Source organism: Molothrus ater, chromosome 17 (genome assembly GCF_012460135.2).
Source record: "Molothrus ater isolate BHLD 08-10-18 breed brown headed cowbird chromosome 17, BPBGC_Mater_1.1, whole genome shotgun sequence".
Classification (NCBI taxonomy): Eukaryota; Metazoa; Chordata; class Aves; order Passeriformes; family Icteridae; genus Molothrus; species Molothrus ater.
In genome coordinates, this window is record NC_050494.2 from 12,579,345 (window position 1) to 12,651,228 (window position 71,884).

The following is a 71,884-nucleotide window of genomic DNA, read 5'->3' on the forward strand; positions in this document are numbered from 1 at the left end:
ACCAAACACAACAGAATAACTGTCTGTTATCCATGCAGCTATTTTATTTTATTTAAAAAAATAAATGAATAAAATAAATAAATAAAATTCCCCAGGCTGAAGAGAAGCTGCCTGATGAAACAGCTGGTGACTAAGTCTCACCTATGAAGCACAGAACTCCAAGCAAGCTCTTTTTCAACCCACTACAGAGCCCAGATTTCAGTCTGACAAAAATAATGTTGAAAACATTATGTCAAATGTCTGCTCCAAATCCCATAAAGCACTCCTTGGACAGGGCCCAAGTAAATACCCTAGCCACTGGATGTTGGCTATTCTGGGATGTCTCATTCTTTCTATTCATGTTTTGTTTTTTAAATCATTCTGTGACAAATCTAAAACAAATGTCAAAACCATTAATTTTTTTATACACTAGATTTTTTTTCTCTTTCTGGTCGACTCTAATTCTCAGTGCACCACCCTTAACTCTTCAATTCATTTCTTCTCTTCTAACTTGGTCCAACTTGCTGGCCTTTAGAAGAGTGACAGATACTTAGCTCTTGCATGGGGAAAATTAATTTGATTTGTGCATTCTCTATTATCCTATATCACTGATTTTCAAAATTACTTCACAGGCCTTTGGGGCCCATAAGCTGCTTTTACAGGCATCCAAAAAGGTAAATAAGACACATTGCTTTGGCATGACATAAAGAATTGGCTGCCACCAAAGTCTGCAAATTAGAAAACATTAAAGATCACTGCTTTGTACAGATATACCTGTGTCCTACTGCTGTTAGTATAGGTAGAAAGCTCGCAATAAGCTTTTATGTGCACTGGGATAAAAAAACTATTAACATTATTAAAAACTAAGTGAATCACAACATTTTTTGGAAGAGAGTAAGAAGAATACTTTGGCTCAGGAGATGCATGTATAACCAGATCCATCACTTTCAAGAGAAAGCAATTTTACAACAGTCAAAGTTAATATAAAGTTCATGTTGTTACTTTAGCCTCATGTACCCATATGAAAACTGGACAAAATTATCATTTTGACACGCTTGTTTTTCATTATTAAAAGTTATCCCATCTCTAATACGATCCCTAAGCATGTGAGTGGCTGATCAAATGCTAAATAAAATCTGCTTTACGTGGCATTAAACTGTTAAAAATCCATTTAGATTTTTTTTCTGGTTGATCAATTAATTCCCATAAACTTATTTAGATAGATTAAAAAAATATGTTTTTTCTTTTGTCTAGCCACTTCGACTTCTCTGAGGCAGCAAACTTTAGTAAGATACACTTAATATCTTGTTCCCAGAAATTTTCAGTAAAAACTGTCTTCAAATGTGTATTTTTAAAGAAAAGATGTGACAAAATGAATACTGTACTTTCATGCTATCACAATACCATATTTAATCCTGAAAACTAGAGCTACCACTCTCTGCATCATGCCTACATGCATACAAACAAGAGAAATAAAATCAGATTTATGGAAACACGGCAATGTGCTCATGGATCTCGGCCGCGCTGCTGAGAAAACAGCATTTTCACAAAAGGCAGGGTCAAGTCTCAGCTGCTCCTCTGCAGAACTGTCCTTTAGCAGGAGCATTTTCTCTACCCCCAGCACAACAAGCAGTCAGGAGACAATGAGGCTCTGCAGTTTATGAGCTCCCTTGATGGCCAAAGTGCTCTTCCATACCTACCAAATATAGTAAAGAGTAAATGCTCAGCTTTTTGTTCTTGCCTCAAGGCTTAGAAACAACTCGCAAATCCTCTCAATTCGCTTTTTCGTCCCCATTCCTTCCATTAGACTTGCTAACAGTATCTTTCACAAAGATTCTTTTGTTTCTACTGAAAATCTCTTAGAGATTTCTTTGACATTTCTCTTTCTCTCGGTATCCTGTCACAGGGCACTGGACCTTCATCCTGGGACTTACCCAAATCCTTCCTTTTTCCTGGACACACTAAAACCTTCCATCCCACACTTTACAAAGGAAGAGTGTAGGCACTATCCCTAACCAAAAACCCAAAACCTTAGAGCTATGAACTGCTGAACTCCTCCCAAAGATGGCAGAGAGCCCTCAGACCCCCATCACATCATGGAATTTTTAAGATTTTCTGAATATTCTTACTTTTCTCTGTGATTTAGCCTTTACTCAATATGTATTTTCTGTCTTAATGGATGTTCTTCTCTCTTCTCCTTCCTCAATTTCTCCCTGCTTCCAAATAAAGCAGTAGCCCATGCTTTAAGTTAGAAATACCCTTATTAAATCTGATATTAAAACACAAACCCCAACTTCTTTCAAAAGAAACTGGCATTTCTACTTGCAAATGCAGCCAGTGTAAATTCCCAAACCGTCCAAATTAAGGATGTTTGCTGTCTGACTTGTCATCATTTCCCAATTACAGACAGTAAGATGCTCTGTAAACAGGTTTTTGTTGAAATGGAAGGTCTCCTGTGCTGTTCTCCTCATGTATTCAGGACATGGAAATAGGGACAGGAATAATCAGGAAGTGATTCAAAATCTCCATAGCCCTCATCTGTGTGAGGACACTGCCTGTGCTGCACGTATCCTGCAGTTACTCAGCTGGAAGAACAGGAGTTTGGTCCTGTGTGGTTTCAGTTTAGCATCATAATTTCAATTTCTGTACGCATTAAACAACGGAAACCTTTCCCCTGCTCATGATAAACATGCTATTCACGAAGATGGTTTTTATCCCCAAAACAAATGTGAGGATCTTTCTGGAATGTACAAATCTTAACTTCTGTGGATTTTACATTTGCATGAGCTTAACAGACAGCAACTTTTCCCAAGGAAATAAGTTAAATTTTTATATGCAACTCTAAATAGTCTATTTTATAGCTCCTTGATTTAAATAAACAAAACAACAAACACACAAACTGCTTCCTTCTGCTCTTTTCCCGGCAATCCAAATATTTAGTACTCTTTATAGGATGCTAACTGTGGAAATCCATGCTTTTAAATTATGCTTTTTGGGTGCCTTGAACAACAAAAACAACAGATTCTCTCTTGCGGTCAGACCACCAGAGCGGAGTAAAGTGCAGTAACTCGGAGAGTTTCTGCCCCATGTTCTGCTCTGCTTGTCCTTTTCAAAGGGGGCTCAATGAAGAGCCTTGTTGAGACCTCCGCTGGTGCCACTGTTTATAGAGGGGGTCATTAGGAACAGTTTAGTCAGAACAAAAGGGGTTTTGTTTCTATTGTCCCGCTTGCAGTTTGACGATGTCTTAACTGAAAAATTATCTTAATAGTCTAACAGTATATATTCGCCTATGGGGCTGAGACAACTGCAGAAAGGGCTTTGGATGAATGCTGAAAAGATGCACTTGACAAAGCCAACTCAGTGCACGCTGAGCACCATTTAGGAAGCGCATTTGTTCTGACTGAAAACTTAGAAGTGCCAGTCTCGGAAAGATAAACTCCTGCAGCACTGCACTTACAGCTAAAGCAGCCTCCACAAAGGGGGCAGCGGGGACACCGAGCGCTCCACACCCGGCCCTTGCGTGGGGGCAGACACGGACACCTCCATCTGCTCACACCGGGCTGCACCAACACGCACCGGCAGAGGAAATGGGCTCTTCAGATTATTCTAAAATCGTCCCGATCCATGATTTTGTGCTGCTGAAGGTCTGGGAGATTGCTTCACGCAGGCACTCGAAATGTGGCGAACCTCCTCCCCGGCCCTGCAGAGCTGGGGCCAAGCCCTGCTACCCTGCTCTGCTTGGGAGGGGATTTTTGTGGCCAGGGCTTTGGAGAATCAAATGACTCTCCAGCTTCCATCTTCCTTCAGACTGGTTCAGAAACGCTGCTATAAATCACCGCAGATATAAAGAAAGTTATTTTAGAGGCAGAACCAGAAACAAAAAAATGCACATTGTGTCTCTGCAGCCCCATGCAGCTTGGAATTGGCAGCTCAAAACTTCCAATTGGAGTGGCTCTAATGTGTATTCAAAATAAACTGTGAAAATAATTGTTCCTATGGAAATGAAATATAAATAAAAGTAGGAGCTGAGACCATATAAGATAATGTTGGACCAAATTCTGTTTCCTGCTTATTGAAATGCACAAGATAAGCCTCGACAGGAGAGAAGCTGCGGGGTGCAGCTGTTGTATATAATCCTGCTTCCTTCAGACCTGTAAAACCAGCAGTCTCCAAAGATCTCTCTGCTCCAGCAACACGAGTTTTATGATTCAGGGGCATGGTACATATGGTTTAGCATACACACCCCAATTTTCCATGCAACCTCCCCTGTTAGGATTACTAATACTTGTGGCATGAGTAGTTTGTACAGCAGCTGTGCAAGGGTTATGCAAGCATTTATGTACACATTGGAATAAAGGCACAAAATAATGGTTCTTTTGAGGTATTACTCTGCACCTGCCTGGAGAGGAAAAGTAAAGCCATCCAAATTCATCCCATTCCATTCACAGGTCGGGATCAGTTATTTTGTTCCCTTTGAAAAAAAATGAATATGTTTTATATGCTTTTTGTTCAGTATAAAAAATAGCAAACATCCCTGCCTTTAGCGAATGCAAACAGCAGAAAACTGAAAAAGACATAAATATATGTTAATAAGAAGAAGCCTGAATGTCTGTAGGAGCAAAGATCACCATGTATTGTAAGAAAATGTGACAGCTAAGCAGATTTTCAGAGGCACATTTCCAAGGTGCTGCAGCACAACTCAAATCCGCTCCCAACAGTGACGTCCGAGCTCGTGCCCAGCTTAGCTTTTCACAAATACAAGCCTGAGATCTCAGACGTTCAGATTACAACGTTACCAACAAAGGAAATACCTGGGCTTGGGCCAAAAGCGTCAACCGAATCGAGTGTGCACACAATAATTTAATAGTACAAAATTAAATTCAGTTTTCTTTGAGCTGCTTTGGCAATATTGGAGTCTACATTAAACAATGCTCCCATGCCTGTATCTGTGCTGCAGAAATAGATTAGTTACATAAAGTTTAAGAGATGATTGAAGTACACTGGTATATTTATGCATGCTCATACCAATATGTAAACATACATAGAAAATATAGTACAAGCAGATACTCAAATTGTAGATAAATATATAATAAATGTAACATTACAAAAGTTTCAGTAACATGAGCTCATTTCTAATGTTCTCTGAAGTAAATAGCAATAAAAGGATCCCTGTGGTGATCCAGCTTTAGGAAGTGAAGTGCTGAACTGTGAAGAACTGAACTCTGTCCACTTTCCCCAGTTGATGAACATTAAATTCAGTGCCATAACCCCATTTCATAAATCCCAAATTCTATTTTAGCTTTCACTGGCATCCTCAGAAGTAATAATGCCTTTTTCACAGTCCAAAACACAGATTTCATTTCTGACTCTCCTCTGACCACTAACATTGAGAATCAACACTTAATTTTTATAATGTGATCAGTTTTGTCCAACAGAGCACAGCTCAACCCAAATCTGTTCAAATTCCTGGATTAGAGCTAATGTAATGGCTTTATCCATAATGTGATTAACTTCATGTTGGTGAATATGTTCTCAGTAATGATGCTGGAATGATGACTAGAATCTTTTGGTAAGAATGATCCAACACAGTGTAAAAAAACACGTAAGCTAATTATCCATTCTTATACAAATAATAATGATATTATTTTTGCTGTATAAATGTTTTTCATGCAAAGAGCATAGACAAACAGTTCAAAATTCCCCAAACACATGCTAGTTTAGTGGGACTATTTGGAAGGAGAAAAAAGTTTGCTATAATTTAGGAGTTGCACTTTGTTCAAGACAAATGAGAGAAGATGCAAAACAGAATGGAAAAGAACCATGGTTAAAGTTAAAAAGAGGACATCAAAGTAGGAAGACAAGGAGCTTGAAACTGAATCAGCAGAAAAGAGGACAAAATGCTTTGTGTCTAATTTTTGAAAAGTCATTAAATGAATTTCTGAACAGAACCCACACTTTTTACTGCCCGTTTGTTCAAACTGAATGCAAATGGCCAAATTCTGCCCCTGGCATATGCCTCACATGGGTTCATGAGGATGACAAATTCACCAAGCACAAACCTGCACATTTTTGTGCATTTCTTGTTTTTAAATCAGCCCCTTTATTTATCTCCTAAATACGCACTTCCAAATATTCTGTCTGTTTCCACACAAACAAAAAAATGGCAGTAGCTGGTACTAAACTTGGGTAAGAGCGTGCACACAGAGCTCACAGAGATCAACAAGTTACTCAATTGGTAATGTGGCTTGTGCAGAACCCCAGAAACATTGGGAGTCTGTTTTTATAGAAATTATCTGAAGCAGCAAGTGCCAACAAACAGGGATTACTTCATCACAAGCATTAAGTTTTCCTTCTCAAGAAGAGGAGGCTACACAAAAGAAGTAGAGAAGACTAAGAGGAAAAACTGGTTTCTTAATTGATCCAGGAAGGAGGAGGAAAAAGACAGTGACATGAAGGTGCCAATATTTCAGCAACCTGTGTGGAACTGATCCTACAGGAAGCAGGATAAGGTTTACACAGCAGGCAGGAAAGGAGGGAAGAGAAAGACGTTGTCCATGAAAAAAGGTACAAAGTGGATTGCCTTTCTGTTTGAAAGGAATTTGAAATTCAAGCTCAGATCTGAGGGCTGAACCACTGCAGTTTGAGCTGCATCATCCTTTATTGTATCCAGCAGAATAAATGCTGCCCTTTGTTGTGTCCCAAAGCAAGATGAAGGCAAAGGCTGGGGACTTCACATCAAAAAGTTATTTTTTAACAAAATCAGTTTCTCATCCTATGCTGCTGGCATGGTTTTGTTATGCTGTTTTAAGTACCCCACTGCAGACTATCATGCATTTATTAAAAGGAGTACAGGTGCAGCAGGGTCATAGAAAATACTGTATAAAAGAGAAAACTTTCCCAACTGTTCCTATAAAAGCACAGCATACAGTTGCAACATTGCCCCTCTTTTAAGAGTCTATCCTGCATTTAATCAGAATATAGCCGAAGGTGGCCTAACCCAAACCACTTAGACAAAACAAGAAGGAAATAGTTTCAAACATCACTTTTTCAAGAAATTTGTCAAATCAAGAGATTCGAGGTTTAGTTTTTGTTCTCTGTTCTCTCTCCAGTGACACTTACAGCTCCAAGAGCAGTTACCTAAGGTGTTAACGAGTGAGCAGAGAAACCTCCCACACTTTTCCTTTCTTTCTTTCAGAGCACAACACTGACCTGAAGTTTAGTCAGTTTTTAAATGGGAGCTGCAAGCAATTCCAGTACCAGTAATTTAGGCAGCAGAGACACCTGCTCTCCAGCCCTCTGTTCCATCCTTGCAGACTTTTTAATCTCCATGCCAAAGGCAAGGCTCCTCGTCCTACTGCTGCTTGATGAAAGGCCAACACTCACAACTCTGGAAAAACAGTCGACAAGGAACAAAAAAGGAAGAGAAATCAAGTTGTCTGCAGCTGAAAGGGAGAGCAGAGAGATCCCAAATCATCTGTCTGCCCTTCCTACAGCAGCCTGACCCAGACACCCTCTCCTTGCCCCCAGCTGTGCATTCCTGTGGCCTCCCTCGTTCCACCACAACATGGAGTCAGTCAGAACAAGAAGCTGATCCAGCAGAAAATTATTTCAGCAAAAGCAAATACACAAATGGTTAAAAAAAATTATTTTAAAAACAGAATCAGCTTTCTGACCTGTGTGTAAGTGTTGGTACCAGCATTGCAGAGGGGTGGGGTTGCACAGCTGAAGGTCCAGGCTGGGGTGGGATGAGAAAACAAAGATCTTTCTCAGGGGGAACCTGGCTTTAAACCAGCTTAAATTGATCTGGAAACCACACCCTCAGCAAGGAAGAAATTTAGGCAAATTGCATGGTGAAGAGCAGGTTAGTGCTGCTCCTCAGGAAGTACAAAAGATGCTGGAGAGTTTGATCTTAACTGGGCAGCCAGAATTCAGCTGCTGGGTACTGGTGTTTCCATCCGTGGGATGCACTGGGAGGCAGCTCCAGGGGGGATTTTTGAGCAGCACCAGTGAGTGAGTGTAGCAAGAGTTCCTTGTTAGCTAAGGTGGATGTAGCTCCACAACCTCTCTGCCCCCTCCATCCTCCCTGAGCTTGAGCCATTCCTAAATGTGTTAGGTCTGAGCTGAGGGATTAATGCTGGTTCCACCACTATTTCAATAGTGCCACGAGTGAGTCATTTCTATGTGATGCCTCAGTTTCCCTGTTATTAAGAGGTGCACATGCATGCATACAAACGCATTATATCATTCATCATGGTTCCCATGCAGTTTTTTGTCTGGCTACCTGCTGTTCACACCAAGGTTTGAAACATAAAGAACCAAAAGAAGTGCTGAATATTAGTTTCCAAAAGAGTTGCAGGATCTGGTGCTGGATACTACCAGATGTTGCTCGTCTGAAAATATTAGATGAACAATCTACCAAAAAACACCCCCAAAACGCTGAGACCTGCTTTATCCTCCACCCTTTTTCTTCCTCCTTTACACAAGGAATTAATGTCAGCATAAAGTTAATGTATATATGTATGATTTCTGAGGTTATCTCAGGCTCAATTCAGTGACCCAAATACACCATCCTGGCTTCCCCTTCTTTCCAAGTAAGATTTGGGAAGCATTAGTTTACATTTGTCATCTGATATTATTATTATTAATTTCTGTTAAATGTCTACTGTAGCAGACATCTACCTGGGCTAATTGGGACTGGGGCTCCATTACTGTAGATGTTGCACCCACTGAGTTAAAAAAAAACATCGCTTTAAGAAGCTGACAATCTATTTCAAGGCAATGTCCCAAAAATGGCATGTAACAGGAGCAGAAAGAGATGGGAAGGCAAGGGTGCAGGGTAATGGAATGGCATAAACCACCCACCCGTGTGCACAGGTTGATAGTTTCACTTCAAGTAAATGTTCCTGGTTTTACCATTCTTAGAGAATATCTCCCCCTTCGGATTTCTAACGCTTCTCCATTAACTCTCCCCACTGCCAGCTGGAAAAAGTGACCTGGGGCTCTCCGTGCACAGAGACACACACACACGTGTCTATGTAGGTGAATATATATCATCATCACGTTTTAAATTATTTAATGGAGTTTGTTTTGTCACGGGCAGGCTCTTCCAATCTGTACTTCTTAAAAAAAAAAAAAAAAAAGAAGAAAAGAGTAGGCAGGAAAAAGAAGTGTGTACGCGTGCTTGTGAGCCAGCCGATGTACTCGCATCATAAAGTCTGTGGGAGTTTGGGCCCCTTCCTTATACATAAACCGCCCTCTCTCCTGGGCTGTCTTCTCCTTAATGACGTTCACGGCAATTTAGGCGCTCGGGACCGGCTCAGCCTCTCGCCGAGCCCGCAGCCTCCACAAACATCCTGAAAAGCAACCTGAGCAGACGTCCTCCCTCCTCGAGGCAGTTCCAGGGATTTTCTCTCCCAAGCGCTTTGGAGCGGGCGAGCGAGAGAGAGCGCTTGGGTTTAGCCGCCTGCTCCTCCCACCAGAGACACCCTCCCGCCGCTCCCCGCCGAGCCGCGCCGCTCACACGGCTCCGCCGCGGCGTGCGGGACGCGGGCACCGCGCTCCGCTCCCGCCACCGCCGCCACCGCCACCGCCGCCGGGGGAAGCGCCTCGGGCCGCCGCCGCCGCCGCCCCGTCCATGGGCCGGTGCCGCTGATCAGCCCCCGCCGCCGCCGCCGCCGCCGCCGCCTCGGGCCATGAGCGGGCTGCGGCGCCTCCGCGGGGGCTGAGCGCGGGGCCGCCCGTCCGTCCGTCCGCCCGCCCGTCCGCCCGCCCGTCCGTCGGCGCCCCCCGCGCATGCCGGTGGCCGGGCGCGTCCCGCGGCGGGGCAGCCCCGCGCCCCCCGCGCCGCCCCGCAGCCGCCGCCGCCGCGCCGCGATGCCGGTGGCGGGGCGCGGGCAGCCCGCCTCCTGGCTGCTGGTGCTGGGCGCCGCCGCGCCCGCCCTCTGGCTGCGCTGCGTGCTCGCCGACTTCACGGTGGACAACGAGGTGCACTCCAGCTTCATCCACCGGCGGCTGCGCGGCCCCGAGCGCCGCGAGATGCAGCGGGAGATCCTCTCCATCCTCGGCCTGCCGCACCGCCCGCGGCCGCACCTCCACGGCAAGCACAACTCGGCCCCCATGTTCATGCTGGACCTTTACAATGCCATGTCCGTGGAGGAGGGGGCGGCGGGGGCCGCCGCCGAGGACGGCGAGGGCTTCTCTTACCCCTACAAGCCCATCTTCAGCACCCAGGGGCCGCCTCTGGCCAGCCTGCAGGACAGCAACTTCCTCACCGAAGCTGACATGGTCATGAGCTTCGTCAACTTGGGTGAGTGCCGGGCTCCGCGGGGCTGGGTCGGGGCAACCGGGCAGGGAACCGTGCCAGGGGGAGGCTGGAGCGGGGACCCGGCCACCGACGGGAGGACAGGGGCTGGTGGCGCAGCTGGCCCCGGTTGGGAGCTGTTTCCCGGCGGGGCAGGTGGGTGACAGCCCGCATGGGCAAGGAAGGGCAGGTAGCGGCCCTCGGCAGGGTGGCTGCTTTGCCAGGCGGTAATTGAGTGGCATCGACGGGGAAAGAAAGGGCTCTGACTTCCCCTCGCAGCATTTGGACAGCCACGAGCTCTCCCCACGCTCCACACACGCCGGCACACTGAGCTCTTTGTCGTCTGCTCCCTTTGATAATTGCTGCGCGTCAGAAATGGGATTCGCAGGTAGGAGGTAAACAGGACGATTAGCAGGTCTGCTCCGCATCCCACACGGCCAAGGAAGACACGAAGCGCAGGCAGGAGCAGGGCACGGGTCCCGCGCAGCTCCCGCGGGATGCGGAGCCGCCGGGGCTGCGGGGACGGACGGCCGGGACGGGTCCCTGCGGCATCCCAGCGCCGCGCTCCCTCGGCCGGAGGGGCTCAGCTGCTCGCACATGTTTTCCTAATGGCTTGGGAGGGATTCCACAGTAAATCCTTATTTACTCCTGCAGCTTTTCCTGTTGACCCCAGTTTATGCCGCTAACTCGCCTCTTTTCTCAAGCACATGTGGATGGGTTTATGCAAACGATACGAGAGTTGGCACGCTTTGTATGCGCCTCACTAGGCCTCCCTAATTGGATGCCACGGCCCAATCTGATTTCTATTTGCTCGCTGTAGATTGCACAGCCGTGTGGACTGACTTGGCCGGATTTGAGTAAAACATTGTCAGGGTGCACATTCTATTTTAAATATATAATTATAGACCTGGCTCGCTCTATCCGTTTTTAGACCTCATCATGTGCAGCTCTCAAACCACACACGTACAGATTGGGTGCCTGCGAGTTCAAGGCAGAACCTGAATTGTATTTCCAAAACAAGATAGCTCAGACTTTGTCCCAAACAAAGGGAAACGCTAAGTGCAAGAGGAGCACACCTCTGGCACATAACCTGCCAGGAATTACAGACCCCCATCTCCAATAAATCCATTAACACCTTTATAGATGTCCCTGTTCTGGTCACTTCCACTGTCTGGAACTTCAGAGGCGGCAAAGATTAAATCACCACCTAAACCACCACCTCTCTAATCCCAGCACTTTAACTAACTTGAAAAGCTCAGCAGCTGTAAAGGCTCTGTGACACACGTTAATAATTATCAGACACGGTAGCCAGCCATCCCGGCACAATTCCTGCATGATAAGGAGCCACGGGACGCTGTGGGAGAGCTCTAGTTTGCATGAGCTGCGCCTCCTTATTAACTGCCATAAGCTTCACAGTGGGAAGCTCGGAATTACGTCTGGCCCGGGGGCTGTGCTCCACGAGGGCTGGTGCTTTCCATTTGGAATTACAGTGTTTGTCTAGTCACTGCTGGATACTTCAGCCGATGAGCAATTATACATTTAAAATTAAATATTTGAGCAGTCAAATGTACCAATAGCAGTCAAATATTTGACTTTAAAGATAAGGGTGACCTTGCTAACACTGTTCTCCTGTGGTTCTTGGTCCTACATCGAGTGCGAGGAGAGCCCTGAGCAGAAGACAAAAGATGTTCAAATAACAATAGCGAAATTCACTCTTTGCTTTCCATTTCAGTAGAGAGGAAAGAAACTTATGAAACGTGTAAGTACATAATGGCAGAGAGTTTAGCTCTGCTCCTCAGGTGTAGTAATTTACTGAATCACCAGTGAAACTGCAGCGCTCCCGTCCCACATTGCCGATGCAAGGAAGAGTCTCTTGTCAGCTCATGTAAGAGTTATAAGAAAGAATTAATATTTAGGCCGTTGATAGGTTTGAGTACAAAGGAATGAAATCGATCCATAAATGTGAAATAAAAGTTACATTTTGGATATGTCTGTGTCTATGTGAGAACTTTTTATGGAGCAGGTTTCACCTCTATGAGCCATAACCCCCGATAATCGACATCCTGATGCAGTTTGGTGACTGCAGTGGATATATTCATTCATTTCAACCCACCAGGGTTTGTTGTCAGCTTAGAAATGCAAGAGCGTTCTTCATGCAAAATCCTAAATGATTATTTTATTTAATTGCTGTCAGCATGGTCAGGGAGCAGTAAGAGCACAAGCAAAGCCCAGTAGTTTTAAGGACAGGTGGAATTACGACCAGCAGGGCACTTTTTGGAGGTTTATCTGCGCTGTTTTGTTCCCCTGTCAACAGAGCATGCCAGGACGAGTTTAAAAAGGACACAGATCTATAATAGCTTTCTTCATCGCTGTGCACACCTTTCATCCCATTATAGTCATTGCTCTTTCATCTTTATAGGACAAAGGCAGGCTTGTTTATGGAGGTTTTAATGAATTAGAGCAGCCACTCACTCCGTATATAATCAAACACAACACCTGCTTTGAGACGTACAGTTTTCTATGACATTCAGGGAAAATTAGAAGATCTATTGTAGAACTGAATTTTTGTGGAGACTTTCTACAATGATCCCTTTTAAAGCAGAGCTGAATTCCTAAATGCAGACTGTAGTAAACTGTGTCCTACTTTTGTAAGAGATACTCTGTGAGCATTGCATTTCACAGGTAGGCTTTTATTACTATACCAGAGCCATCACGATGAGGAAGTGTCACAGCATAATAAAGTTTCATTTTAGCATGGAGGAAGTAAAAGCGAGTAAAGAAATAATACTTTGAAATTTCAGCCAATAAAAAACGGTAATTCCAGGCTTCTAAATGCTAATCTACAAAAGCACTTTTTTTGCCTTATTCATATTCTTCATCCATCTAGTTGTACAACTTTAGAAGGAATAATATTTTTTTAAAAACTACATTGCAAGATTTACTGAGCTACATAGTAAAAACCCCAACAACAAACCCCACACACATTGATTTCTATGGAGATACTGTGTATATTTAGTGCAGAAAATTTATGCTGGGTATTGGTAGGGAGGAACCAGAATACAGGTGCTCCGTTTTAGGGAGCTTTGTACTAAGCACAATTTTACTTACTGTAAAATCCTGACAACTAATTAGATTTAGATTTATAACCAGTTAATTTGCAGGCTACATTTTGTCTTAGCTTACACCTGTGCTAAGATGAATGGGGAATGGAGTTGTGTCAAGAATGAAGTTATTTGTAAATTAGAAGAGAATTTAGCCACAGCGGTCTGACTAAGTTAGCCAGTTAATTACTGGCTAATTTTGTAAAATTTATTACTATAATTTTAGCATTTGGAATTTAATTTCAGATCCTGTCCAATACAGTTTACAAACTGATCCATTTTAGGAACTGAAAAAAACGCAAAGCATTTTCTGCACAAGTTTAATTTCAGTTTATAAACAGCAGCTAAGGAGTAAACATCCTCTAGATGACTTAGGCCTTCTCTTCTAAAAATAATTGCGTTGTCCTTATGCTGGTAAACTTGCCTTGGTAAACAGACTTGCTTAGAATATTTTTAAAAGAGTCGGCACAAGTGATATGCAATTTGTTAATTTGTCTCGTGGTTGATTATAAAATGAACAACGTTGTTTAATCCTGGCAAAAAAGAAGTGGGGGGGAATTAGTCATTCTTGGAAGGAGCACTTGAAAGTGGCTTTTGTTAATATAAATCAAGAAGCTGAAGAGCCCCCAAGTTTCCTTTTATTTCATACCATCTGGCTATCCTTTTTGTTGACAAGTGTTTGGCATAGAGAACCATCTCTTTGCCCTTTAATAACAGGCTTTAACACTGTAGGGTATTAGAAAAAGATTCTATAACAGTTAAAAAATTTCCTTCGGGGAATACTTTATAAAGTGAGCACGGGCTGCAGGCATTTGCAGCTGTAACCTGGCTTGTGTTAAAATTTGGAAGGGGCTGCCTTGCATTCCAGCTCACTACAGGCCTTCATTGGTGTACAGCCAAAGGTTAATATAGATGTCACACAGTTTTTCTTTGGAGAGCCTCAGATATAAGAGTACGAGTACAGCTGTGTTTTTAGTAACCCTTTCATAATCACTTCTTTTAAACCTCATTTTCCTGCTTGTATAAATCAAAGATTTTCAAGGATATTTGACCTGGATTTGAACTTATTTGATCTTCACATATTTCCCACTTGAAACAAAGCAGATTAAAAGTTAGCCCTGGATGCCTGGTCCCGATCACATGGTTTGTCCATACATTAAGCCAAGCCCTCGGCTTTTTTTTTTTCTTCTCTTCCACCTAATGCTGTTAAAAGCTCTCAAGCCTGAACAGGTACATCCCATAATTGTTTTGGGCAGTGTGGATATGTGCAGCCCTTGGTGGTGTAACACTGGCTAAGGCAGAAAGCTGGCAGCCAAGTCAAGGTATGAAAGGACCATGCAGCAAGTGACCAGCAGGTATGAAATAAATGTACAGACCCATCCCAGAGAGAATTTAATTAATTTTCTAATTTCCAGGTGTAAAAGAGCAGAGCAGGACAGGAACTATTTACCTCTGCCATGTGGGTGTGCTGGTAGCAGAGAAAGGAGCAGCCAAGGACAGATGTCCTTACACGAGGAAGAAGGACCTGGAAATTGTCCCCATCCACTGGCACATAGCAGATTTATCCCAGAGCAGGGTCTTTGCTCTGTTCCCACACAGGCTGTCCTGGGGGGGTGAATCCCCCTCTGTGAGCTGCAGTTTAGAAGCCAAAACACAGCAGCTCTTCAAGGGCTCTGAAGGAGACAAGCCTTGATGGCCAGGTCTTGTGATGCCGGGAACAGGAGCTGGGCACCAGTGGAGCGTGCAGGACCTGCTCCCAGTGCCCCCAGTTGTGCCATGCCTGTGTCTCTGTGTGTGTCCCAGCACTCCCCCTGCAAAGGAGCTTTAATGGCCTCTGGACAGGCAGCACAAAACCAGGCACTACATTCCCTGGAAATAAGCCTGAAACACATTTTCGGGTCGGCGGGGAGAGACGTGTGAGAGAAGGTTACACAAGTGGTTGGAAACATTAATTAAAAAAAAAGATTATAACTATTAAAGCCCAGTCAGAGCTGTTGACAGGCTCCTTTTAAATAGGACACTGTGATGTTTTAGTTTAATACATTCTGGCAGTGTCACTGGGGTTAAGGCTAATACTGGGATGTGTGGATCCTGTCATGTTATTGTCAGGAGGAATGCAGGGATTAGGTTTGAGAGTGGCGGTGGGTGAGTGCTGCAGCTGTGTACACTTATTATAAAAGATTTAAGTCCCACTGGTAAAATCAATATATTAAATTGCAAGAGCCCCTGTTTTTAATTAGTTTAAATCAAATCTACGGTTAGTGCCATTAGGGCTGCTATCCTTGAACCAAGTGAGGAAATGCTAATATTTATGTGGAAACTGTTAATTTGTGGTTAAAATGATAACACATTTAGTTTTATGCCTCTAAATTGTCCTAACTGGATGAATACCAGTGAGAAGTTGCAATGATGGATGAAGTCATCTGAGCAAGAACACAAGTAAGCAAATTTTGATAGCATGCCAGATAAGGAGACTACCTGTTGATATACAGCATTAAGAGACCATGATATTTTAAACCCTTTCCAGTCCTCCTCTCTAGGGCTTACATCAAAGTACTTTTATGAATTAACTACATATATATATCAAAAATATATCCCATTACTATATATAAATAAAATATGCTACTTTATAGATTCTCTAAATGGAAGAAACTTCTAAAGAAACTAGAGAGCTGTTTAAGTTAGTTTCAGGATGAAGATTTTCCTTCTCAACTGTTCGAAATAAACGAGACTACACACAAGGACTAATCACATGGATAAAGTTCTGCACACGCTTAAGTTTGGAAAAATGGAGACCCAAGAGAAAATTCTTGGCTAGGTCTTCATTGGTGTAAATTGTCAAATTTCTACTGAAGCTGGCCCTGTGGTCTCATTTATACAACTCTACGTCCAACATAATTCCCATAAACTCCCTCTTGATTTACACAAGCACCACTGAGAGCAGAATTGGGCCAAAGAAGTGCCCCTGTGTTGAAATAATGAGCATGCAGTAGTTTCTGCTTGAGCTTCACAGAGTTTTCTCTCCTCATCTTGAAATTGTTTCTGAGGGAAGTTTCCTTTGCTGCAAACAGTCAAAACATGAACCAGCTCCTATTAGTCACTGCTTATCATTATTATTAGCCCGACCCATGTTGTTGAGCTACAGCTGAATTCCCATCCTTGCAACAAACAGAATTCAGCAAATAATGTTTGACAAAAATGTGAAACTGATATTTCTTAATACAAGACATATTTCATATGGAGAAACTTCAGTGCTGAAAGATTCCTGGTATCAAAATATCTGAATCACAGTACAAATAAACAGCGCCTTGTAAAGGCTGTGGGGCCAAATTCCGTGCTGGAGTAATTCCACTGAAGTTAGTGGAATTGTGCCAGGAGATAAACTGCCATCTAGATTTTTTTTGGTGTTGAAGATTTTGTCAGTAAAAGTCTTTACTGCAAAAAAGGTTGCAGGTAGCAAAGATCAAACTGGTTCTAATTCAAAAAGCCCTTTTGGAAATCCTTTTCTCATTGATGAGGACCACAAAATTTGCTGAGCCCCCCCTTTGTTTGGGTCTATGTTCTACAATTCCATTATTTGTACATAAACATACCTGATTTACAGCAGGTAACAGAGAAGCCATCGTGGATGTAATCCCCACCACACTGTGCCTTACCCCTTCTTTTAAACATTTGTGCCATCTACATCTTAAAGTCACTGAAAATCCAGACTGAGTGGATTGAATTAATGGCAACTTTGAGACTACAAGTTTTAGTGTAATTGCTTTATTGTTTTGGAACCAAGATGCTTACAATCCAGTTCCTGTGCAAACATGTTTAACGTGTGTTAATGTGTTTCAAAACCAGACCCTCTCCGCAAAATTCTGCTTTTCATTAATTGACATCAGTAGCATGGTACAGTATTTCAAAGCACTGGCCAAATATAAACTGTGTTTCTAATTTCCTTACTTTCCTGTGTTTGGAATGCCAATGTTAATTTGTTCCCATGGAAGAGTGAGAGCTGCCAACCACAGTTTTATATAAATGGCTTTACAGTGCAGGGCTGCCAACATTAAATGATACTTAGGAATTTTCATGACATTTTGTATTTAATGCTGTGTGTGTGAGAGAGAGAAATTGAGGGAGATGTATGGCATGTTGAACAGCACAAGCTCTGATGATCAAGGCAAATGTTGGAAGAAATTTATCCTTTGAGGGACTGTTACTCAATGTTTCTTCTTATTTAGGATTTTTTAATAATCTGTCAGATGTTACACAGCATATTCCTTATGCCCAGCAAAAAGCTGTTTTGCAGGGAACTTTGTTGCTAACAATCCAAACAATTCCCCCCCACACCCCCCAATAATTTTAGTTATTTATTAATAGATGAGCAGATGGACTTTAGTTTATGTTGTTCCTCTGATCATTCTGAACTGGATTGCAAGAATGTGATATTACTCAACGTGAGAAAATGCAAAAGCAAAAAGAGCTGCCACTACTAAGGAACAGGGGAATTAACTGATTTTAGTTTAACTGCCAACAGGTAATTTTTCTTTAGTAGAATAGTAGCAGCTAGATAAAATCATTTGCCTTTCTTAAAGAAAATCAAGCATTATCATAACTTCTTTAGTGGTATGTCTGTCTTTGTACATAAACCAAATGTGAAGTTCCCTTTAAACAAAGTTTATTTTAAACTGATAATGGTAAAAACAAAGTCTGTTTATGTATTTCTCCCTTAATTCCTGGAAGATATTCAAAATACAAATTGTTCATGTTTCAGTAGATTCCCCTTAATGAGTGCTATGGCTTATCTCTCCATTTCCCCAGTTTATTGGAACAGGTGCGGTGGCTGCCATCTGTGCCAGCCCCGTGCTATACCAACAAACAAAGTGTTGTTTTGGTTCACTGGATTTAAAAGTCTCCTGAGAGTAAAGAAATGAAAGAGAAAGAATTTAGAAAGTGCCTAGTGAAGGCAAGGCACTTCAAGTAATGTGCTTTGTCACTCAAGTCTTCCCGTAAATTACCTTAAACTATTTCTAAACTGTTTGAAAAATATTATCTGCAGAGGATTAAGTTTCTGTTGCATCTCAGAGGTTCCACACTACTGTTTATCATCCTTATCCTTCCACAGTAACTTCCAAGTTAGAGTATTTTGTTGTCAGGTTTAATTCAGTTTTACAGGAGTAAAAACTCCTTTTTTCCTTCTCTTAAAGTGGAAGAACTGTGAATTTTCTTTCTTTTTTTTTCCCCCAGCGTTTCTGCTTCCACCTCATTTAAGAGATACTGCAAATAGCCATCCAAGTTTAAACAAGATTATGTTGTAATTAGACAGACAAACTCATAATTATTTAAGGGCTAAACCAACAACAACAACCCTTTCAGGTTCATTTTGACAGTGTTTATCCAGTGTATCTGGAAAGGCTTACAATTAAAGTGCCTGAAGGGTGGGGATGAGATTTTTCAGCATGCAGTCAGTGCTATCGGGTCCACCTGGCCTGGGAAACTATGCAGGCTTTGTAGAGGAGAAAATCCCTTAACTTAGATCTTCATGGCAAGCTCTTGAAAGCTACCATCCTTAAAAAAAAAAAAAAAAAAAAACCAACAAAAAAACAAGGAAAAGGAGGGCAGAGGGAAGGCAGCTTCCCCCTAAGCAATAATTAAAGCGAGCAGGAGCTCTCTCAGTGCTGGGGAGCAGCAGCTGAGCCGATAACCACACAGAGCATCAGCCTGGAAGGGTTTCCCTGCTGCACACAAGAGCTTTGCAAAGGGGCACTGAGTCTGCTGTGCTTCTGCAGCAGCCTCCCCATGCCGGGCTGAATCAGAGCTCCTCACAGCCCCACTGATGTCACACAATCCCACTGATGTCACCACAGCCCCACTGATGTCACCCCAGCCCCCCAGAGCCCCACTGATGTCACCTGAGCTCCTCACAGCCCCACTGCTGTCACCCCAGCCCCACTGGTGTCACCCCAGCCCCACTGGTGTCACCCCAGCTCCTCTCAGCCCCATTGATGTCACCCCAGAGCCCCACTGATGTCACCTGAGCTCCTCACAGCCCCACTGATAGCATCCCAGCCCCACATAGCCTCACTGATGTCACCACAGAGCCCACTGATGTCACCTGAGCTCCTCACAGCCCCACTGCTGTCACCCCAGCCCCACTGGTGTCACCCCAGCTCCTCCCTCAGTGCAGCAGCCTGGCCCCAGGCCACCCTGGCAGTGAAGGCAGCAGCCCTGGCACCCTCTGAGGAGCTGGCACGGCTGCTGTGCCAGCCTGGGGCTGTAACTCAGCCTGGGGGCTGGAAATCACCCTGAGCCCTGACTCTGGAGCCCCTGGGCCAAGTCCTGCCTCTGGCCACTGCCTGCCTTGGCACTGGAGGGGCTCCCTTGGCTTTACCAATTGTTCTTCCCACAGCTCAGGGGCTGTAAAACTTTTTAGAAGAGTCCAGAAGAGCTCTGGGAGAGGTACTAAAAAATGCTCATAAAATAATGCAGTATTGGAGGTTGGGAGTTTCAATTCTGATGGAGGGAAGAGTTTCTTCCTGGGTGAGCACTGGGGATGGGGCTGGTTGTGTTTCCCTGGGTCAGTGCCTGGAACACCATTGGCTGTACTGAGCCCTTTGGCACCGCAAGGGAAAGCAAATTCAGGTCTGTCATTTAAACAGAAGATTAAAAATTACTGTAATTTAGAAATTCTGAATTCTGGTGCTTACATTTGGGTACTGTTCTTTTGTATTCATATTTTAACAATTTATTTACATAAGACAATTATCTGTAATTCCATGAATGATAACCAGTCATCACTAAGAGAAACCCATTCCTAGTTGTATCTGTTCTACCCACAAGCTGCTCTTCCCTTGGTTCTCAAGGTTAAAACTTATTGCTTTTTCCATCACTAAAAATATTCTGAACAATTTAATCTTGCTACTTTTATTTGTTTATTACTCTGCAGTCATTATAATCCCACAGGGACTTTTAGATGTTAATAAAGAGCACTGCACATCACTTTTCCTGAAGTTTGTGTGGCACTATAAACATTATGCTGAGTTTAAGTTCCCCTTTCTGACCATATCCTTAAAATATTCAGCATTTGTTAAGAGAATGGAAGGGATTTTTTTCTTTTCTTTTTAACAAAAAGAAATAAAAGGCGGGGGGGAGGAAAGAAGTAACTTTAGCCTCAATCTGCTAGCTACATAAAACAGTAAATGTTCAGTTGAGGCAGGGAAAAACCAGAACTGCTAGAGACTGGTTGTTTCCTTTTGGAGGAAACAATAAATGTGCCCACTAGTATTTTAACAACATTACTACTGGGCCCCCTAATTACACAAATACACTGGTAATAAACTGCAGGAGAGAAGAACTGAAAAAGAATCATTCATCACAGATCCTTCTCCTCAGCTCAAAAAGAAACTTTTGGGTAACTACTCTTAAATCTTGGCCCAAATCAGGAGATGAAGACATTTCAGCACTATGTGATGAATCATTTGTCTCCTGAGACAGGTGAAAAGGAGAAGCAAATCAGACACGTGGTGTAGAACTTCTCTCACTGGTGTGGACACAACTTTGACCTCTGAATGCAATAGTTCCTGCAATCCATGGCGTGCACTGTAATGAAATTACCAGAATATTAGAAAATAGGAAATCTCTGACCATTCTGCTGCATTAAAGCCTGACACAGGGAATACAGAAACACACAAAAGAATCCAGAAAGAGGCAGGGACTCATCCAAGCAAACCCCAAATATTTCTCCAGCAAACAGTAACTGTCCTTTTGCTCATTAGTTCACAGCTGTGAGATGAGAGCTGCTTCACTGAAATTCCTGCAGAGGAGGGAGGTGAACCTAAGCCAGTGTGTGTGATACCCTGAGAGTCTCCTCCGTGGGCTGTAGCTCAAGGAGTGAGCAGAGCCTGGCAGGCAGGACAGCGAGTGGAGGAGAGTGCTCTGTGCTCCTGCTCCTGCAGGGATGCTCTCACAAACCCCCCACCCTCACTCACTTCTGTGCTACTTTTGCCAGTTGCACCCCACAGGACGTGAGCTGTGCTCCCTCCATTCATGCCAGACCCATGCAGGACACCAGGGTGTATTTCAACAGCTGATCTTTTGCCCCAGAACTGCAATTGCAAAATTGTGCTTGAAGACGCACAAAAACCAAAACAAAACAGAAAATGCTGTTGTTAGGGGCTGACTCAGGAGGCCTGCATGGCCCAGCCCTAGTGAGAGGCTCAGTGTCAGGAATCCAGCAGGGCTATGGTATGCAGGGCTAGGTGCTGCTGATGTCACTGATGGGCTTATCTTGTACCAAAAGAAAATTCCTCTTGTATAAAAGGGATCGTGGGTGGGAATTAAACTGCAAATAAATCTCTGCCTCACCCTCAGATGCCGTTATGCCTGGGGCATGGGCCACCAACGTTTCGAGGGTGAAGGGGACAGACACGTGCCCATGCCCTACACGTGAATATATCATGTTTGTCTTCCTGAGGACATTCCTGAAACAGCAGTTTAGCCTTGCCATCACTCTGAGACACCAACATTTTACATCTGCAAACAGGAGTACGTGTGGATGTCAGCAGCCCCCAGGTCTTCAATATTCATAGCTCTCAGGGCTGTGTAGAGTTAATAAAGAACAAACAGCTGCCTGCCTATTTCTCAATAAAATAAATGTGTTGCACAGCAAATGTTCCTAGAAAGCAAAAAGCTCCTGTGCATAAGCTGTGAGTCCCACCCCAGGCTAGAGGATGTGTGCTGCTGGCAGGGAGGGTCATTCCAGGCAGTGACCTCCTCTCCAGGTCCTGTGTCCCAAACCCAGTGCCCCACCTGAGCTGGCCTCTCTTGGCAGCACAGAGGAAACATGATGATCTCAAAGAAAAATGTGAACTAGGTCATGAAGTCACACTTGCATGAGGAAGGGCACTCCACAGTGTCTCTGTAAGCAGTAACTGAAGTTTCTAATGGTTATTTTCCAAAACATCCCTCCAAATACTTCATTTCTGTCTAATAATTATAAACTGTGTTAATACCACTGGACCTCCCACATGCAGAACACCTGAGAAAGAGGCAATGGCTGCAGCAGATTAGGTGCAAGGAGAGCACTGCTCTGGCAGGGATTTCCCCTCTGGGGCAGCAGGACCTTTCCCCTCAATAGTTTGCTGTCCCCTAATCTCCCAGCTCTCCTGCCCAGAGCTGCAGATGTTTGTCAGTGCACAGACAAGCTGGAAAGGCCCAGCTGGTTGTGGTCTTGGGGCACAGCTCAGTGTGTACATTCCAAGCTGAGATTTTGCTGATCACAATCAAAGGCTGAGATCCTTATCTGATGGCCTGTGCCTGATATCTGCTGCTTATTTTGTAATATCCCACGAACTGCTCTCCTGACAGCGCCAGAATCTGGGATTTCAGCTGAGAAATCCAGCAAGTTCAAACCTGGGAAACTGGTTTTTAATTATTTTCCTTTTATCCCAGTAAACCACAAGAAAGGCTGGATTCCCTGCAACTCCTGCTGTGCTCCTCCCAGGGAGCTTGTGCAGGTGTAGGCCCACACTCCTGCAGCATTTGGGGGGATGCTGGAGTTGTTGTGGCAATACAATATTAAAGGAGGATTAATTAGATTTATGCTATTTATTTGGGCAGCTGTTCAGTAGATGAAAGGAAGTCTAATGCAAATGAAATGAATAAGCCTGAAGAGGCCAATGTCCAGTCACAACTCCACTCGTGTCCCTCAGCACAGCTGGTGCAGAAATGGGCACATTCCTTTGGCAAAAATGAGGCATTTGAAGATTCCATCAGCTGAGCTTTCCCTTTCAAGTGTTGCCAGTAGATGCACAACATATACATGTGCTTTTAAAAGACTTTTATTTTGAACTCAAGATGTGAATCTATGGCATTAAGAAAAGCAGAACAATCCTTTATTTAGCTGCACCTGCACCTTAATGCCTAATGAGTTTAGCCTGATGGAATCCAGACCTCAGGAAGGATTATAAATTCTCATTTGATTTCATTTACTTCTAAAATACCTTAAACCAGCTGCACCAGTCCAGAATCCAGCCCTTCTTTCTCTATCAGTTTTCCTAGTGTTGAATCTTTTGCTGTCTTAAGTGACTTTATGCTATATAATGATACTGCAATAGTAATAAAAAACAGAGAGCAGCTTGGAAAAAAATCATGTAGTAGAAGATAACTAGCACATAAGCTTAAAAGCATCAGATTATGAGCACAACTTTCATAAAGTTCTTTTGGCCCTGGAGGGAAGATTTGGAACTCACTCTCGGACACCAGAGGTACCTTTAGCCATTTCTGTCTGTTTTGTGTAAACACATCAGAGATGCTCAGGCAGTGACCTTCCCAAAATTACTGACTCAGGCTGTTTATTATGAGTAGTAGCTAATTTATCAAATTATTTAAAAACATATTACTTTGCTCCAGCGTAGATACTGGAATGCAAGGGAAAAAATTGATCCTGTTATATCTCGAAATGATCAAACCATTGCATTGAAGAATTAGTGAAACAGGATTTGATTTTAATTTGCATGTCCTCTGCGCATGCCAGCTGCAGATTGAGGTGCCTGTGCCCCCAGCAAGCTCTCATTTTCCTCCAAGTCCTTCCCTTGTGGGCTTTCTCCCCATTTTAGGTTTGCCTGTGGCAGTCTCTCACACTGCCTCTTATCTCCCCTGGCTGGATACACTTTATTTCTGACCAGATCTGCTCAGCCACTTCTCTCTCCTTCCTTGGGGATGTTTCCATTTGCTCAGTGTGTACAAGCAATCAGGGCAGGCTGCTGGTTTTTGCATCAGTGATATTTTGAGACCTGCTCAGTCTCAGAGCAGGTTGCAGGAAGCACCTTGGGCCCCATTTGTCAAGTGTCTGGACTGGGGGATTATTTTTCTCAATAAACATTATTGCCACTTAACTTTTCTCCCTCTTTGTGCTCTGCAACCTCTTCCCTCTTGAGACACCCATCACCCTCCTGCTTTCTCCTCCTCCCCTTTCTGTGCTGTGGCTGCCACCCCGGCCTGATCCTCATCAGGAATCCTCCCCAGGCTGCCACTATCTCCGTGACCCTTGGATGCCCTGGCAAAATGTGTGACTTGCAATTCACACCTAAGGCTGGCACAGCTTTCCTGGGAAGTTGGCCTGGCCAGATGCAGCTCCCTGGTTCCTCAGCACTGGGGAATCAGCCTTGCTGTCTCCTGAATGACAAAGTCAGTGAGCAGTGTGATGTAGCCATCATCTCTGCTCAAAGGGGGGAAAGGAAAATGTGCTCCTGCATCTTCCCATACCTCCCACAGCTGCACCCAGAGGATGTGGGGGATGTGTTAGGCAGCAGCATGCCTCTGCTCTCAGGCTGTGTCATTCCACACTCTGCAGACAGAGGAAAGAAAGCAGGAGAAGTGATGAGCTTCTGCCTGTCCTTTTGCTCACTGCTCAGTTTGGCTGCAGGGACATTTCTAGAGCAGGGTGTGGAGCGGAGCTGAGGCTGCCTTTGGGTGCTGTGCACTCACCTCAGCCTGCCCTGTGCACCCAGGGTCCCTGCAGGAGCTGCTGCCCAGGTGCATTTTCAGGTACAGAGAGACACAACAGCCCTGCTCTGTCAGGGATCAGCACCAGCCTGGGTTAACCCCGATCCCAGAGCCAGCACGAGAGCTTGAGACATCTGTGATGGCCACAGCACTGCCCAGCTGGGGGGACACAGGATTTACAGCATCAGCACAGTCCCCAGCTTGCCTCTCTGGAAAACAGCCACCCACAAGGTTTTGGGAATGGGAGAGCTGGTGGGGTGAATCCCCAGCTCAGCACTGTCCTGGGTTCCCCCTTTGCTGTGGGAGGAGGAAGAGAAACAGGAGAGCCTGGAGAGGGAGGCCCTGCAGGAGATTTCCTTATAGTGGATTCCAGGAGGATGAAGGTAGAAATAGAGGCAGTCTGTCAAAAGGAACAACTTCATGAACTCCCATTTTTTTTCTTTTCCCTGTCACCCCTCCCTGAATTCGCCATTCCCTCACACCACTGAAATCCCACAGCAATCCTCAGTGCATTACAGCAGCTGCAGATGGATTGCAGCTCCATGTGCTGCTGTGTTTCACGTGACAGGGCTGTGAATAAGGTATTCTGTAGAAACACAACTCTTCCCTGCTTATTTAACTTTGCTTTCCCCAGATACACATGCAGACACAGCAAACAGCACCAGGAGTCACACCACCATGGGTCTGTTTACTATTAGGAGAGTTTTGTGTTCTCAGAGCAGTCCCAGGTGTAAATTTTTCACAATACCTTTCATCTCGTCTGGCTCTGCTTTCAGCAGAGAAACCACAGCCTGAGCGGGCACCCATCAGGGCACACTCGGGAAAGAAAATGGATTACCTGTGCTTAACCTGCCCAGAAACTTCATGGATGTTCTTTAAAATGAAATGGTTTTACCATCCAGCATTGCCTCAGAGTGTCTGCAGAGAAATCCTAGCAGGGAACGTCTCTGAATTCAGAGAGCAGCATTGCACGATTCCCTCTGTCATTTCCTCCCCAGTGACTGTTTCCCCCTTTGCCATCTACCATACTTGGGAATTTTAACTTAAAGGACTCCTGGGTGACACATGGGGCGAGAGGATGTGGTGACTCTCAGCATCCTCTGGTCCCCACACACATTCCGTGGTGGCTCCTGGGGAAGCAGGTGGTTCCCTGCCTGGCCTGGGTACCACATGAACCCCAGCACTGGAGGAACACCAATTTAGGAGCACCAGGAAGGGAGAAACACCCATTTCTGTCCTGAGCAGCCCTTGCTAGCTGAAGTTTGACTGAGTCAGGAAGAACTTGCTGCTGTTTGGGAGATAATTAAACCCATCTTCCCTCACCCGGCTGTTTGCACACGCACAATGATACCATTGTTCAGAGTCATGCAACACACATGCTGACATTAAAGTGTTTAATCTTGTACTACAGTATTCCATTATTTTTTGGACATCTGTACATGATAGAAAGGCTACGTATTAAGGGATTTGTTGACAAAGAAATGGCTAATGCTGATACATGTGTGGACTGAAAGGATCTTTCCAAGTTGTGTTCTGCAGTAGGGAGGCTGCTGCTTCCCAGGCCTGAAGCCTGGCACAGATGTGATATGCACTGTTGCTATTACCACTTTTCAATTTATAACAAGGAGTCAGTGTTCAGAAGAATTTTGGAAGCTCCCTGCTGGGTTTGTGGCTAGGTGGTCTTGCTGGCAATACCAGCTTCATGCTGAAAGCTGAACAAATGAAGTGATGGCTAAAGGGAGAATATTAACTCCAGAGGGTTTTTTTTTCCCCTTTCGAAGCAAAAATGCTCACCCCAGATCACTTTGCAGAGTGAACACTAAAGAATTTCCAACCTCTGGGTTTGGGGATAGGGATTTATGGAGCCTGGTTTTCATCTTCTTTGAAATTAGTGCATTAGTCCTGCTCTCCACCCATGGATGGGGCAGGACTTTGCCCTGGCAGACACTGAATTTACCATGCAAGAAAGAGTTTATCACCTTCTCCTCCCTCTCCCTGGCTGTAAAATGGGTCCCTGAGCAGGGAGCAGCTGGGTGCAGGTTCCCTTCTGCTGAGCTCTGCCTTGGCTCAGAGCAGCCCCTTCAGCAAAGGGCACACGGGGACAAGGCACCAGGGCAGGGCTTGGGCAGATGAGCCCAGAGCCCCCCAGGCATCTGGGGGTGCTGAGCCTGTGGCACAAGGACAGGCTGTGTTTTCAGAAGGGGCAGGATGGCAGCAGTCCCTGGTGATGGGTTGCATTAATGAGTTATAGAAAAACCACAGGCTATTTTTCTAGTAAGCTTATGTCACAGATCAGAATCTAGGCTGTATTTGTTTTTCCTTAGGTTTCTCCAAAAACCTGCTCTAGCTTCTAGATGACTTGGAGAGCTGCAGATATTCCATGTAAAAGGCCTGCCAAATACTGTTTTTATCACTCTTCAAAAAAAATATTTAAAATATATCCCTTCACACACCCCAGGACATTTGCTCTACTCCATTTATAGAACTCCCAATTTATATTCTTCAACTATTTCTCCAATTATTTCTGTAACTGCTGCTTTAGCTGCCTAATGTCAGCATGTAAATCATGAAGCCGAGAGAATGAAACAGATGAAAACCAATCACAGAACTTTGCATTCCCAAATTCTTGTCATTATAAATTTCCTGCCACTGCCCCTGTAACTCTTGCTGTCAAGGACAATGAGGAGGGAAACTTGTGCCTTTGCAGGCTGTGGCCTGGCATGACATTATTGCAATAATCTTTATTATAGTCCCCCTTTTCCTCAGAAAAATATAAGGACTGACCTCACATTTCTTGCTCAATCAGGCGCCCTGCTGAGCCCAGTGGGCTCTTTCAGCTGCACAGACCGCTGGATCCTTCCCCTAATTGGTTTCCTCCTTCTTGAACCTCAGCAACATAAGGAGAAAAGGCCTATATTTCATAAGTGCCATGGTTTTATCCACCAATTTAGAGACAAAGAAGTGCAATTTATAGAGGGAACATTTAATGCCTCTTCATTAGAAACCCATCAAGAGGTCTCGAATTTTGGCATCCTGATAATTTACAGCTCAATTTCACAACCACCAGCAGCAGCCCCGAGCCCCAGGGGTGGCCCTGGCCTCCCTCCTGCCGTGCTGGGAGGTCCCTGCTCCTCCTGCCACGCTGCTCTGGGCAGCTGGGACGGGCCAGGATCCACCCAAAGGATCATCTTTTGGGAAAGGGGACATTTTTTTCCAGTTGGATACACTTCCCAAGGGAGACAGGAGGGTGAGGCCCGAGACAGGAGTGGAGCTTCCCTGTGAGGCACGGGCCGGTGGGGCTCAGGTGGAGCTGGTTTCTGGGAATCTCTGCACTGAAATGATGCAAAAGAGCTTCTGGAGCTTTGGCTTCGGTCTCAGGGGGTGACGGCGGAGGGAAAGAAAGGTAAATTTTCTTGGAAAATTCAGACAAGACTTTGCACTGCTGGATGCAAACGTGTCAGTCAGAGCTCAGCTCACTGAGGCCGAGATCCACCCTGGATCTCAGGACAGTCCAGGCAGCCTCAGCCGCCTCTGAGGAAACAGAGCCCGTGTTCTGTAGCTCTGCAGCTGCTAGAGAGAAGGCAGGTAAAGACTGTCCTACCCTCTAAACTCACCACACAGGTAGACTCTGAAAACCTGTGAGACCTTCATGCCAGTGTGGCAGAGTTTTTTTGGCATCTGAATCTCTGAGGGGTTTCTCAGGCAGCTGCTGATGGCTCAGCAGCAGCCTGGCTGAGAGGCTGAGGCAAGGGGGTGCTGTCTTTTGGAATCTATTTTCCTTTGACTTATCTTTCAGTCTCAGGAATTCAAGACCTTTAATCTATTTGAGATTAAAGTCCTTAACAAATCCCTTCTGGCCTTTTTTGGGAGCGAAGAAGTTACAGACACCCTACTGCACATTCCTTCTGGTGCCTTTTTCCATTGTAAATGAGAAACAAGTAGCTCTAATTGTTGTAAGCACTGCAATAAATGAGACAACTGCTCTCAAAGTGCCTTATAAAAACAATTAACATATTATCAGGTGAAAGCGTTTACAAGAAAATTTAAGTTTTTACTTGTTTATATATTCAAAGTGCGTTCTAAGTGCATCACCCAAATGTGCCAGGGAGGAAGAGGTGTGGAATTACCAAAGCTTTCCCAGTTTGGCAACCTGAGAACAGAGTCTATTCATCTAATGTTGAGTTTCTTTCTGAAAAGCAGTTTTTTGCATCTTCAGAAAAGAAGAGAGTAAAAATACCTAAGCAGAGAGATTGGCCTCCTGTGAAATCCATTGAAATTAGTGAAAATATTTCTATTGACTTCCCTGGCATTTAGATAAGCTCTTTAATTCTTCAATAATAATTATTTATTTATTCAATAATAATTATTTTTAACACTGTCATTCAAAAACACTCCAAGTTGTGCCTCACCATAATCCTTGTGTCACAAGGCAGGCCTGGCTACCAGCAGTCCCTGACACCACCCCAAAGGTCCAACCACGTTTGCAGAATTAGCTCAGGGTGGCTTTGCACTGGCCAGCAGAGATTCACAAAGGGGCTGCAAAGAGTTGGAGTTAGTTTATTTCTAACCTCAACATACTTTGCTGTGAAAATGACCAAACGTGGGATCAGTTGGTTTCCAGCTTTATGTTGATGTGTCATTTGCTTTGGAAGTTTGGGCACCTGGAGTGATAAATCAGGACCTCAAGGTTTTCTGTCCACTATTATTTTTTTGGTACAGGCTTTAACTGTATTGCTGCAAGTTCTAAATATCAGCAGCCACACTGTTTCATCCCTGCCTGCTAATGTTTTTAAGTTCTGTATCTTCAGCACACGCCAGGACAAGCACCCAGTATTTGTTGACATTTTATCTCCAGCTTTCCCATATTTTTGGATCTGATACCTGGCTGCTTCACACCTGAGCACATGTACCCATCCTGTTTGCTTCAACCATCCCTGGCAGTTGCACAACTGTGTCCTGCCCCCTCTTGCATCACCATCAGCCCACAACAGAGCCTTGGAGACACAAAGGGCTTCAGAGGGCTGGGAGCCCTCTCTGTGTCAGATAGAGCAGCACTCAGATCCTGCTCAGATAGCAAGGCCAGGCTTTCAAAGGTGCTGATATATGGCTTGCATATTTGTGACAGGTGTGGCCAAGCCACTGATAACCACCAGCTTGAGGTATTCCTTGTTTTGGCTGCATCACCTTAATTGTTCCCCCACGAATTTTGGTGTCTTGCTTATTTTCTCATGCATCTGATGTCCTCCTCCATCCCACAGCTCCCATTGTCTCCACCTTTCCCAAGGACTGTGCCAGGGGGAGTGCCTGATGATCCTCATCCCCCATAGCCCCAATTAACTGCCGCACTCACCATGCCAAGGGTTGTTTGACACCAGCAGTTTTTGAGCCCTGTGTTAAATTAGGCCTTTTAGCTAGGCCAGATTAAGCCCTGTGTTAAATTAGGCCAAATTAAGTTAGAATTTGTCTGCAGTGGTTGTGCCTCCAAAGTGCAATACTGCTTCTAAGAAAGAGGAGAGGCTCTCACGCATCACCTGGGAGTGACTTTGGAATGTTTTTTAAGGAGAGGAAATGCCCTGTTTTCCCACAGTCAAGGCACACACTCTGTTTCATAGCAGAATTATTTTTCAAGGGTGTTCTTCCTTTTCCTATTTTACAACCTTTGATTGCACATCCAGAGTTTTGGCTTCCTCTCCAAGCAGCTGCCTTGCCAAGGCATTTGAATTGTGAGCTGGAATTTCCAATGTTTGAAATTAGCATCTGGGCTAAAACCATTCACCAAAGCCTTTGGGTAGTAGATTTGTGAGAACTATGAGCCTGGGACAAAGATGAGTTGAAGTTCTGTGGGCAGAAGGGCTATGAAGCATATCCAGCAAATAGTCAAAATGCTTGATGTGTTTTAAGGGAGCATTTAACATTAATTTAACATCAATGGCGAACAAACAGCTGAGATTAAATCCTTCAAGGATGACCAAAAAGTTCTTCTTATGGTCATTGTGCCAATAGGGATCATGGATTTTATACATCTAATGGAGGAACTGTAAAATCACATCCAAAGAGCTGCAGCAATTCTCTTGAACTGTTTCAGTGAACACTTAAAATACCAAATACCACTATTCCCCCTTGCCTTTTTTTTTTAAGCTCTCCCCCCACTCTCCCCCTTCCAACTCCTCAGGTAATTAACTGGAAATGACCCAGTTGCAGCATTGTCAGAGGTCTAACACCCATCAAACCCAGGAAACTCAGGCTCCTTGAATGCTCCCCTGCTTACCCCGTGCTGTTGTGCTTAAGGTATTACAGGGGTCTGCAAAAAGTGCTTGATCAGATATACTGTACCACATGTTCCCAAATACCAACACACAGCAGCGTGACTTGGGGATAGGATTTCAGCCTTCATAATGAAGAGTCTTGCTTTTATGAGTTCGAGTCAGACCCTTAACGTTATTTTAACATAGATTTTGGTGTTTAATTATGTAATAAGATTTACTGCAGTCATCTAACAGATGTTGATTCAGGGTCAGTGTTTCTCATAAATTAGTTCTGAAAGGATTTGTTACTTCTGGGTCAGCAGATAGGTCCAGAGTGCAAAGAAAAAGGGGAAAAACAATAAACACTGAGTTGAAGGGTTTCTTGGGATTCTTTCTTCAGTTACATATCCACATATTTTCATGATCTTAATGACTATAGCCACAGGAATGTTTGCTTTAACACTAAAGATGGCTCAGGCCAAAACCCTATATCCAAACATCTGCAAAGCATGGGAAAGTTCAAACTTTGGGGCTCTTTATTTTATGACCCTGGCTGTTAATTTTTCATACTAACACGACACATTTTTTCTAGGGCTCAGCAGTGGGAATTGCTGTGAACTTTAGCAGCACCCCAAAAAGTTTCATCTTCATGTGCATGTTGTCAGACCTTGTGTATAAAGTGCAGCTAAAGGCCAGTGTTGGTTGATGTAGCTGTCATCGCACACATTCTGAAAAACTGCACCCACCTTCCTCTGGAAATTCAGCCTTCCCATGTCTTTGGAAGCAAATCATATTTGTACATCCTACTGCTAACAGCTGCAACTAAACCCACACAGCATTATACTCATTCTTCTACATTTGTGGTTAAAGGAGGGATTCCATATTAAAAGTATTTTTCATTCCATTTTAATTTAGTTGCAGATAAATTCCTTTAAAACTGAAATTATGCTCTTTATATCTTATTCTGTCAGGAGTACTTTGGAGGAGAGGGATTGAGGCTCGTTTAATAGTGCTGCTAGCACGTCCAGGGCAGTTGTAGCCTGCCAAGTCTTTCACAAACACTGGTGAATATTCACAATATTCCTCCACATGAGACACTAAATGTCGCCCCTTAGATGTTTTAGTAGAGGTGCAACAGAGACTGCTCAACACATAAAACCATTTGCTAAACTTAACCACCTTTGCCTTGGAAAGTGTAGAGGTTTCATACCTAAAAAGCTCCTCTAAGATGAATCCCAGCTATGAGTAAGAGCTCTGCAGCATTTCCCTGAGCAGCAATCACACAGTGGCAAACTGGACTCCTCACAGAAGGGATGTGAGAGAGGAGGAAGAGTCCATGGCCAGAGGCTGAGCCTCAGCCAGCAAAGCAGCTCTGAACCTGCTCCATGCTTGGACACAGCCCTGCTCCCAGAGCCTCCCCAGCTCTGTCCCTGCCATGGGGACACCCTGCCCAGGGCTGATCTGTGTTTGTACCATGCAGAGCTGTCAATTTAAACAGCACTTTCCAGAGCCGGGCTTGAAACTCCTCTTTTTTTCAGGAGTAATTCCCTTTAAGTCAATGGATTTACACAATGGATTTGCTGCTGCCAGAAGCAAATCAGGCCTGTAGGAAGACACACATTCCTCGCCAAGGAAATCTCAGAGCTAACTACTTGAATTGTGCACTCGAGCTGCAGAGAGGTCAAGTGGACAGACGACAGGACGGGGACATATAGGAAGTCCCTGGTTCAAACCTCAGCTCTTAAAATGTCATGCGTTGTGACCTTGGGCGAGTCAGTTCATCCCCTTATAGCTCCATTTCCCCCTTTCCCTTTGTCTGACTTGTCTGTTTAATTTGGAATTTGTTCCAAGAAGGGTGCCTTGCCTCATGTGTTGGGCTGGGGCACTGACACCTCTCCTCCCCCTTGCTGCAGGACTGGCTTGAAGTCTCACTGACCCCCTGCTTCCGTGCCACAAGCAGGGTCACAGGGGACCACCAGCTTCCATCAGGGGACAGGCAGGCCTGTCACCCCGTGGGACAGCACACATCCCAACACCGGCCTGGGAGGATCTGGCACTTGCTATTTCACAGTCAGGGTTGGGAGGTGGAAGGAAGCCCTCACTTTGAACAGTTGCTTCACAGCCCTGATCACTAAAGATCCTTTAGAATGAAAGCTTGGACCCTACAGAGCGGAGCCGAGAGCTTGTGATGAGTTCAGCTGGCACCAAATGTGGGTCACTGGCATGAAAAGCCTCAAGGGCTGGAATTTGTGTCTATAGAGTGTGGGTATGTGTGTGTGTGACTGTCAGGAGCAGAGCCAGGCCAAGAACCAGCACTCCTGAAAAGCCCCATCTGTTTGTCTCAGCTCCTTCCCACAGCAGCTCGGTCGTTATCGGTGGCAAATGTCCAGAGTCGCTTGTCAAGCACAAAGCTGCCAAAAATCATTAAAACACAATGGCCCCCTGTGCCAGCCAACTGTAAAACTGTTCCAAAGGAACCCGATAAACACATATATGCCCATAATAGCCCAGATAGAGGCAGGTATTTCCTCTGTGCTTTAGTGATCTGAGCAGCCCCTGAGATGCTGCGACCAGATATTCCCGCCCTTCTCTGTTGTGGCAGCTCAGAGGGTGTTTGCTGGCGAGGGGAAGGGGAACAAAGCAGGTGCCTAATGGGCTGTTTTCTGTTCCAGTGGAGCATGACAGAGAGTTCCACCACCAGCGCTGCCACTACCGAGAGTTCAGGTTTGACCTCTCGCGGATCCCCGAGGGGGAGGCGGTGACGGCGGCCGAGTTCAGGATCTACAAGGATTTCATCCGCGAGCGCTTCGACAACGAAACCTTCCAGATCAGCGTCTACCAGGTCCTGCAGGAGCACCCGGGGAGGTGAGGCACCCACAGGGACACCCTGCCGAGGGCACAGCTCCCTGTTCCTGCAGGGAGTCACGGCCAGGGCTCTCAGAGAGCCTGGTGCCATCAGCACCAGTGGCTGGGTTTGGCACTGGGGCGTGCAGGAGATCCCAGTGATGCTGCTGCTGCAGCAGCTCCTGAGTGTTGTGATTGGGCACAGGTGCCCTGGGAGCCTCCCTGTGCCCCAGGGAGCATCCCCAGCACTCCTGCTCTGCTCTCTGGGAGCACTCAGTAGCCTGGCCGTGTGCTAGTGCAGAAAAAGTATCATAAACCAGGAATATCTCAAGATTTCTGGAAGTACTCCCCCCTTCCTCCTGCCTCTGATGGATCCTGAGGTGGCAAAGCCAAATACTTCCTTTGGAATTGTAGCTTAATTACTAGCCCTTATTATCAAAGGCATTCGAGCTCCCTAATTAACAAAGACAGATGACACCATGCTTTTTATATTGACTGATTGTTTTGCATGTGCAAAACTACAAGATGAGCTATTAAATCCCTTCCAAGCAATTATTAATGTATGCCAAGCTCCCTGACAAATCCTCCAGGGAACGTGAATAAGAACATATGTTCAATTTTCTCATCTGGTTTTAGTTCCAATTAATCAGCAATCCCAAACCACTTATCAAAGGCACTTAGTTTCATTTACACAGATTTCTTTCACATACAAATCCTACCAAAAGTGAGATTGCATTTATTTATGTGAAAAGTATTTACAATCACATTCTGGTCAGAAGTTATTCTTTAGGACTACTAAATGTGGGCTAATAATACTACAGTTCTAATTTAGGTTTATGAAAAGAGAAACACTAGGGATTTAAAAAGTGGAAAGTCCAAAAGGCTAAGAAAAAAAAGTATAATCAGGACTCTGGCTTTATAGTTTTATAAGAACTAATAAAAATGCAGAAAAAATTGAAATATATCAGGAAACCTTGTCAACTTCTTTTTTTTTTAATGGTGAGAATTTCTGCCGGCTTTGCTGGATGGTAAAAATATTTAACCACTGGTGTGTTTTCTTCCACATCTGAAATTCTGATTTTATAGCTTAAAACTCATGGTTCTCCTGGCATTTCTAATGATGCAATTATTTGCAGTGTTTGGGGACTGTGCTAAAACAAATCTATTTTTATCAAACAGTGGTAATTCAAACTGTGCATTTGAACCAGGTCTTCCTTAAAGGAGAAGGCAACAAGCCAGAGCTGTGCACAGGACCCATCAGATGTCCTGCTCACCCTAAGCATTTCAGTTTATTCCCTCTTAGGCCATTCCAGAGGCAGCAGCCTCCCTTTACTGTATTTCTTGAGAGGGCTATTTAGGTGCCAGCCTGCAGGGATGACTTTCCAGTCTTTGGAAGAGCAGAACCTGTAGATGTGCTGGCAGAGGAGGAGGCACCGACCTGTGTGCCAGGGCACTGGGGAACTGCCAGGAACCTGTTCTTGGGTTAATGACCCTCCTTCCTCACCACAGGCCAGGGCAGTTCCCCCTTGGGTCCTGATGAGTGAGGTGCCCACAAGGAATCTCACTGACAGAGTCAGAACGAGGTCTGATATCTTAATTTTACCACGGTGCATCCAAAACTTTGTTACAGCTTTGTCTAGAGAGGATGGGAAGGTACTGCTGGGGAGCAGCAAATGCTTCTGCAAACTCTCTCCTCCACTAATTCCTACTCCTAAAGGAAAAAAAAAATGTATGCAAAGGGTGGGCATATACATCAACCACTGTCTGGAAGAGGTGAGGAATCTTGCTAATTATACAGATGTTCCAGCCACAAGACTAGATGCAATTTTACTGCATCATATTCACCACAGCAACAATGTTTTTAATGAGTGCTCATGCATATTCCCCTTTTGCATACATTTTGGCACAGGCCATGGCGAGTTTTGAACAGTTTGTCCTGAAAAAATATTCCTGTTGGTTTGGATTGACCAAAGGTAAAAATATTGTCACTACCATTTGTAAAAATATTTGCTCTTTTTCTGCATTTTTCCACTGACATTTTCCACCCGGCTCTGTCACAGCCCAGTCATCCAAGTCAGTGTGTCATTGGGCAAGTGGAGAAAGAAAACAAACTCTCTCCAGTGTTGATCAAAAAACACCCATTGACTTTGATGCTTCCTTGGCTGTTTGTCTCATCCTGAGCTCTGGAAAGTCAGCCCCATCTGACGTTGTTAGCAACAAGAGCAAAACAAAGCCAAACCCTCCCCCCCACGCAGGAGGGAAACCTCTGCTGCCTTCGGGTTTCCTTCTGCCAGGGCTCTCCTGACACAGGAGCACTGCTGGAATCGCCTCTTGAGACCTGACCCTGAAATTCTGCGGGCTGTGCAGTGCCCGAGGCACAGCAGCTCCTGCCAGGGGCAGCTCAGCATCCTCTCACACAGAGCAGAGAGCAGGACAGCTCCCAGAGTACAGGGAAAGCTCAGGCTGAGGGGGACTGGAGAGATTTTCCTCTGTGAGATGTGCTGCAGGCAGGGTTTTCAGTGAAACCACAGAAGAGCCTCCAGTTTGGAGGGTGTGATGGTGCCCTCAGCTCACAGAAAGCAGAGGTATGAGCAGCTCAGCAGTTAATGACTTCACGAGTTCAGGCAGGTTGGAGGTATCTAACCAGCAACATCTCTTGTGTGCACTTCATTGTCAGTGAAAAATACAGGCTTAGGTGTTCCCAGAGAACAGCTGCACCCCCAGCAGACTGCTCCTGAAATCCTGCCCCCCAACAGCTCCATGTTTGCAGGGTGGAACCTCTCCCCCATCCACCTGCTCAACCTAACAACCAAAAGTGAGGGCCCAGCCCTCCCTTTGCAGCAGATGAGATGCCACTAGACTTTGAACTGCCAGGAACTACATCTCTGTCAGACTGGAGATATTATTACAGGTGTTTGTAGGAAATCAACAAATGATCAAATGGTCAAATATTCTTTCTGACTTTTCCAAATCTTTCTTGCAAGGCAAGCTCTTCAAACTGGCAGCATCTCCTCGATAAAAAGGCGTGCACAGCATTCTTTAGGCACACAGCATCAGTTATTCACTTTAGGCAAACAAGTACATTCATGAACAAAAATGCCCCAAATATCACAAACACTGATGATGTTTTAACTGGTATAACATGCCTCAAAGCTTTCAAGTGCATAGCTCAAAGTCCAGTGACTCATGTCCAACTTCTGTTTGGACGTCGTGGCTCACTCACCCAGCAGCCTGGGAAGGTGTTTGACAAAGCCAGTTCCTGACTTGAGAGCAGCAGGACATCCAGTCCAGGTTTGAGGTGACAAACTCCTCAGTGGGAGCTGAAGGTGGCCATGGGGAGCCAGGGGCTGCTCAAGTCTCCTCCCCCTGGAAAAGGAGGGAGAGCAAAGCAGATCCCAGTGCTCAGTCAGGGCATCCTCCTCAGTTAATGAACCTGGAGCTGCAGAAAAAATGCAAACTGTAGAGCTGCCCTAAAGCTCAGAGCTCGATCCTGCTTCTCTGTCTGCACCTTTTGAAGCTGAAATACCTCATCCCAGAGTTACATCTCCTATTTCCTTGGACTCAGCTCTTGCACTGCAGAGTGAATCCCAGCCCCTTTGAAGTCGATGGGAGTTTTGTTACTGGAGAGAATAAAACCAGGTACTTGACCAGCCTTTGGTAATTGAAATGTAGTTGTTACATGTTCACTTTGTGGCCATTATGGATTTCAGGGCTTCAAAGGCAGTGATTTGAATGCTCATGTTACCAGCCCTACAGAAAAATCAGATCTTGCAGGATGCATTCCTGGGTTTGACTTGCAGCTGGAACCCTTTAGCTTGAGCTTCAAACTACAGCACTGCTGCAGCAGATCAAACCTGAGCCCCTCTCCAGACCCCTTTCTGCCATTCACTGGAGTCTGGTTCAATGTTGTGGGTTGAAACATGTAATTCTAGTACCTAAGAAAGGCTTAGGCCCACCCACCCATAAAGCAGATGTGCCTTCTTTTTGGGGCTTTTTTAAGTGCCAGTGTGAGCATTCTGAGGATGGTGCAGCACAGCACAGCTGGATTTAATGATGTGCCCCAGCACCATGACAGTATCTACAAATACCAACAATAAATTTGATTATAATTTTTGGTGACTTATCAGTCATTTATCTCAGCAAGTAACGAGGGAACTTGAGAATAGAGATCCTGCAGCTCTCCAAGAACAGAGTGTATCTGGTTTTCTCCTTCAGACCATTCCTAAAAGCCACTGCATGCAGCCTGCAAAACCTCTGACAAATCTTGAACTTAGCAAGGCACAACTCTTCACAGGCACTTGAGGAGCTGCAGGAGGCATTTTGCATACCCCAGTGGGTCCTTGCAGGGGAAGTGATGCACTGATGAACAGCCCCTCAATGCTGAGCAGAAACAGCTGTACAGAAAGTGTCAGAGATGTGTGTAAAACCTCATTTCTCCCAGCACTGTTTTTACAACAAGCTTCATGTTTAGGAAAGAAGTTGCATCTCAGTAACAGACCCCTATTGCCACTTTTAATCAGCCTTTGAGATCTAGATCTTACCCTTCTCCAACACTGTCTAAGAAAGGCAACCCAGCTACTTGAAACGCACAAAGCAGAATTAAGAATCTGCTGCAATTTTAAAATGAATTTAATTTTTCCCCTAGATTCAGCAGAATTTACACAGATCTGTTTCACTACCAGTACAGCCACTTTTCAGGCCAATCCTTGGAAAACACCTCTAGCAAACTGAATTCCTGCTGTGCACATCCCTTCACCTGGCAGAGCCCCTGGGCTGTGCTTGGCTGGTGGCTCCTGCCTGGAGGCACGGGGGGAGCTTTTACCAGTGGGGAGAGCTTTTACCAGTGGGGAGGGAGAGGGAAGGATAAGCAGGGGATCCCAACACACAGGGAAGGGAAGGTGTGGGAGGAGGGCTGCATCAGGTCTGTGTACAGAGGGTGTTGCAAACGTGCCAGGGAGAGGCCCAGGGAGATCCTGGGGCCCTCTCAAAGTAGGAAAGTCTGAAAAATATTTTCCTAAGCTTGTCTTTGGACAGCTGCAGCTGACTTTAAGCAATGACACCAAGCAAGCTGGAATCTGGATAGGGCAGGTTTTTAATCCAAACAGATGTCTTCTAACCCCACATCTCCTCCCACCCTGCCAGGATGCCCTTTCTGCCTTCTCCTCCCTCCACCTGCTGAAACCTGGACATGAATAACCCCTTCCCCATGCCAGCTCTGTCCTTGGGCTGCCTGCTGGAAAACTTGCCCTGTGCCTGCAACCCAAGCAGCCCCTCTAGGGTTAGAATAAGAGTTGAGAGGAGAGGATTGTGCTCCTGCCTTAGACACTGTGGTTTACATGCTGAATCAAGGAGAATTCAACATATCCATGCCTCAAGTGTTTCCCACTTTAAAACAGAAGCAGGAGGGTTAACCCACATTTGTAAAGCCATCCAAAGGCTGTTGACAGGTGCCTCTGTATGGTTTCTGTTTAAAGCACTGATATTGGAATTCCTGCAGGCAGAGGGAGGCATCAGGGCAGTCCAGCTGCCAGGGATGTTCTTTGGGCTGAGGGATTCCCTGACCCTGATGCAGGCAGGGACCAGAGCCAGGGGAGCCCGGGGGCTGCTCCCAGCACAGAGTGCTGCCTGGTCACAGGAATCACCTTGTCTTACAGTGTAATGGAAATTGTCACCTTCACTGCTGCTGTCTATCCTTTTTCCCATTTATTTTTATCCCACTTGGAAGTGCTCATTAGTGTTTACTGCCACTTGTAAGCAGCAGTTTGAAATCACAGGGCTGATGAGCAGGATAGGGACAGTGAGTGAAGAAAACAGGCGTAAAAGCAGGGATTGTTTGGCAGGAGGGCTGTCCTAAAATAGTGTGGACCTTACAGCATTATAGTCTATAAATGCAGAGTTTTATCTCCTGTTCCCTTGCCAATGCAGAATTTCTGTCTCTGATGTTTTTATCCATGTTCTCCTTGTGCCCCAACTCACCAAGGCAAGTGGTTGGGGCAGATGCAGCACTTCTCATTTTTGGGTATATTTCTACTGTTTATGGCTTCAAACCAAGCTGTATCCCAAGGACTAAAAAAGTACCGCAGCAAAAAGCAAAGAAGCCATAAATATTATTTTCATAGAGCTTCATTGTTATTCTTTCTCTTGTTTCAGAATTGCCATGTTGCAACAATTCCCTTTATCCCACACCTTCCCTTCCCTGCCTTATTCTCTGATTTCTGTGCTCACCCCACAACCCTCACTTCTTCCAGCCCTTTTCTCTTCACTAAATATTTGTGATCCCTTTCCTTACCACCATCAGCCCTTCCACCTCCATAGCTCCAGCTGCTTCCCAGACACGATCTCACATGCATCCTGCCCAGCCACCCTCACGCTGCAGTGCTGGTTACTCAGCCCTGAGCCCAGAGAACAAGTTCACTCAGGAAGTTTCACAGACCACACAGCACTTACATGACCTGTAGACAAATTTTTTTGGGAGTGCTTTCTAACAGGAGGTGACTCTCCTGTCTGGCATCCAGTGTGAGACACTACCAAAGACATCAGCAGGCAAATGCCAACCTCCTGTCTTCATCTCAGGCTCCACTGAGAGCCTGGTGCTTGAGACAGGCGAGCAGAAAGCCCCAAATTTTATCATTGCTAAAAGCTCTGACACTCCCATTGATGTCAGCTCTTTGAACACTGAGCCATTTTGATGTGGTCTCAACAGAACATACTTGTGGTCTGGACCCAGACTTTGTAATTTATGTAACCCTAATCTAGACATTAACATTTCCATGTCCCAGCTTAATTTTTCTGTAAAAGGAGGATCATGTGCCTTTCCTATCTCTTGCTCTGGAAAAAGAGCAAGTACAGTTTCTTGCATGCACTGAAATTCTAAAATGAAGGAACTGAATGCAGGGCCTGGAACCAAAGGGGTTTTTTGCCTCCTTGCTGCAGAGCCATCACTCACACTGCTCCAGGAACATGCACTGTGAGAACACAGTGGGAAGGTGAGGTACAGGAGTGAGATGTGCATAGAAACCTTTTCTCTTTGGGCTCAGATCTTTATCTCTCAGCTAAAACCCAAAGCAGCCACATCAGTTAGACTGAACCAGCGCTGCCTTCTGTGACAAGTCATTAGATGGGAGCCCTCAGAATAAATGTTGTTTAAGTCTTAGCAGAACAACATTTCTTTGCTGTGTTTACTGTGTCTTGTCCAACAAGGATATCTCAAGGGCTGGCTGCCTATTAGCTGGTGATTTAATGCTGTTTGCCTGTCTTTGGAGAGCAGGACATTCCACTTAAAGGAGGTTTTCTTTTTGAAAAGAACAAGAGGTTTCTTTTCATCTGAACAGGAGCCACATCTCAGGAGCCTCTGCTTGCAGCACCAGTGAGGTTCTGCATCCCACCCTGGCCGTGATGGTGGGCCAGGGCAGAAAGCACTAACCCAGGAGTGCTTGAACTCCTCCAAAGGGCATCCAACACGGGGCTTTTTTGGGGTCCAAATGTTCCAAGTGTGTGTGGGAAGGACATTTCCCTTCAGTGGGTCCCTTTGATCTCTCTCACTTCGGGCTTCCCCTCCAGGCCTATTGTTTGCACATTGCTGTAACTACAGGAAAACAAATGTATTATACAATTTCCCAGACTGACTCACCCTGGTACTTGAGGCCTCATGTAGTCTGCTTACCCTGATTGCATCATGTCAGCATGGGAAGCTTAAAAGCTGTTTTTTCTGAGTAATAATACTGCAGCTGAATAGTAGCTAAAACAAAACAAAACAAAAAATTATCATGATTGCTACTATCATCAACCTGCAAAACTACAAGGGGAGAAAACCAAGCAAGCCAAATCCCTGTTAACCAAACCTTGTGTGAATCATGAGTTCCAGTCAGGGGCCATGCTGAAATAATGGACTATGTGAATAAAACACCCTTTACTCCTGGAAACTTGGCCTCAGCCACTGGGACGGGCCAATCCATGCAACTGCCTGGTCCCTGGCTCCTGTGGGATGTGTTTGGGTCAGTGTGTTGTAAACAGGGCAGGGTGGGAGGTGTCCTGCACTGTGGGAACGGGGCCACTGCTCCTGGGTGGGGATGGAACCCCAGGAGATTTGTCCTCTGCTTGGAGTTCAAGCTTCTTGCATTGCTGTAACTAATGTGAGAGGGGTTACCACGTCCTGTTTAACTTCAGATTTCCTGGGAGCAAAGCTGACTGAGCTCCCAACACCTGCCTTGAGCATTGCTGCCCCACAGCCCCTCCTGAGCCACCCACTTCGGCTCCCAAACATCCCCTGAACAATCCCACAGGATCCCCCCTCTGCCTTAGCAAGGAGGTGGTGCAGCAAGCCCAGCTCTGGTGTAGGGCTTCTGCCACAAACCAGAGCTTTGCTTGAAAGCAAGCACTGATTGCACCCTCAGCAGCACCGGCTGCATATTCAGCCATGGGGTACCCAAATCTCTCCTGCTTTAGGGAGGAAACACAGAATCCTCTTACACCCTGAGCCTTGTGCTCACCTGCTCTGCAGGAACTCATTTCAGAAATTTACTTTCATGCAAGCCAGCACAATCAGAGGAGTGTGGTGACACCCCTTAGCTCACAGAGGAAAGCATCACCTCTTACACACTCTGGCCCACGAAGGTTGAAAGGAAAGATAAACAATAAAAGCATTGCAAAAACCTCTCCATTCCTGTTCTGTGTGGGGCAAAAGCTTCTAATTTCTTGGTATGTCAAAGGGAAAAGAATCTCTAAAAGCTGTGAGTCAAAAGCCCTTATGCCAACAGCTCTCCTCAGATTCATCTCTGATCACTTGATGTTTCATGCAAACAACAGGCACCGTGTAAACCAAGCTGAATATACATATTTGCACTGACAAATCTATAGTGACCAAATTCATAAGGCCTTTTAAAGCTTTGAGGATGTGATTAAAGGGTTTTTCAAGGATAGTTCTTTATTCAAAAGGATATAATTACACTTGAACAAGTTATCATGTTTGTTCACTGCAGGCACAAAAGCAGCTCTTAGAGGACTTGTCTAGACACTTCCAGCACTTGTCTTTGTTCTTCTTATAAAGTAATTTTTTATAAAAGAACTGCAACAGCATCTGATTTTTAATCTGAGTTTTATCTCCTCCTTTTCTGATAAAACTCCTTCCTTTACAGAACCTGTATTTTCTCAAATTTTAGTTTTTCAGAAATTTGCCAGGAAACATCTTGTAAGTCTGAAATAATTTCACCTTTTTCAAAAGAACAGAATCTCTCTTTTTAGGATCTTTTCCATTTTCTGATATTATTTCTTCAGCTAGAGTAACCCAGCAGTGGCCTTTAAAAAAAAAAAAAACACCCAAGCAATGAATTGAAAAAAGATTGTGACCCACAGCAGTGCAGAGGGTTATTGCCTCAATCAGTTATCTGTAACCTCAGATGAGCCAATTTAAAAAAAAAATGTATTACATATGATAATGTATGCACACCATTGTTCCAGCTGGCTTGCACCAAGACTACAGTTATGCATAAAAGTCAGGAAATTATGTGTGGAAAGGCTAATGAGCAGCATTGTCTGCCCAATTACCGGATTTGCATATGCAAACAGTAATTCCACAGATCTGGGCCTGGCAAAAGTTTTTTTGAAGTTGCATCAGGAGCTCAAGGTTAACAGCAAAGTAACCCCAAACCAGCTCAGCTCTTCTTCAACCCATCCTCCCATTTTTGAAGAGAATAGAGGAGAAGTTTCACCTGAGGGTGGTTGGAGGGCAACACAAACCAGCCCAGCTCTGCCTATCACTGAAATCCCAACTCCATGTGCTGCTTAAAGAATGTTTGTGGAGACTCCAGTGGAAATCCTGGCTAACTGGGAATTCTGCTCTTTGTTTCAGGGATTCAGACCTGTTCCTGCTGGACTCCAGGACGATCTGGGCTGCAGAGGAAGGGTGGCTGGTGTTCGACATCACCGCGACCAGTAACCACTGGGTGGTGAATCCCCAGCACAACCTTGGCCTGCAGCTCTCCGTGGAAGGCATTGATGGTGAGTGTCACACCCCAGCAGAAACCAGGGACTCTGTTTCATGATTCACAGCCAGGGGAGGCACTAAATATCATGTGCTGTAAGTACAGCAGGATTTTGATGCAACACTTTATGCTCGGGCAATCCTCAAGGCTTTAAGTGAAGTCAAATATCAAAGTAAATCCAACCCATCCTTTCATTGTATCTGCAGTTACATGATTTGTAATCATGAAGCAAATACAGTCTATTAAAAAATAATCATACAAAATAAGTGAACTGAGAGCCCTTTTCCCACTCTCTCTGGTCAGGCTGCCTTGCAGGGCTGCTCCAGGAAAGTGTCAGCTGTCTTTAGCATGTTTGATTTGTGGCTGACAAGGCCTTAGCAAAAGGATCACAAACCCATAATTTGGATTTAGCAGCAGCACTCAGTATCTTGGGACAGAATAATCCTTGATATCACCTCTGCATTGCACAGCAGCACCCAGACATCCCTCAACAGCAACAAGGAGAAACATTAAATTTCCCACTGCCACACTCTCCTTGCCTTATTTGGAAAGAATTGATTTAATTCTACAGAGAAACCTACTAATTGTCTTTTACCAAAAATCAAATTATTCTAGAGCCCAAGATGAAGTATGATGATGAAATCATGATGATTATCAGGGATGATAATCAAAGTTTTGTACAAAGTTATCAGGTATGGTGGTGGCAATATGCAGCAATAGGCAAAATGCCTCCAAACATTTGTTTCTCTCAGCTGAGGTATATCTGGAACTCTGTCAGCATTTCATACAAGGCATTTTTATTTTAAGCTAATAACCTTCCAGTGGGAATTTAGTGTTCCTATGGGCTGAGTTTTATGGCTCCTTTTATAGGATCACTTCAAATTATAGGTTGGTGAACTTGAAGAAACCCCTCTAAAGAATGCAGGAAAAGCTAATGCTAAGCGGATTTGGGCTAAAACAATTATAATGTAGGACTAGTTAATGTAACTTTTACACAGAGATATAAAATGAAGTTAGCTGTGCTGAGCTGCTCTTGTCAGAAGCAGCTTTGCCCATTAAGCCCTGGTCTTTGGAGGGTGGATGGCATTCCCAGGAGTTGTCCTGGCTGCTGCCAGGATGAAACCAGGATGAAACCAGGACAAAACCCTCACCAGTCTGTCGTGCTTGCAGGACAAAGCATCAACCCCAAGCTGGCGGGGCTGATCGGGAGGCAGGGCCCCCAGAACAAGCAGCCCTTCACCGTGGCCTTCTTCAAGGCCACCGAGGTGCACCTGCGCAGCATCCGCTCCACGGGCGGCAAGCAGAGGAGCCAGAACAGATCCAAAACACCAAAGAACCAGGAGGCATTCCGGGTCTCCAACATTGCAGGTACAGCACAGCTGGCTGGGACCGCGGCTCTGGCTCTGGGATGGTGTGGGAATGGTTTCACCCACGTTATCTGTTTGTTGTCCCTTTGGGCACCACTGGTGTGAAACCGTGTGGGGTTAGGGTTGTTCCAAAAATGTCAGCTTCAAAGAAACGTTCTTTTCTCTATGTTAGATTGAGGGGTTTCTTAATTCAAATTTTAAAAAATACCCCAAGCACCTAATCAGAAAAACTCCTTTTCTCCCATATGAAATAAATTCTCATTTTGAAATGGAAGATAATTATGTTAAAACAATCAGTGATAAGTGATCAGTGTATCTGAATCCAAATGCTGTTTTTTTTTCAGGGCTCGTGATTTTAAGTTTAGCCCCTATAAAGCACAGTAGTCCCAAAATTCTTGCATAGAGAAGAAAACCCATTCATTCTCAGGATAACCACGGCTATTCTGGGGGGAGCTGTGCTTCCTAATTTGGAAGAAAACTCCATCAGGCATTTGAAATAGAAATGTGGCTTAATTATGTGATACCTCAGAGGTTCTGGCCCTTGATGAGGGTCCCAGCAGGAGCCACAGCTCAGGGCTGGCTCTGCTGAGGCAGCAGCAAATTCCAGCTGCTTCTGGGAGTGCCTCACTGAGTGGAAGGAGAGGTTGTGAGGAGCAGAAGGAAAAGGAAAACAGAGCTTCCAATCACATTTTTATAGAATCATTAAGGTTGGAAAAAACCTCCAAGGTCATCAAGTCCAACCTTTGACCAACTCCCACCTTGTCAACCAGCCCAGAGCACTGAGTGCCATGTCCAGTCCCTTGAACACTTCCAGAGATGGGGACTCCACTGCACTCCTGGCAGCTCCTTCCAGTGCCTGACCACCCTGTCATTGATGAAATTCTTCCTGGGCCATTCTTTCTGCCTGGGCCTTCAGCTCAGGCTATGTGTTCAGGATGGACAAAACTTTAAAACTGCACTGATTCTACTTTTATGTATAGGCAAAAATCAGAGTGATCTGTGTGTTGCTTTTAGGAAGTCAGAGAATGTCCAGGGAAAAAAAATTAAGATAAAACCCCCGACTTTCCCAGGCCTTTTTTGGCTTTGCACAAAAAAGCCAGAAGTGCATTTCATATATGTTGAACCCAGCCATTATTATACGACCAAAACACCTAAAAACCCCAGCTGTAAGTGCACCAGATGAGCAGCAATGCCTCACTCCCTGCTGAGGGAGCTGGGGCAGCCCAAGCTCATGGCCACCATTGTCCCCTCACAGAGAACAGCAGCAGTGACCAGCGACAGGCCTGCAAGAAACACGAGCTCTACGTCAGCTTCAGGGACCTGGGGTGGCAGGTAAGGACTGGGCTGGGGCTGGGGTGCCCTGGCACAGAGTTTATCAACTGCAGAAGTGAAATCCAGCCACCAACTGGATTTTTTATTTTAAATCCTGAAGGGGAAAATTATTGTTTACAGCCTTTAGTGTGCTTAAGTGCTTCTGCTAAGTTGGGTATACAAATATTTAGTGGGAGGCTGGCTGGAAGCTCAGCACGGTCAGGTCCTTTTGAGGGGCTGTGGGCCTGCAGGTCCTCTGGCAGTGCTGAAGGCATGGCTCTCCATTTTCATCTACATGTTTTTTTAGACCTGGTTAAAGCTATTTTCCTTTCTGAAAGCTTGTGTCTGCATTGTGCTGCTGGGTGAAGTGATCCTCGTGGACAGGCAGGACACTGCTGAGTGGATGAACAACTGAACCCAGATGTGCAGCTGCTCTGTGGGCACATTTGCAATGTGGGGTGTGTCCCTGCAGGAAGAGCAGGCACTTCAGAGGCCTCTGAGAGAGATTCAGAAAGGCCAGGGGGGCAGATTGATTTTATTTTGCAGCCCACTGTAACTGTGTGTATGAATTTTTAGATTTATGTGCTGGTTGGCTTTTTGTTTCACTGCATTTCTGTCCTTCTCCACAATCCAATGGCTTCAATTGACTCAAGGACTGGATCATTGCTCCGGAGGGCTACGCTGCCTATTACTGTGAAGGAGAATGTGCTTTCCCCCTGAATTCCTACATGAATGCTACAAACCATGCCATTGTACAGACACTGGTAGGTGCACCCTGTCTCCTAGCAGAGGGTTACATCTGACAGCTGCTACTCAGAAATAAATTTATACACAGCAGGGTCTCTGAGCTGACAGGGGCAGGAGGATCTGCCTTAGCTCTCAAGGTGCCTGCAGCACCTGGTCCCACATGTCTGAATTAGAACCTGGCCAGAATGACCCTGTCTCTGCTGCAGGCAGTGGCAGTCTCTCTCTGGTTTGAAAGGGCTCTGTGACAGACACTAATGGGGGTTTAGTCCCACTGCATGGGAAGGAAGGAGCAAGACACCAGACCCACTGTCAGCACCTCTTGGGGAAACTCTGTAAGGATCTGCAACATGCTGCCACCAAAAGTGGATTTGGGGTCAGGCTGAGAATCAGTGAATCCCAAAAGTTACGCAGCTCAGCTACTGAGTGAGGGTATGGGACAGGCAGGAGGTTGCCCAGGAAAGAAGGACATGGGGGGAGGAGAGGAGAGAAGTGAATCTTAACATTGCTCTATTTTGGTTCCCCAGGTTCACTTTATAAACCCAGAGACTGTGCCGAAGCCCTGCTGTGCTCCTACACAACTCAACGCCATCTCAGTGCTCTATTTTGATGACAGCTCCAATGTTATCTTAAAGAAATACAGGAACATGGTGGTACGAGCATGTGGCTGCCACTAGGTTTGTAGGACAGAGGAAGAAAAAAGAAAAAGAAGTTATTTGTAAAGAGTGGGTTTGTGTGGCTGTGTGGGGTTGGGGGAAAAGGTTGGCGCTCCAGCCATGGGTTTAAAAAAGTCCCAAACCATTTTAGGACCAGGCCTCTGAAAGTTCAGACAATGGAACAGTTTTTGGATCTGAAGAGGCATTTGAACACATTTTGTTTTAGTTTATTACAGACAATGAGCTTGTAAACTGAAACAAGCCAGACAAACCATTTAAAACCAAATCTGCTTACAAAATTGGCTCCTACAGTACATACTTTTGCAAATGAGTCTTTCTGGAGATTGCAAACTCACCAGTGTTGATTGTGAGTAAAACAGTAATAATCTATCCAAGGTGAGACTGTGCTGTGACTAATAAGTGTGTGTAGTTCCTGTAACACGGTTTGCAATAAAATAAGTGAACAAAATATACCTGGAGTGAACAGGTATTTTGTTAGAGAATTATTGCTTCCATCCCTCTGCTTCGATTTCATAGGCAAAACCAAGGGTGAATTACATGGAACTTCCAGTTTTAAACTACAGTAGCAAAAGTTGGATGTGGATTGACACAAACTCACAGGACAGATTAGGCTAAGAAAAAACCAATCAATTGGCAAGCAAAACAGCTGAAGAAAAGTGCTGCAAAGAGTGAGAATTTTGGGGTGTACTTTTTTCTATCAACAAAGAAGGAAATTTCCTCTAGCAACCTGAAGGTATTTCAATTTGCTATGAACTTGAAACAGGAAAGCAGCAAAATGCTGAGAAGCAGGGATTAAAGCTGACGTGTAGCTGGGGTGCCCTGAGCAGCTACTGTAAGAGCTGTAACTAAAGATCCTGCTGCTGTGTGGAAAATGTCCATTGACTTCGCTGAGGGAACAAGTTCCAGCCCTTTTCCAAGAACATGGAGACTCAAGTCAGAAGGTGCTGTGAGTTGGGATGCACACCCAGCCCCACACAGACTGGGAACAAACCAGGAAACCTTCCTGGGGCCAGTGCCTCTGATAAACCCCCTGCTCTCTTGGCTTCACCTCAAAAAACCCCACAACAATCCCCTTCAAGGGCCACCAAGAAGCTGGAACCAGAAGCAAGAAAATGTCCCCTCAAGGCTTTTCTTTTTCCTTCTTTTAAAGTCACAGGTTACACAAACATCACATTTCAGTAATTAAGGCTCAATTAAAGTTGCTGCAAAGAAGAATACAGAGTTTCAGTAACCAATCACAAACCAATTCCCCACTTTGGCATGCACCAAAGTAGGATTGGTATAAATTTCACCAGGGAGATAAAAAGAAAATAATGCCCAATAAAACACCATGCCCAGCACACCCAGCTCTAAATCTCCAAACTTCAGAGAGCCCAGCCTCCAACAGATGAGTCCAGGACATCACAAATCCCTGGAGATGGGTCTCTGCTCAGTGAGCAGATGGGGCCATGCAGCCACAGTAGAGACTTGGCTCCATGTCTTGCCTTAGAGGAGAGTTAGAGAAAGAAGATAAATGAAATTCTGGACTTCACTCACTGCTCTTCTCCCTTTAAGTCACAGATCAAATCCAGACCAGATGCCTCACTTTAAAAAGAATAAGCAAAGGAAGAAAAAACCCCTACTGTCTATGAAATAAATTGGAAACTTGTTTCTGATGGCCGAATTCTCATCTCATTTCAGTCAATTGGTGTTTTCCCAGCAGTTCTCTCAGTAGCAGGATTAGGCTGATGGGAAAGGGGAAAAACCTACAGCATTGGCAGGTTTTGGATGGGGGCCTTGGTGAGCAGCTGCCACCTTGCCAGATGTGCCTGGCATCCCCCTAGGCCTCTGCAACATCTGCAGGAGCAGCCTGGCTGCAGCAAACCTCCCCATGGGCAGACATTGGGCAAACACAGCCAGCCACAGGGCTGGACAACAGCTGAAGCCAAAAATCCACCTCTCATGGAGCCTGCAGACAGCACCATCCACCATGAGCAGCCAAACCTGCCCTCAGTGCATCCCTGGTCAGGGTGAGGAACTGAAATCACACCGAGAGGAAGCATCTTTTGACATTGCATACATACACACACCAGTGCTTCTGTAAACCTCCTAAAGGAAGTGAAGGTGCTGCCTAGAAGGTTAAAAGCTAATCATGCCTGAGCTTCCACTATTTAGTAGTCAAGGATTAGTTTTCTCTTGTGGGTGTTTCAGTGTTGGTGGTCACTGCGTTGGTGTATTGCGTTTTTAACTTGGACCACGGTGTCTTGCTGTATGGGACTCATATATTAAATATTATGTGGGGATTGTTTCTGTTTTGGTTTTTTGTTGTTGTTTTTAAGCATAATAACAGGATTTCTGTTGCTAGGCTCAACATCAGCTTCACTGTTTGTACATTTTTGTGTAAATAGTTGTCACAAGCGGAAGAAGAATTATTTATTTCCATCTCTGAATTCCTTTTCAATCACATGCAGGAAAAATTATTCTGGGTTCCTAAACACATTTGTTTCCTTATTTAAGAAGATATTTATTAACAGTTGGAATATGCATACACATTTCTGGTTCTTTTCATAGAGCAGTTGTCAGAAGCCTTTTTGTACAAACTAGTAAAATAAATCATTGCAACTTTACAAAAGATATCCCGACGACATTGTGTATCTGTGTGGTTATTCTCCTTTTATTCAAAGAACCTTTCTGGCTGGGCAGTGTTTCATCTTGGGCCTCTGTTTTCATGCAGCTCAGTCTCTATGTATAGGCAAAACTGTCACATGCCATTATTTGGGGCAGCTCCTTTGGTCCAAATACAACAGGGAGGGAAGAATAGCAAAAATATGGATGTGTTTTGCAGTCTGTGCTGCAAAGATCCATGATTGAATTATAGTGCAGCTGTCAGCAGCTGTTTCAAAGAAGCAGGGGGTAAATTAGTTCTGTTTACTGCTAACATAGTTCAGAGATTTAGTCATCCCAATAAAATTATAGAGGCACAAGAAAGGAAGAAAGAAACTCCAAAGAAACATCAGCCAAGAAGCTGACATTTTCTAATTTAGATTGTTTTAGCATATTTGAGAGATGCTGCTGGCATGAGGTTTCCTACTGTGGATACCACACTGCATTGCTATGGAGGCAGCTGAAAAAAAAAAATTGTCTAAATCCCTCTATTAACTGAGCATTATATCTTCAGGGCACAACAGCAATTTTGGGGTTCTTGTTTTCTTTGAACTGTGAGCAGAGTTGTGCCAGCTTACATAGATATATTTGCTGGGCCAGAGGATTAAATCATCAGCATTTGGGAGTTAATCTGCCATCTTCCACAAGCAAGTACAAATTCATAAGTAAATTTGCTTTGTGTACTGCTCTGAAAGTCCAGTAAAGCATCAGTGGAAAGACCTTTACTGATGCAAAATGGGACCTACTCAGCTTTTGTAGGCCTGGACTAAATTTAGAAGGAGGGTTCCTCTGGTATTTCTCATTATGGTCCCAATTCTCTTCATTTAGGTGTAAGGCAGGGGTGCTGCCAGCAAGGAGAGCAAGAATAAAATAAATATTTTTCCTTTGCAGGGCCAGTCCTGCAGCCAACAGCAACTTTACCACTGAGTTCAACATGTCCAGCCATGAAATATCTGCTGGTTTCCAGCTCTGCCACAAACACACACAACTTGCTGGATGTGCTTTGGAGCAGCTTTCCCAGCCTAGGAGCCAAAACTCCATTCCCAAGCTGGTTGCAGCCTCCCCTTGGTCTGCAGCACTCCTGTGGCTTTGTCTCCTCATCTACTGTTCTGGAAGAGGAATTCTTGACATGAATGCATCCACTGCCATAAACTGGCAGGGCCATAAAACCCTGGTGGAGGAGCTTCCAAACAGCTAGATTTATCTGAGTAATGACATTTTAAAGCACATTTAAAACATTTTATAGAACAGTTATTCTAGTTTCCTTTGAGGCCAAACTTTGAGGATGTTATGTTTGCTTAATTGAGCTGTTTCAGATCTGTTCCAGTACTGACAAAAAAATCCTTTTGTCCCTATGCAGAAAACTGCCTCTGCTGCTGCCAGTGTTCGTGTAATAAAGAATAATGATTTAAATAAGCCTTAGTGCAACTTCAAGATTCCTGATTGTTATGGAAGTGTCAGCTGTAAAGGCTGAAACCAGAGAGGGCCAGCAGAGCTTGCACAAGCCCAGCTCAGCTCAGGGGCTGCAGGATTCCCTCTGCTGCTGGATTCAGTCCTTCAGCAATGGGAACAGATACTTGTGGATAAAAATCCCCACAGATTCATCTTTTGAGTTCAGAATTCACGTCCTCTGCATGCTTCCATCCAAATGCCCTGCTTGCTGACTTCCACTGCTGCCACAAACACATTATTCTCAGTATCCAACCTTCCTTCAGAGAGAAATTCTGCCCAATTAAGCTAAAAGGAACCAGTTTGAAGTTTTTATTTATCAGGTAATGATTGACAAGACCTCGAGGCAAAAACTAGGAGCACTTTATACTGCAGTCACTCATTACCCAAGTACAAAAGCAACAGAAATAGGTTATTATGGCCACTTTGAGTTACTCTGTTTTAAATAAAAATATCTATTCCCTTTTTCTGCTTAATGCTGTGGAATTTGTATTCCTAAATCAGCAGCTGAGAAAGACCAAAAGTTTAGGATAGCAGGTTTATTACACTGATTTGTTTCCTAGCTGGTTTTCCAAGGGTCCATTTACCAGGCAATGGGAACAGACTTTTTAATTTTAAAATTTGGAAAGTTGTTTCTTGGTATTGTGAGGTTTACCACTTTGGGATAAATATGCTGTTTTCTCCCACAGGATCCTTGTGTGTGAATTAATTCCATAAATGAAGACAGCACAATCTTTAAACAGTTTAAGTTTGGCTTTGCATTTAAAAGGAAAACAGGACAAACCATGGACAGATTCATCAGCTTCACACTTTTTTTCTCCTCAGTGAAAGGTACTGGGGAATGTTGGGGGAAAAAAGGGGCTCAGCCTCAGCCCCACAAACCCTTAGGAAGACAACTTTGCACTTGACCAGTTTTGCAGGCATGGTTAAGCATTTAACCATTTGCAGGCTGAAGCTCTACGTGGGGCTGCTTGAATTAACCCCACCCTCACAGAATTGCCTTGCTTGTCTGCAATAAACCCAATCCCAGGGCAGTGGAGCAGTTGTGTCTGGGGTGAGTGGCTGTACCCAGTGCCTGTAATTAAAACCACTCTCGGAGCTGAGGTGGCTCCTGAGTGAACTGCTGATAACTTGGGCCTAATGGGCTTATTTTAAGAAGCTCTTAAGAAGAAAGGAGGGGATGCCAGGAGCTCAGTGGATCTGTTGTGCTTTAGTGTGTCAGCACCTGGGGCTCCAGCCCAGCATGCTGGGGCTGTGCTCAATTTCCAGAGCAGCATTACAGGTTGGTCACCGTGGATGTGGAGTGCACAAAGGGCCACAGAGGCTCTTCTGAGCTGGCTCCCCACCTTCCCTTCCCTGGCAGGATCTCTCCACGGAGATCCAGAGGGGACAATAGCGCCAGGAGTGGCCAGACACTGGTGGTGACAGCAGCCAGGTGACTTTTGCCTTGGCCAATGAAGGAGAATGCTGCAGGCTGCTGGATTTACCCCCATGCTATTTGCTGCTGCTGTGTCAGGTGCTTCATATAAAATAGGTGGAAGCAGAGACATTGAGTGTCTGGATTCAGTTATGAGGGGTCAGAGCTCAATGATACCATTTCTCAGGTCCCAACAATTTAAGTCACTTTGCTCAGTGTTTGACACAAGCTGTAGACAAGAGCAGAGCAGTCAGTGGCTCTACATCTTCTGCTCAGACTCTTTAAAAAGAGAGATTTGGGCAGCTGCTTAATGAGAACAAATTCCTCCTTTTAGCTTCTATCTTAGGCTACATACTAAGCACACAAGAAAGGAGAACAAACCAAAATATCCAAAACTGACATGAGAGAAGCTTTGCTTCCAATTTGTTTATCCATTTCTCAGAGTGATCTACTGTCACTGCTGACCTGGATTTGGCTCCTGAAGTGAGAAACCAGCTCTTAAATCCACTAAAATGAGTTGTTCTTCCTTAACAGGGAATGACCTGGCTGAACTGTAGCTTTAGGAGTTGATTACTCCAAGGTTAATTCTCCAAAGATGGATTTTGTGACACCTCAGGGGCAAGTTTTAGAGGAGACAGCAAGTAGAGGTAGGGCCAGGCCTTTGTAAGAAGAAAAAAATGCAGATACTGCCTTTGCAATTGTACAACCAAGTTCTGAAATCCATCTTGCAGGGTTCCCTGGAAACCCAGCCAGTGGTTCTGGGGAGAAGGAACACAACACTCACAGAGATTGAGCCACCATCAACTTGGAGCAACTTTAACCAGGAGATCTTTTTCCCCAACACCAAGGCAGACTTTTTTTACTCTAAATCAGAAAAATGCACAAGCGAGTCCAAGTTCAGCCCATGAGTTGTTTTGGTTTCACATGACTACTGAGAAATCAACTGTAAAAGCTGGTGCAGTTACACAGACACATACCATGCACAGAATGTGAACTGTAAATACTGGCAGGGAGTCTGCTTTAAGAAGCTGCAGTTAATGTTGTGTCAGAACAGCCCTTGGAACCCCCATTTCCAGAGACTTATAGTGCAGGGGGTGGGGAGGGAATAAATCTGATTTTGCTGGAGCTTTGCCTACAACTTCTCAGCCATAAAGCCTTTATTTATGGCTGTTACACAGCATGAAGGATTCAATTTGTTCTTTGTTATGAATTTCAGTGGATCATGTAACTGTTTATTTCCAGATATTAAAAAAAAAAAGAAAAAAAATTGGTATTTTTTGTTTGCAGGAAAAAAAACAAAGCTCCTCATAGTCTAGATTAGTGGGGATGTGCTTGATAGAGACAGGGGGTCCCAAAGCCCTGAAATTTCTTCCTTGGCCAGGAAGAAATTTGCTTCCTCCAGCCCCCTCAGAGAGCTGCTGGAGGCACTTCTTCATGGGAGTAGGTGGAAAAGCATAACCAATTCAAGGCACAAACCGGATCAGCTCCTCACAGCTTTGAGAGATTTCCTGCTTCTAGTAGCAGCTGAGAACAAGATGCTCAATAAAAGAAAAATCAGAGCCAAAAAGAGCAGTGTGTCTCCAGTGACTCAGTGCACTTTGCAGTGGCAATGTGGAGTCACAGTGACAGTCCATTAATTAACACTTGCTCAGCATTCCCTCTTCAAAGAGCTTTTATTGATGGCAGTTGAAAAGGAAGATGCTGGTGTTTTGCATTCATTTATTTCATGTTTCTCATCTGGCTCGAGGACCAGCCTTGAGAAACCTGTATTTTGGGCAAGAGGTAGCAGCCTTAAGTTAAAAGGAGATGGAGGCTCCTTCCTGGGAGCTGTGGGAGATTGACAGCAAATTAAGCCCACGGGTCAGATATTATGTTCTCCAGATGGGAGTGACAGTCTTTGAGGAAGCAGATCTGGTTTTCTGCTGCAGCACCTCTCAGAAAATGAAAAGAAAAACATCTCTGCTGGCACTGCAGGATACTGGAGTGGCTTTAGCTTCCTTTCCAGACCATGTGTCAGACATACCCTGGTGTCTCCTCAAGTGTCCTCCTTTCCTTTATCGGGGGTGGAAGACCAGGGATGCCTCAAGTCTGTCCCTCTCCTCCTGAAATACTCTCAGCAAATGGAGAGGTGGGACAGATCCCAAGGGTTGTCACCAGCTAGGTCAGACCCTGCCATACCACAGACTGCATTTACTGCTCCTACAGCTTAAAAACCAAATTATCTGGGGTGATTTACTGCCAGTATGAGAATAGGGACCTCAGGGGGTTGTTCTAGGCTCAGGATCCCCCAGTTTTGTCAGCCTCTGGTTGGAAAACACACAGGTTAATTGGACAGAGGCATGGAAAAAGCCTCCCCAGCTCTGTTCCCTGCCTCTGAAGGGAGTGTGAATGAACAACATGCCAGAGGTCACACACGCATTTGCAGAGAAGTTTACATTTAATCAACATCTGTCCCTCCCACCCAGCACATATGAGAATCTTCTGGGAAAAATAACAGTTAATCAGTTCACAAAAATATTGAGCTACAGCTCTTCCCTCCTCAGTCAAATTAAAGACCTTTTCTGTGCAGTGACAGCTGATAAACACTGTGCCCTGTACTTTAGGTCCTCATTGCTGGTGTCTGCCTTAATTGCTGCTTCCCATTTGCCTTGGCCCCTTCTCAAAGGAGGCAGCGCATCTGATTGCACACGGACAGAGATGTCTGCCTCTGATCTGTCTGAGCAGCTTCTCCCTCAAGTCATTTAGAAGTGTCTCTGTTACTCTAAACCAGTAAATGAGAGCAGCTTTGGGATTCAGCCATCTCCCCCAAACTAAAGGATTTTCCCTGTTCAGTAGGATGTTGTCACATTTGGCTGCCAAAACTGCTTATTGTGCTGTGAGTTGTCAGCCAAAACGAAGCTCCACTGCTGCCTGAAGTTGTTTTTGTTGAGGCCTCCTCATCTTTGAGAGGAAACTTCCATATCCCCCCCTCCCCGCTCCATTTTCTTCTGCCATTTACTCAATTGCATTAACAGCAGCAGCAACATCAGAAAGTTTGTGGTGATGGGACTGGAATTCCTCAGTGGAGTTTGTCTTAACACATCCAGAATACCAGATACCTACTGAGCTATATATAGAGATAGGGCTACATCTCTGAAAAATTAAAAAAAAAAAAGCCTATACTTCTGAAAGCCACAAGGCCACAAAGATAGATTATGTGAATTACTGTCATTACCAAAATTGCTGGTTAAAGAAGAACTTCTAAGCACCCTGCATTGCTCCAGAAGTTTGACTATAGGAACCACTGTAATTACAAAGTATTTCAAATCATGCCAGTACAAACACGATCTGGAAATGGAAAATACCGTGCTAGTCATTGCATCTGGAAATTAATGGTTGGCATGGAAATCGTGGAACTGGTTACTCATGCTGAGCAGTGGGCACAGTGAAGTCATGTCCACCACCACTCCTGAGTACCTCTGAGTGCAGGCAAAGGTTATTTCCAGCCTCAGCCACACCTTGGCAGCCCCCAGGTCCGAGGGCTGATGCTCACAGGGAGCTGGCATTGCTGACTGGGGACTGAGCTGTCAGCTCACAGCAGCCCCAGGTGTCCAGAAAGGTCTGACACATCTTGTGTGACACACAAAGGCCACATCACCCTCTCCCACAAGATCAAATCAACATTTAAGTCAAAAAAGCGTTATAGTGAGTCGATTTAGAATAATAAATGCTAGGAACTTCTTGCTAAGAAACTGTGAGAGAGGAGTGTGTAACCAAGCAAAAGAAAGGGAAAAACCAACCAACCAACCAAAAAAATCTTTAGAGCAGCTTCCAGAGTCAGCTCACTCATTTTACTGGCAAGAACAGCTTTTGTCCCCAGCCTCTGGCCAAGGAAGGAGTTGTGGGTGCACAGCAGAGAAGGACAAAGCAGAAACTCCTCCATTTACATCACACCTGAGCCCTGTGCACAGCAGACAGGTTCCCCTGTCCCAGCTGCAGGTGGGAGAGCTCCTGTTGCACAACATCCTGGGGATTGTCTCCAGCACCAGCAGCCTGCAGAGTGCCTGTCCTGATCCCCTGCACAGCAGCTGCTGTGGCTCCTGTCTGCCAGATCAAAGGAGAGCTCATTCCAGCCCTCAGGAAGCTGGGATCAGCCTGCTCTGGGATGGAGCTCAGAGTCCCTCCAGCCAGAGCTGCAGCTGAGCTCTGCTGTCCTCAGGACAAGAACAAACCAACTTCCAAAGCCAGAGCATCTCCCCATTCTTTGTTTCTGCACCCCTGGTTCCAAGCAATGCTTTTGGTCCCCTACACGGATAGAGCAACATCCACTCTTCCCTGCAGATCAAGCTACAGCACCAAAATTCACAGTTTCAAGGTTATTTTGCCTGCAGAGTGTGAAGAACTTGCAGGAAGCACCCCCAGCTCTGTGAGTGGAGCAGGGTGGGTAGCAGCAGAACAGGGCACAAAAGAGCCTGCAGACAAATCCTGCCAGCTACAGCAAGTGAGGCCACTGCCTGAATTGCTTCTGTCACAGCCAGCCCCAGTCCTGGTCAGGGCCAAAAAGAAAGCAAAGCCAGAGCAAATAAATCATTGGAATAATAATTAAAATAACATAACTCTAAAAGCAATGCACAGAATCTCCTCCACCAGGATTCACACTCTATTTGAAGCTGCAGCCTGTTCAGTGATCAATCCAAGCACCTGTTTCTCTGACACTGCAAACCTCTACACCATTTTATTTAGGACAACAAAAGATAAATCTTACCTCTCCAGTACCAGAGGTCACCTTTTTCCTTTCCTCCATGCACTCTTCTCAGGAGAAGTAGGCTGTGACATCAAGGTAGCACCAGCACTTTGTCCTTCCAGGGAAAAGAGAACGTGCTCCTTTCTGAAGTCACCAAAATACCAGAGGCCACAAGGCCTTTCCCCTCTTAGGGCAAGCTCTGGCCCCTCTAACCAAGCCCCAGAACCAAGCTCCCAGCTCAGCCTCTCAGAGACTGGTTTAAAACCCTACAACCCAGTCCTTTCTGGGAACTTATGATTTTCACCTCATTTGGTGATAATTTAGCCATCAGTTTTTCAATTAGGAGGCACAATTAGGTTGTCTCTCCCTCATGTGCTATGGCTTAAGCACGGAGCAGCCCCTCTCTGCCCCTCTCCCAGGCTCCCACCCCAAGGCCCTCACTAATCAGCAATCACCCTTGCTGCTCATCACCTTCACCTCCAGGGTTGTGGTCTCACACAGTCTGAGTCCTCTGGGGCCACCAGGAGCCACCCACAGGCCTGGCCCCTCTGCAAGGGGCCTTTCCACCCTCCATCACTGTGGGGACTGGGCAGAACCTGCCCCTGCCCTGCCTCCTCTCCCTGCCCACAGAGTCAGGGTCTCCAAGCAGGTTCTGGGCTGGTTTACAAGTCCAGCTGGGCAGTGGGGAGGGAGTTCCCAGTGAAATCACTGCTTCCATGGAAAGCCTGGTGTGACAAAGGTAGATTTTTCACATCTCATGGCTCATTTTAGCAAGGATTGCTCCCAAAACACTCCTCTCCCAAGCTGCTCCAGGAGGCTGGGGGGCCCCACATCTGCAGAGGGGTTGGGAGCCCTGCCCACGTGTGTGGGTGTGCAGGCATGGTCTCAATGCCCAAGGCTGCACACAAGGAGGTTTGGTGCAGGCACAGAAACCTTTTCCCCCTCACATGTGCCTTGCAAAAGCCATTTCTGGCTGTGCTGGCTGTCCCAGCCCTGTGTCAGCCTCCCAAACACTGCTGCATCTTGCTCAGAGCCACAGCTCGGGTGATCAGCACCACTTTCATGTGGTCTTTGTTCCCTCTGCATCTGGGTCCCACATTTAGGAATCCAGCACTTGGCAGTGCAGCAGGGATTGGGTGACAGTGCCACAGCCACTTAACTGGTTGTTTACCAGTCCCCCTTTCTCTGCAGAGAGATTTTCCTCCAGGTCAGATGGGTGGGCAGCACATCCCACACCACCTGCACAGGGTGTGTTTAACAGGGGGCTGTGAGTCTAAGGATTGCAGCAAAACACACCCTGTCTTAACACTGCCCCTGCTATAAATTAACTGATTTACACATCAGAGAATTTCAGAGCCTACTCTGGCAAAAGTTCCTATATTGAATATTGATAATTTCCACTCTAATTTCTGTCCTTTAACAAGACACAACTCAGTATGACATGGAATGAGCTGGACCTGGAATCTTGATTTCTGTTTCACATCATCCACTGCATAAATCTGTGCAGGAGGCCTCACCCATCATTGCCACAGTTTCCCTGCCTGTAAAATGTTAATTTTGCAGAATTTTGGAAGGCATGGCTATGATGGGGTGGGCTGTAAAGGACAGAAAGCGCTGCATGCAGGGGGCAGAGGTTGTGGTGAGGAGTCTGGAGTGACCACAGTGAGCAGACAGGAATGAGGGCAACCAGACTGCCTGGAATGGGTCACCTCCAAAGCAGGAGCTGGAATTCTCACATCAATTCAAAAACTGGGGAAGTGTTTGGCCCCCATCCACCTGTCCTCATGCAGGCAATGCAGGGGCCTCTCTGATACTTTGTTCAATGGAAAATTTATCCTCTGCAGATATTTGTGATGTGTCACATCTCTCAGCCTGCTGCACACACAGATCTGCCAGCTGAGGGTTTTATGGGCCCCGCAGGGAGAGGAGCAGAGTGAGCTGATCCCATCGCCATGGAGAAATAATTAAGAGGTTTTGTTGAGTAAGGCTTGGAAAACAAAAAGTGGAAATGACTAAGGGTCTTAATTGAAATGTATTTCAAATTTACAGTTTCATCAATAATTTCCTTTTTCTCCACTGAAAAACACCTCTGGAATAATAATTAAAAACCTCTATGAAAAAAGGTGTTGTATAAATAACATGCAGATGTCAGACATGGGGAAGAATTATTTTAGGTTTAAACTTGCAGCACAGTTTGAAGGAAGGCTGTGTGAAGAATTTTTAAAAATACATTCATTTTTATTAGAGCTTTATGTTTGCCATTTTTCAGCCTGTTCCTCATAAAAAGAGCAAATTTGAGCTTCTCTGGAGCTGTGGTTTCCATAAGCCAGGTTTAAGTGTAGGCACAAGACAATCCCTAAAAGGGGAGGGAGCTGGATCTGGGGAAGGCTCTTGCAAACTAGGGTCAGTTTAAGAACAAAATGTGTATCTGTCTGACTGTAGGGATGGAAGAAGATTTTTAGCTCATGAGCTGTTTAATTCATCCACAGAAAATAATGGATCTGCATGGCCCAGAAAGTTGGGAATTGTGGGGATCCCTGCTGTGGGCACAGCTCGGAAGATGGAGCTGGAGTATCTGGCAGAATCAGGATGGCTAAAGGATGGCTAAAGAGGTTGTGGGGTGCTGCTGGGGACATCTGGGGACCCATGGGACTTCTCTGTGCCTCCTTCCTGAGTTTGCACACCAGGCACTTGGGCAGACCTAACCCGTCCCCGTGGATCCTCTGCTCTGCAGCTCACGTTTCTCAAAGAAAGTTGAGGCTCCTTTGAAAGCTCATCTTGTTTTCTCTAATTCAATCCGGAAAAGAGTCATATTAATACCAACAGATACTGCCCACACACAAATCAGAAAAATTAAAGGGCATTGCAAAAGTGCCTGTTTCCAGTGGTCAGATTAGCTGCAGACGGAAGCAATTGGAGCTGCATTAAAACTAACAGGCTGTAATTGTCCAGAGGCATTGTCTCACAGTGCAACACTTCTCTTTGGCTCTTCACAGAGATTTCTTGGAATTTTTTCAATTGCTTTTCTGCTTGAAGTATATGCTGCATTTCAGATCTTTCCTTTCCGTGTCACAAGAGAATGAGCTAAAAGTTCATCAACAGCCTATGGCAACATCTCAGTGGAGAAAGTTGAAGTCATTTCTTAATGCCATTTCTTATTAGCTATCATCATTGTGTAAATGCTGCAAGTACAAGAGCGCAGGAGGTCTGCTGTTAATCATTATGAACCTTGGTTTCTCCCTGCCTAGCAGTTAAACCTTCAGAATCATTTCATTTCTTTAAAATATACAGAAAACTGGCTTCTCCCAGACCCTTGGGTGTTCTAGTCAATAATACCGTGGACTCAGTTCCCAACCAGCTTTCTGTAGTTAGTTAGTCAGATAGATCTTCTATTTAAAGATAAGTTCCATCCCACCCCTCTGCAATCTGGTTATGATTACTGGTTACTGCCACCCGCAGACTGATAAACTTATAACAGCTGCATTGCAGGAAATCACCTCCAATTCAACCCTGATGTTGTAGGGATGTCTTTAGTTAGCTTAAATAGGCTTTTAACATTCATTTTTTTGTGTGCAAAACACCTATCATTAATTTTGACTCGAGAGATCAAACAGTTAACAATGTGTTGATCCTAGCTTACTTTTAAGTGATGTATTGTATCATTTCTGAGAGTTATGAGGGGTTGATATTTTCTTTTACTAATGCATCAAAGTCGATAAGTGAGCGGGGCAAACCTGCGTCCTGGGAAAGGAAGCTATTAACAGCTCTGCTCGGAAGGTTCTGAGGGCCACATTGCGTCATAGCCCTCCAGTTTATTGAATGTTAACTCTTTTTTTTTTCCCCTAACCAAAGGAAATGAGTTTCTATAATCCTCTGCTTTGAGCTGCATCCTCAGTGGGGTAATGAAAAATGACCCACGCCATCCGATAGCGCGCTGCTTTGCACACAATAGATCTTCACAAGGGCAGGCACAATGCTGCTCCAGCTCCAGCTCTTTCTCCTTGTTGAAACACACAATGAATTTATTTATTGCTGATCTAAAAGGCACTCGAACAGAACAGGCACAGCGGGGGAATCGCCCGAGTTTAACTTGGCATGGTAAGAAAGCAGCCCCAGAGAAAATGACCAATGTGCAGGCTTGGGAGAGCAGAACATTTTTATAAGGAGGTTCTTGAAATGGTGGGTTCGTGCACATGCAGAGAGCAAGGCAAATTGGTTCCACCAACAAGGCATCTGCTTCCTTGAAAACTTTTTTTTTTTGGCAGAATTTGTATGCGAGTTGGGCATGTTGAGTGATTTATGGGGCCATTAAACATACACTAAATCAATCTCTATTAGGGGAAAAAAAAAAAAGCACCATGTACTTAAAAAAGGCCCTGGAGCGAGATTGCTGAACCCAAGGTCTGATGTTGTGAGGCAGAATGGTCACTGGCAATTTGGAGATGTAACATGAACTCAGTCAGTCAATTCGGATATGATAGTTTTTAATGTTCCACGAATCCAGCAAAATGTGTATCCAATTAACTACTACTAAAGGACCTTATTTATAAAATAATACTTTCGTGGTCAGGTTGCACTTTTTCCACTCATTTCTGCACGCAGTTCAGGTTGCACATTTTGTGTGTTTGATTAACACAGACAAACATCCATTTTGGGCTGGCTGCTCCTGGCAGGGCTGGGCAGAGAAGAGGCTTTGTCCCCATCATCACAGATTTAGGCTGGGAATGGAGGAAGGATTTTCTGCTGGAGCTAAGCAGCAAGAATTAAAGCAAGAGGTTGTCCTTTGCTGTGGGATCTCTTCAACAGGAAGACACAAGTGCTGGAAACACTGAGTTGGCAAAGCCCTCAGCTGTTTACTCTGTGCTGTTTTGAAGCTGAAGAAATTCGTAGGTGGCACAAACATGACCTTCAGTGCTTACGAAAAACATCCTCCTTAGAAAACACATCTGAGTTATTTAAAGGATATGTGCAAAATGTATGCATCCCAAAACAGCCCCTTTTCCAACGTAATTTCATTTTAAGACCGTGCAGTGGGCAGACTTTCACAAATTCAGGCAAAACAAGGTTTTATGAACTCCCCTCTGAATTGCCTATGCAAACAAGCATAACGTTCACATGGAAACAGGCCAAAAGTGTTTTGTGAATAGAGCATTAAGATATTTTCTTCTTGACTTGGTAAGGGATGGAAAATCTGTAGCAAAGCCCTACAGCTTGTCAGAGGAAATTCTCCTGTGTGTGTGTGCACACACACACGTAAGGGCAGGAGAGTGACATGTAAAGTTTCTGACATGCCACAAGATGGGATGGGGGAACTCAGGAATGCTCTGTGAATCCAAGAGCATTTCTCATCCAAGTTCAGCATTTTATGCCCTGCTTTTCTCCAGTATTGTTTTCAGGGTTTTTTTTTTTCTGATTTCAAAACGAAAATATTTTAAGTGTGAAATGTTTGAGTTTCAAAAATGAATAAATGACTTTGTTTAAAAATTAAAGAAAAAGAAGCGATCCAAAGTTCTCAGGAAAAACAGAATGAAAAGGCAAAGGAATGAGATTGTGACAGAAGCTGACATGAATACAAGAGAGGACATGGAATTGATGAGGCTTTGACTTGCACCAGAGCCGAGTTCCTCTACAAGGAGCCTTGAGCTCCACCACAGCCCAGCACCTCTTGGAGCCTAGGGATCATCTGGGAGAGGTGTCTGGAGCAGAGAATCAATTTTTTTGTGCAAAAGAGGCAATGGGATTTAAGTTTTGGATCCCACTCTCATGGCTCTGGGGTTCAAGGGCAGTGACAGCTGAAGACACAATTAATGTAACAAATGTAAACCAGGCAATTACTTCGGTGGTAAAGCCTAATAGCAAGGAAAACTGGATTTCTCTGAGTACAGGGAGATTGTATGTAGTGTTTTCTAGTATTTTCGGCAATCAAGTGCACACTCATGAGACTCACATTTCCAGAAAATCCAGAAGTAGATCTTCTCTCTAAAGCCCAGGAAAACTGCAACAGCAACAAGAGTTGATCAAAGACACCCAGATAGGTCAGTGTATTATAGGGATGTACAAGAGGGTTCTCCCCAAACGGCAGCTGACAAATTTTGCAGCAGCCCTTGCTCAGAGCACACACTGGATGGGGACAGAAGCCCTGGGGTGTCCTTGGCCCGGGGACTGTGCCCTGCTTGGAGCCACCATCTGCAGCTCCAGGGTCTCCTTGCACCCCAGCTTTGCTGCCACTGCAGTTCAGCTGTCCTGGGGCATTGCTCATCAAACCATAACTTTTCCCTCTCCTGCTTGCACAGTCAGTGAAATACCCAAACCTGCCTCGCACATTCTCCTTGGCTTTTCTCCTCTTTTTTTCATTTGCATTAAAAAGAAGCAAAACAAAGCTTCTCCCCCCCAACCCAAAACAAACCCCTTTTCTTCCTTTCTTTCACTGCAGAAGAAAAACCAAAATAAACAAAGCAACAACTGCCTTCCCTCCTCCCTCCTCAAACCCTCGGGGGCAGTGTGGAGGTAGAATGCCCTTTCTAATTTCATTGACAGTGCTGTTGATATATAGGGTAATTTTATCTTAACAACCTGTAACAAAGGATAAGACAGTAGTCGTCTTGCATTCCAGACAGTAGGAGATGTTTACTCATTCTCCCAGCAGACTCTCTCATCATTCATCTAGACTTTATTGGGATGCCAGGAAATGGGAAACCTATAATTTGAGAAATGTATGACACAGAGAAACTTCTTCTGTTTGGTAAATAAAAGGTAGCTGAGGATCTGAGGTTAATCTGCTTTTTAAAAAACTGTTCTCACCAGTTTGCTCATTTCTTCCCAAAACTTTACTTTGAGCTAAACCTTTACAGTGTGTGATATTGAGGAAAAACATCACTGAGCACCTCAGGAAGGACTGGGATGTGTCCTAACCCTGGGGCTCTGGAATCCTCTGCTGTTTTTTGAGGCTGTGCTGCCAGCAGTGGCTCAGAGCATGAGATGCGTCTGTGGCAGGGATGGTTTTGTCTTTATCTTTGGAGGCATCACATTGTCCATGCTGGAAACACTCTGAGCAATCTCCTGTGGGGCCAGGAGGAGGGGAAGGGAGAGAGAAGAAAGCACATGTTTTGCAGCAAACATTCTTAGGGGTTTTTGCTCCTTAAGTGACTTTCACATGAGTGTTTATTCCTGTTTACGTAGCTCGACATGAATGCCTGGCTTTGATTTGAGGACAAACTGCCCCATAAACCCATGAATGTCTGAATTTAACCTTCACCTTTCCCCCCTAACCTTCACTCTTGCTTTCCCCTTCATAATTGGTGACATTCTCACAGCCAAATTTAATAAAATATGTGTTACTGAGAGTGAACTAGACTGTGAGCACAGATGGAGGCAGGGAGGGGTGGTGTGTGATGCTGGTCAGTGCAGGGCAGAAAACTCCTGCTAAAACCAAGGGCCAGGACAGAATTCCTGCTGTTCAGGACCAAGATTCCCAGTGGCCAGAAAACCATTAGCAAATGAATAAGCCCAATCCTCCTCTACCCATCAACCACAGCTTGGCTTCTCCCTCTGACAAATCAAACAAATGCCCAAATTCATCAATTCCAGGTTCCCAAAGTGCCATTGCCTATGGATCAGGGCTCCACCCAAATTCATCAATTCCAGGTTCCCAAAGTGCCATTGCCAATGGGTCAGGGCTCCACTCAAATTCATCAATTCCAGGCTCCCCAAGTGCCATTGCCTATGGATCAGGGTGTCGCCCTGGTTTTTTAAGATTTTCTAAGCCTTCTGATGTTGACATTCTTGTAGCCAACTTTCTCACACGCTTTCTGTAAATAACTCATTGTTTTGCATTCTTTTATGGAGGAGGAGAAATTTGATGGACTGTTGGTTTGTCCGGTGTCATTGGAGAGGTGGCACTGTCACCCTCCAATCCACTGTCACTTTTGGAAAACTATAAATGTTGGAGTCAGAAAATAAACTTCCCTCTTTTCTTCTTCACCTTGAGAGCAGTGGTGTGCGCTTGTGTCCTTTCGTGTCCTATAGTGAAATCAGGGCTCCACCCAAATTCATCAATTCCAGGCTCCCCAAGTGCCATTGCCTATGGATCAAGGCTCCACCCAAATTCATCAATTCCAGGCTCCCCAAGTGCCATTGCCTATGGATCAAGGCTCCACCCAAATTCATCAATTCCAGGTTCCCCAAGTGCCATTGCCTATGGATCAAGGCTCCACCCAAATTCATCAATTCCAGGTTCCCCAAGTGCCATTGCCTATGGATCAGGGCTCCACCCAAATTCATCAATTCCAGGCTCCCCAAGTGCCATTCCTATGGATCAAGGCTCCACCCAAATTCATCAATTCCAGGCTCCCCAAGTGCCATTCCTATGGATCAGGGCTCCACCCAAATTCATCAATTCCAGGCTCCCCAAGTGCCATTCCTATGGATCAGGGCTCCTGCCATGCCTCCCATCCATGCTGGCTGCTGTGGGAGCTGATCAGCCTCTCCCAGGCACAGCAGGCTGGTCCTGGAAGGAAGCAGTCACCCCTCCTGGACACCCATCAAAGAAACCTCTCTCCTTTCAGCTGTGCTCAGCCTCTCTGCCCTGCAGTTGTCAGCCAGGAGCAGGGCTGGCTCTGGCATCCTCCTGACACAGCTGTGTGGGCTGCACAGGCTTCAGCTCTGCTCACATTTGGGCCCTGTGGTTTTGAGGCTTCTCACCCCACGACAGATTCCCAAAGAGTGTGGTCGTTGTCATCTTCCAAGTAGCCATTAAAAGCAGAGTTGAAGCCAGGGTTATGTTGTACCACAAACCTTTGAAGGGCTTCTCTGTGTGCTCTGCAGAGCAAACCCAAAGGCCACTGATGTTCTTTCCTGGGTCCAATCCACCTCTGCTGTGAGCTCCACCTAATCCTGGGGAGGGCCTGCAGGGTGATTCTGGTCAGCCCTGTGATCATTAAAGGCCTCTCACACTTGGACATATCTGATCATAGCTGTTAACTGCATGGCACAGAAAAGAGATTTTTTTTTTTTCTCTCTCATTTTATACACATGAAGTCCACTTGGAAATGGACCTCAGCAGCTGCAGCTTGCTGGAGGCAGTAATGGATGGAGGTAATTTACCCTGTGTATTTTTTTTACCCTGAAAGGAAATTTAGTTTTTAAATGCAGTCATTGTGGGGTAAGAAGAGAAGGAGGAGGGAACTGAGAGAGGATAAGAGGTGCGCCTTTAATGACAGGAAAAGAAAAAATCTGTGAGCTCAAGCTAATGCAGCTTCCAAACTCAAATAGATGTCACCATGGTGACAAAGCCTCAGACTTCATAAATTTTTTCCTCTTCCCGTTTGTGGTGAGCTCTGGTACCCTGTTAAATACACCCAAAGCCTTTTAAAGACTCATTGGAAGCATCTGATCCAGTAGAAGATTTCCTCATAATAACATTCATTAGATATGGGGAGAAACCACATCTCAAGCTGCCTTCCTGTCTCTGAACACTAAAGACATGAACTTTGGAGTTAAAATTCAATGCCTATATGAGGTTCACTTGCATAAATATGATTTCCAGCCCAAAGATTCCAGGGGGGAGGCCTGTGGTAGGATAAAAATCCCCAAGATCCCTTTCACCTCCAGACCTGTTAATCAAAACCCAGGGATTATACATGTGTCTGTAAATAATATTTGATTTAATTCCAATCCAGTGATGAACTGGAACTTGAATCAGGCTGGTTTGCACAGCCCCAGCCCATTTAACCTTTTCAGACAGGTTTAACTCACCACATACCTGTCCTTACAGCTCAGTCAAAGCACATCCCAGCACTCCAGAGCCATCACCAGCTCAGGACTGTTTGGAGACCAGTGTGAAACCTCCTGGCAATCACTGCAGACGGCAGCAAATAAAACCAGCATTTCATCACCTGACCTGAAAGATCTCTGAATGCATCTGCTGCCCCCAAACCTAAGACTCACAGCAGGTTCTTCTGTAAAATCCAACCAGTTCTGGGCCCCAGTGTTGACCAGATATGCCACACTCAGCGTTTGCCAGCTACAAAAATGTCATGGGCCTGAATATTTCAGAATTTACAGCTGCAGAAAACTCTCCAGTGTCACCTTTCTCCCCTTTTATGGCTCAGCCATAATCTTAAATTCAGCTGAATACAAAGAGCTGCCTGTAGACAGCTAATCCTAAAGACAGAGCTTTGTGTGAAACTTGGAGGGAGAAAAAGAAGGAAAAAGAAAGAAATCACTGAGAGGGATTGGCAGGAAAGACAAATATTTTTGGCTAATTTTTGCTAGTATTCTCCTACCCTGGTGTGGGGCTGAAGTGAGCGGCTCCTCTTTGGCCCATTCTCACACCATGTGCTCAGCAAAGCAGCAAATTCAGCACCCAGCAAACCCCAGAGGGGTGGGAGGGGATGGCTGGGCTGGGGAGGAGCAGCAGCCTCTGCTGCCACACGGCTGAGGATTATCCTCGGGATCAGCAGTGAAACCCGGGCTGATAACGCTGAGCTAATGCTGATAATTACACACCAAAGCCAGCCTGCAACCCAAGTCCTAATTGCATTTAAGGAGCTCTTCTTGCCTCCGGGGAGGTGCTGGCTTTGGGTATTCCTTGGGAAGCTGAGTGGTCCTGGCTGTCCCAGCCTCCGCAGGCACTGGGGACCTGCTCCTCTCTCAGAGCAGTACCTGTCCAAGCTGCTCACATTTTTCAGAATCCCCAGCTGTGCTGACCTTTATTTGCACAGGCTGTGATCCAATTCTTTGTCAGAGCAGCCTGAGGTGCATCGGGTCCCTCCACCTCGTGGCCCTGATCTTTCCACCAGGGTCAGCAGAGTGATTCCAAGTACCTTGGAAGTCACCTGACATTTTTCCTGCTGTGCCTTTCCTAAACACAGAAATGCTGCAGGCACCAATGGATTCTCGCAGGTATTGGGAGGCAGAGGAATAAATTTAACCTTGAAAAATAATTCTGTAACCAGCACTGAATTTCACATAGTGACAAAACCCCTCCCTAAATAGAGACCATCCTGCACATGGGAAGTCAGTGACCTCCATTCCAGTTTGGGAAATCATCGAACAAGGGGTATTTCCATAAAAGATTCACTGTATACTCTTCCTGCCTGCATGGAATTGTCTCCTGACATTGCTGCTCACCTATGTCAGGAATGAAAATTAAAATGAAGGATCCTGAAAACAAGCTAAAACAGTTGAAAGCTAGATAAATACATAAACAGTAAACAGCATTTTTCTCTCCTATTGTATTACTACAATGTGTGTACATAAAGAAAAATGGGGTTTACAGTTTTTTTTTTTCACTTCATGTGTCAACCACTTAGCAATAGGCTTAATTTTTGGTATTATTTTGGGAATTAGTATTATTAGGGGGAATTAGGAATGTCACCCACATTAAGGATGCTGAGGAGAAAGCAGAACTGCCCTGGTGCTGTCTGGCTTTGCCTCACAGTGTGTGCAGGAGCTCTGGGTGGGCAGCCCAGGGAGAGTTGCCAGGGGAGCAGGAATCCCTCCCTGCCCTCTCCTGGATCCCAGGGACACCCAGGATCAGCTCCAGGATGCTCCAATCTCCTTTTGATGCTTCCAACTCCATTTTGCAACCACTGCCCAGGACAGCTTGTGAAACCAAAGAGGGATGATCCAGCTTTTGCTGGGACAGTTTTTACCCACTGCCAGCTGCAGGATGCTGTTTTACAGTCTGTACAGCCTCTTTGATATCTGACACAAGCTGCTGTGTGGCTGCTTACCTGCTGAAACTGCTTGGATTTGTCCTGGTTCTTTCTTGTCTGCATATGGTTTGTGTCTAGGTGTACTTTGCTAATCTCTCATGGCATTTTTTAAGTAGCCCAACTGTTTTTGCCCCGTGCTATTTTTGGTATGCTGAGTCTAATTGATACCTTGCAATGAAAAGAATCTAAGTGAAAAATATATTCCCTACTTTAGTTATGGTCAGCTCTTTAACACAGAATTTAAAATATTAACACACATCACAGAGCTCTCTGCAGTCGTTACAAAAGTGCTTCTGAGAGAGTAAATGAGTGTTTTGTTACAATATTTATCTAAAAGTACCAGAGTAATATACAAATCTGAGATTAAAGCCTTTAAGGCAGAATCTGCAAATTTTATAATATCATATAATTGGATAATATTAAATTAATAACAAAAACCAGCACATTTCAATATCCTTCCACAAAAAAAAGTAATTGTATCCCCATGCTAAATACAAGGACCCAAGACACAGTACCAGATTCCCAGGAAATAAATGCTTTACCCTGGAGGCAGCTGAGCTGTGCTTGTTTATATCCCCTGGGAATGGGCACTGATTAAAACACTTGGTCAATGTTACAGGACAGAGAGGAAACAGGAAAAGATGTTCAGTGCTACTTTTGTGATTTATCCATCACACAATGTTTCCTCACTCTGCATGGAGATGAACAATGCAGCTCACTTGACCTCAGAAGTGAAATATCATTAATTTTTAGGTGTGGCTTCAGTTTCTCTGAGGGATCAGCCTTGCCTCCACACAGGTGCCAAAAGAGCCTCACTCTCCTCATCCTCGCCCCAGTTCAGGTGGGACCAGCTGGGATCTGGTGCAGAGGATATTTATTCTGGCTGAGGAGAGGCTGTGGAATGGCCTCACGGCCCAGCACAGCCCTGAGCCAGGGGGACAGGCTGGGGACAGCTCACACCAGCGCCACTGCAGGAGCCCTGCTAAGCCCTGGCCTCAGGAAATCCTCATTTCCAGGAATAAAAGTCTCTTCCATCTTACAGGCCAGTCCTTCCCCGTGGTTTAAACTGAGGGGACCACATAATCCTGGTTTTCTGTGGGGGTGTTTGCAACCCAGGGACAATGTATAATCCTGCTGCAATCGGTCCAAAACCCTTGGAGCAGAATCAAGGGATGCTGTTATTTGTTATTCCCAACAGAGTGGCTGAGGGAGAACCTCAACAGCTCCCACTCCTGTTCCTCCTTACATCACCTTTTATTTCAGAAATCAAGCAGGAATAAGTGTTCAGACCCCTTTGTTGTTGTGATCTAAATTTCTTCCCCACAGTACAAGTCTTTATCTCTGTTGAACTTTTCCAAACCAAAAATTGCTTATTCTGATTGCCAGAGCTAGACCTAAATTAGAGACAGAGAGCATTTGGGGCCCCAGAATTCCACTCTTGACTGAGGAATCATTGTGGGCGGAAGGAGGAAGAAGCTGCCATTTCTGCCACTCACACAGACCATCTCACTGGGTGATACCAGAAGTTGCTCTGCTGAGGGAAAATCATCTCACCCATTAGGCTAAATAGGTTTTTACTGATTATCTTAACAAACTGCACTGAGCCAAACTGTTCTTACCTCCTGGAGATGTGACTGGAATGGAATCATTCCACACTGCTCACAGAGTGAGGCTGGAGGAGCTGACGATCCATCATTTTAGTCCAATTTAGGCAGATTTTCTATTATATACATTAATTAATAATTGAAGTCTTGGCCAGAAGAATTTGTCACCCAGGAGTAAAGTGCCCTGGAACGGATGAGAATTTTATATTGGGTAAAAATATAAAATTTTTATATTTTTATAAGTTTATAACTTAAAAAGAAGAGCAAGAGGAAGAGGGCATTAAATGTGCCCT

At 45.1% G+C, this 71,884-nt stretch overlaps 1 protein-coding gene across 1 annotated transcript; it reads left to right on the forward strand.

Annotated features, from left to right (window-relative positions):
• The first annotated feature begins 9,771 nt into the window (after positions 1–9,771).
• BMP7 (bone morphogenetic protein 7) lies at positions 9,772–50,659 on the forward strand. The gene is made up of 7 exons (XM_036395979.1): positions 9,772–10,285; positions 33,788–33,980; positions 43,807–43,955; positions 45,110–45,307; positions 46,562–46,638; positions 47,271–47,381; positions 47,889–50,659. Exons 1-7 carry the CDS (start codon positions 9,772–9,774, stop codon positions 48,036–48,038), a joined length of 1,392 nt encoding a protein of 463 aa, XP_036251872.1. The 3' UTR covers positions 48,039–50,659.
• Positions 50,660–71,884: the final 21,225 nt, after the last annotated feature.

Coding starts and splice junctions, on each gene's coding strand:
- BMP7 (XM_036395979.1), top strand. CDS start 9,772: ATGCCGGTGGCCGGGCGCGTCCCGCGGCGGGGCAGCCCCGCGCCCCCC. Junction 10,286..33,787: donor CATGAGCTTCGTCAACTTGG/GTGAGTGCCGGG, acceptor TTTCTGTTCCAG/TGGAGCATGACAGAGAGTTC. Junction 45,308..46,561: donor CCGGGTCTCCAACATTGCAG/GTACAGCACAGC, acceptor GTCCCCTCACAG/AGAACAGCAGCAGTGACCAG.